General features: G+C 38.6%; 1 protein-coding gene and 1 non-coding gene across 2 annotated transcripts; both read left to right on the top strand.

Moving 5' to 3' along the window:
* Positions 1 to 23,607: 23,607 nt before the first annotated feature.
* TRNAI-AAU (transfer RNA isoleucine (anticodon AAU)) lies at positions 23,608 to 23,681 on the top strand. Its single transcript has one exon. It is a non-coding gene; the product is annotated as a tRNA-Ile (tRNA).
* On the top strand, positions 23,682 to 42,887 carry LOC133831174 (uncharacterized). Its single transcript, XM_062261379.1, has 4 exons — positions 23,682 to 23,850; positions 23,938 to 24,015; positions 24,215 to 24,310; positions 42,553 to 42,887. Exons 1-4 carry the CDS (start codon positions 23,848 to 23,850, stop codon positions 42,628 to 42,630), a joined length of 255 nt encoding a protein of 84 aa, XP_062117363.1. The 5' UTR covers positions 23,682 to 23,847; the 3' UTR covers positions 42,631 to 42,887.
* Positions 42,888 to 72,089: the final 29,202 nt, after the last annotated feature.

Consider the following 72,089-nt stretch of genomic DNA (forward strand, 5'->3'; position numbering starts at 1 on the left):
GACGAACTGCTACACCGGCTACACCACTTCAAGAACGAGGTTCTGCCGTTCTTATAGTCAGACAGTCATCATCTTCTACGGCAGAAAACTCATAGTAAGTCCTCCTGATTCTCTTGACAACTTTATGAACGTATGTTCTTTTAATGCATGTGTTTAGGCTTTATGTTTAGGAGTTGTTAGAAAGGCCGCCTAGTTCGGGTTGCTCTGTATCCAGATGCTTCCCGGACAGAGGGCGGGTCTTAGTAGTCTCCTTCTTTCTCGATCAGGGTCCCGTGGCTCTTTGGAGTCCCGGACCTGATCCGATGGGGCTCCAAACAGTCCTTAGGAGACCCCCCCGTACCTTGACCGACTTTCTTGGGTTCAGGTACTGACTGCTTGGATTTCTTTCTTTGTTCCCAGATCATCAGCTATGGCAACAGGCGTTACGTTCCATTCTGAAGAAGAGGTCAATAGGGCCCCTATCGTCGTTTCTGGAACCCAGACGCCCAAGGGCAACAGGTGGGAAATGGACGCGATGCCCAACCTGTTCCGGAACTACCGAATGATGCTGCTCCTAGAGCAGGGTCTGGGCATTGAATCAACTCCTGGACTCTTTCACAACTGCATGGCCAGGATCGAGGAGCGGGCACATACGTCCGTGGAAGGATTCGGGGCCTGGAGTGCCGGTCACATCAGCGCGGGAGCTACTCTCCCACTTCACAACTATTTCATGCGGTTCTTGACGTACGTGGGAATTGCGCCATTCCAGCTTCTGCCTCAAGCGTACTGGCTACTTGCTGGATGGCGGGTGTTTTTCCTCGCGAAGGAGGTCGCGGAGCTCACCCGTGCGGAGATCCTGTACTTCTACAAGCTGGAGCCGCAGGTCAACGTCAAGGACAAGACTCTGGACGGCTTTTATAGACTGAAGCTGCGGAGTGGCTACCCCGCTCCTACCAGCTCCTGGAGGCATCCCCCGGACGTCAGGCATTACTGGTTCCTGACGTCCGGGTTCCTCGTGGACAAGAACCCCACGCTGCTGCTGGACTTCCAGCGAGTGGGTAAGTATTATCCTGGTCCTTTCTTTTACTCCTTATCCTTTTTAGTCATCTCTTATCGTATCTTCTAGGTGGCAGGGCCTTTCTCTCAAACTCCTCTTACCGAGTTCATCATGGAAAGGAGGAGGTTTTACTCTGAGTTGAGCGCAGAGGATCTGGATGTGGGCGGCTATGTCACGAACGACAATCTCCAACTGGTCGAGACGCTCGCGCCCACCCAGACCATTGTTATCCCGAACCTTCGGGGCATCCCCTACGAGAAGAATGTAGACGTCCGGGAGCAGTTGGCCCTGGATCACATTGCCAGTATGGAAAGAGTGGCGCGAGCCAACGCGGCCCGGCACAAGAAGGACCAGGTCCCGACAGAGGCGGCCACCTCAGAGGAGCTAGAGGAGCTCTTTGAAGATGCCCTACCAAACGTTGGGACTCCCAGGGCTAGCGTATCGGGGCGAGGTAACTCCCCTTTAATCTTAACTTATGCTCCCCGAGTCGGGGACTTAGCTAGGGATAGGCTAGTACCCCCGGGCCCCGCGTTTGGGGCCGATGGGGAGATGAGACCTTCAGTTCCTGTCCCCGTAGGCTCGGAGGTCCTCATGTTCTTATCCGGGTTCCTCCAGTACGGGGGCTTCCTGAACCCGGACGACATAGGGGATCGGGTCCATTCATTCGCTTTAGAGGAATTGAGTCACGCCCGGGGCCTACAAGAGGGTTCGTCCCGGGTCATTTCTAACTTTGATTTACGTGTTTTCATCTGTTTGGTTTATCGTCCTAACTCCTTTTTTTGTACTTTTGCAGGGGACTCCGATATGTCAACCCCTGCCAGCGAAATGAGGCGGCTCATCAAGGACAGGGCGGCCAAGAAGAACAGTGAGGTGATGGGCCCGGAGCCCCACCCTACCAATGAACTGTCCGGGACGGAGCTCCGTCCCGGCGAAGGAGTTTTGGCCTCGGTCCCACTCCAGGCCGTGGAGCCTGAAGTAGTCTCCACCTTCGCCCAACCCCCCGTGATTGACTTGGAGGCGGGCACGGCGGTCAGCCGGAGCTCGGGGAAGAGGGGCCCGGATGCTGGCACCGTAAAGGGCAACACCAGGAAGAGGCCCTGGACGAGGCAAGCTGGCTCGGCTGAAGAGTCACATGGTGAGAGTCGGCTGGCCGCGAAGGAAATCCCTGCACTGCCTGTTCTCCCCATATGCCCGACTCTTCCCGAGGAGGGGGAGTCAGCTCTGCGGGATGAGCAATCCCGGCTGATCAACCGGACCTGGGAAAACGGCCGGTGCTGGAGGGATGAAACTTACAAGGCCCTGACGATCCGTTGTCAGGTTGAATTCGCGAAGCATCCTACCGAGTTCAGCGCTCCTCAGCCGATCATGGATCGGCCAGCCGCCGAAGCGGGCTTCTGCCCTAAACTCAGCCAGGACACGGCCCCCCTGGCGGCTGACCTGCTAGACCAGGTAGGGAGCGCCATGTCCAACCTCCAGCTCAAGAGGTACGCCACGATAGCCAACCCAGACGTACTGTTCATCTCCCAGGCGCTCCGCCACCAGGCCACCGCGGTAACTTTCATTCTTCTTACATTCCTTCCCTTGCTTGTTGACAAGGGTTTTATTTTCTAACTTTTCTTTGCTCCAGGTTGACCTGTTGTCCCAAAGGAGTGCCGATCTGGTGGTCGAGCTGGCCATAAAGATGGAGACAGCCAAGCTGGAGTTGGAGGCGGCCGTGAATCAGAGGGAGGCCGCCAAGGAGGCTCTTGGCCAGGAGGTGGCCCGTGCCTAGGCAGAAGTTGCTCGTGCAAAGAGAGAGCGCGAGGAGCTCGACCGCGCCAAGGCCGGGTTGGAAGAGGAATTTTCCCGAAAATTGAAGGAGGCCGATGAACGGGCGACACTTTTGGAGGTGGCCCCGGCTCAGTCCGTCTTGGATAAGGAGGAGATCCAGGCCTTGAAGGTCCGAGTCTGCGAACTGGGCGATTCTCTGCTTCAGGAGAAGGTGGCGCACGAAACCACCCATCGCGAAAAGGAGGAGGCCGAGGGCCTATTGGATGTCACCTTTAACGAGGCCATCTACATGGCCTGGTGCAAGGACAAGAGTATGAACCTCCTTGTCTCCCCTGATCCGGAATCGAAGCGGGCCGAGTTCGAGGCCAAGGAGAGGGAGGATGCGGACCTCCGAGCGGATGAGCAGTAGGCCGGAACCCCGACCTTGTAATTTTATTAGTGTTTTTGGCTTGTAATTAAATTTAGAACACTGCTACCTTCTCTGGTTTTTATGTAGGCTTCCTTCCGTTGTTCTAAGTAGAATTTTTATTATGTTGCCGCGATTAATTGATTGTGAGGGTTTAGTTCTGGTTCCAACGGCCTGGACTAGACCCAACGACTTAACTCTCCAAGTTTTTAATCCTGGCACCAAGTCCAGGGCCATTGGGGCTTAGTCTAACTTGGAGCTTTGTTATCCTTTTATCAGTTTTAGGCCATGGCTTTGCCCTGGGGCAAACCGGATGCTTCTATCTCCCGGACATCAATTGTCCGAACTAGACGAGCCTTGGGCCCGGTTCTCTTTGTATTTTATACCCCCGGACATCGTTCGTCCGTGGTGGGACCGGCCTTGGGCTCGGTCCTCTTTATTTTATACCCACGGATGTCGTTCGTCCGGGGTGGGACCGGCCTTGGGCTCGGTCCTCTTTGTTTTATACCCCCGGACATCGTTCGTCCGGAGTGGGACCGGCCTTGGGCTCGGTCCGCTTTGTTTTATACCCCCGGACGTCGTTCGTCCGGGGTGGGACCGGCCTTGGACTCGGTCCTCTTTGTTTTATACCCCCGGACATCGTTCGTCCGGGGTGGGACCGACCTTGGGCTCGGTCCTCTTTATTTTATACCCCCGGACGTCGTTCGTCCGGGGTGGGACCGACCTTGGGCTTGGTCTTCTTCGTTTTATACCCCCGAACATCATTCGTCCGGGGTGGGACCGTGGGGTTTGCGTCGCCCGGACCTTGGTGGTCCGAGCCTTTGCTTACACCCGGGATACCCCCCGGAAGTGAGCGGAGACGGGTCTAGGGTCACTTGAGAAAAATTAGCATGGATTTTCACAATATTTCTTTATGACGTTTTGCACACGTCATTTTCATTGTTTGAAAAAGGTTCGCCCTGAGGCGTACATTGCTTACAACGAAAACGTTAAATTTGGAAAGGCTCCCTGACTATTGATAGTATTTACGGAGATGCTCCGCATTCCAGGCTCGCGGGACTTCCGAGCCATCGAGCCGCTTTAAGCGGTATGTTTTGGGGCACACCTCATGCTGGACCTCGTATGGCCCCTCCCAATTTGGGCCTAGAACCCCCACTCCCGGATCTTGAGTAGCAGGGAAGACTCTTCGCAAGACCAAGCCGCCGGTTTCAAACTTACGGCTCTTGACTTTGGAGTTGAAATGTCGCGCGATCTTGCCTTGGTACATCTTCAGCTGCACCTGTGACTCTTCCCGGATCTCTTCGATGAGATCTAGTGATTCTTGGAGTAAGGCATGGTTCTGGGTGGGATCATACGTGTCACGTCGGTGGGACGGGACAGTCCTCTCGATTGGGATGATGGCTTCGCATCCATAGACCATAGAGTAGGGGGTGTGTCCGGTTGACGTCCGCTCGGTCGTCCGGTAACCCATAGTACGCGGGGCAGTTCCTCGGGCCATTTGCTCTTGCAAGCCTGGAGCTTTTTCTTCAGTGTCCCCTTTAGGATTTTGTTCACAGCTTCTGCCTGCCCATTTTCCTGGGGTCTGGCAACCGCGGAGAAGCTCTTCACTATACCATGCCTTTCGCAAAAATCCGTGAAGTGGGCGCTGTCGAACTGCTTCCCGTTGTCGGACACGATTTTGTAGGGGAGGCCATACCGACACACTATGTTATTGATGACGAAATCTAAGGCCTTTTTGGAAGTGATCGTGTTCATGGGCTCCGCCTCAACCCACTTCGTGTAATAGTCCACGGCCACGATGGCATACTTTACCCCTCCTTTTCCGGTTGGGAGAGATCCGACGAGATCAATCCCCCACACTGCGAAAGGCCAGGGGCTATTCATCAAGGTTATCTCTGTCAGGGGGGGGCCCGTGGGACCTTCGCGTACCTCTGGCACTGTTCACACTTGCGGACGTAGTCAATACAGTCTTTTTTCATGGTTGGCCAGAAGTATCCTTGGCGCAGGATCTTCTTGGATAGGCTGGGCCCGGCAGTGTGATCTCCGCAAAACCCTTCATGCACCTCATGCATGATGGTGCTCAACTCAGTCCCGGACACGCACCTGAGGTAAGGCATGGACAGACCTCGGCGGTATAGTTTTCCGTCCATCATGACGTATTGGTGGACTTGGTATTGGAGTTTCCTGGCGGCGGCCCGGTCGCTTGGAACTTCCCCGGTAGACAGGTAGCAGATGAGCGATCCCATCTAGGAAAGGGAGTGGTCGACGGTGTGGATGGCGGGGGCCCTGATGCGCAGGACGGGGAGATGGTTGATGGGGACCAGTCCGGCCAGCTCAGCCTCGGTATCGGTGGCCAGCATTGCAAGTGTATCCGCAAAGACATTCTGCTCCCGGGGGATTTGGCAGATGGAATGTGCTGCGAATGCCTGTAGCATTTCCCTCGTTTGAGTCATGTAGGCCGCCATTCTCTCGCCTTTAGTCTGATTTTCTCCCGAGATTTGTCTGACAACTAGATGGGAATCGCTGTAAATTTCCAGGTTCGCTGCCCCTACCTCCCGGGCCAAGCGCAGGCCGGCTAGGACAGCTTCATGCTCCGCTTCGTTATTTGACGCCTTGAAATGGAAACGAAGGGCATTTTGCAACTGGTGTCCTTGCGGTGATACCAAGATGATCCCAGCCCCAGCCCCGTTCTCATTCGAGGCTCCGTCCATGAAGACTTTCCATAAGGGCACCGAGGGGGCTTCGGGAATATCGTCTTCCGGAGGCGTGCCGGAACATTCAACAATGAAATCGGCCAGGGCTTGTCCCTTGATGGACACCCTGGGGACGTAGGATACATCGAACTGGTTTAGTTCCATGGCCCACTTCAGGAGTCTTCCCGATGACTCGGGCTTCTGTAACACCTGCCGCAGGGGATGGTTGGTTAGGACCTTTATGGCGTGGGCCTGAAAGTAAGGTCGAAGCTTTCGGGATGCCATCAGCAGGCAGAAAGTCAGCTTTTCGATCAATGGGTATCGAGACTCAACATCCAGTAATCTCTTGCTCACATAGTATACCGGGAGCTGTGTCCTTTCTTCCTCTCGCACCAACGCGGTGCTGATCGCGTGCTCGGTCACGGCCAGGTATAGATACAGGGGCTCCACCTCTATCGGTTTCGCCAGGATTGGGGCTTTGGCCAAGTGTTCTTTCAACTTTCGAAAGGCCTCTTCACATTCAGGTGACCACTCAAAACGTTGGCTTCCCCGAAGGACGTTGAAGAACGGGACGCACTTGTCCGTGGCTTTAGAAACGAAACGGCTCAAAGCGGCTATTCGCCCCATCAGACTTTGCACGTCCTTGTGCTTCCGAGGAGAGTCCATGTCGATCAGTGCCTTGATCTTACCTGGATTGGCTTCTATTCCCCGGAAACTAACTATGAAGCCCAGGAACTTCCCGGAAGCTACGCCGAAAGTGCACTTTTTGGGATTCAGCTTCATCCCGTACTTCCAGATGACTGTGAAAGCCTCCGCCAGATCATCTGAATGGTTCCGGGACGTCTTGGACTTGACCAGCATATCGTCAATGTATACCTCCATGTTTCACCCCAACTGGGCCCGAAACATCCGATTGACAAGCCTTTGGTAAGTTGCTCCAGCATTCTTCAGTCCGAAAGACATGACTATGTAGCAGTAGATTCCCTTGTCGGTCTGGAAAATGGTGTGCTCCTAGTCTGCCACATGCATAGAGATCTGATTGTAGCCGAGTATTCGTCCATGAAGCTCAAGATCTCGTATCCAGATGTAGCGTCCACCATTTGGTCGATCCGGGGGAGCGGGAAACAGTCCTTCGGACAGGCTTTATTGAGGTCCGTGAAGTCAATGCACGTTCTCCAGGTCCCGTTCGATTTTGGCACCAAGACGGGATTGGCCAGCCACACGGGGTACACCGCCTCGCGTATCAAGTTGATGGAAGACAGCTTCTCAACCTCCAGCTTAAGGGCCTCGGCCCTCTCAGTCCCCAAAGGCCTGTGCTTCTGGCGGACCGGGGTCGCGTTTGGGTCAATACTTAATGCATGGCAAATGATATTGCGGTCGATCCCGGTCATGTCGGAGTGGGACCAGGCCAGAAGGTCCTGGTTTCCCTTGACTTGGGCGATGAAGGCGGCCCAAATGTCTGCCGGCAGTCTTTTTCCGACTTGGATGATCCGGGTCGGATCAGTTTCGCTGATGCACACCTCTTCTATCTCGTCCATTGGTTCCAGGACGCGGTCGTCCCCTATCCGTGGGTCCAGGTCATCCTCGCCCTGGACCAGCCTCTCAGCAGGCGGGAGGGGAATTGGTTCGACGAAGCCCTCAACAGGCTCTTCCAGGACCATGTATATGGGCCGGGCCGACACGTGGTAGCATTTTCGGGCGCTCTTCTGGTCTCCCCGGACGGTCCCTACCCCTCCGTTGTCGCATGGGAACTTCATGCAAAGATGGCGGATGGAGGTGATGGCCCCGAACTCAACCAGTGCAAGCCGGCCAAATATGACGTTGTAAGCGGTGGGGCAGTCCACCATTACAAAGGTGCAGAACTTGAACGAGAGCTGCAATTCACTCCCCAGCGTAACAGGCAGCTGGATCTTTCCCATGGGGAGAAGTGCATCTCCGTTGAAGCAGTAAATCTGGGTCGGGCACGATGCCAGATCCACTTTCGTCAAGTAAATGGCGGTGAAAGCGGGCTTGAACAACAGGTTGACGGAGCTTCCGTCGTCCACCAACACGCGGGACACCAACTTGTTGGCGATTTGAGCATCTATGACCAGCGGGTCGTGGTGCAAAAAGTGGACGTTGCGGGTGTCATCCTTCGTGAAGGTGATGGGGAGGTTCATCAACTTAGGGCGTTGAGCCGGAGCCTGGGCAAGGGCACAAACTTCCTGGTCGTGGTCCAGCTTGCTTAGGTAGCGCTTTAGGTCATTTCTCGATGGCCCTCCCAGGTGAGGTCCACCCGAGATGGTTGCCACATGTCTGTCAACTCAAGGGGGTGCTGCCCCAGAGGGATAAGGCCTTCCGGGGCAGGGAACTTGCGCGGCGGGGGCTCCCTGAGGGGCCTGCGCCGGGGGTCCCTGTCCATACCCCCCCTTGGGGGGGGGGGGGGTATGTCCGAGTCGTTCCCGGGGCCGCGGGTTGACCGGGGCTTGCTGACAGGCCCGGGACTCCCACGGGCATCCTTACCCACTGGTGGAGGTGCCCCAGCTTGATGAGATTTTCAATCTCATCCTTGAGCTGCCGACATTCATCGATGGTGTGGCCCATATCCTTGTGATAGGCACACCTTTTGCTGGTGTCTCGTGGATTCCTCCCTCCTTTAAACATGGGGCTAGGCTTCCGGTAGTGAACCGCCCTCTCTGTCGCCAGATAGATGTTTTCCCTGGTGTCCACCAGGTTGGTGTATTCTGAATATTGGGGCTCGTAGCCCCTCTTCCCCCTCTTGACCGGCTCGGGCCGATTCTGGCCTTTGCCCGATCGTTTCCCCCGGGAGGGATTCACACTTGCCTCAATCACTTCTATTTGTGACTGCTGGGCCCCAACAGGGGCCATGCTGTGTCCTGCCGGCGCGATGCCATAACCGGAGAAGTGGATGGATTAGGCCGGGGCGTATCCCGAAGTGGCAGGGTCGTACACAGTAGGGGTGTAACTGACTCCGGGTGCGATGGTCGGTCCAGGGGCAATGGGGGGTGCGGTGTAGGACTGCGCCGGGAATTGTCCTGCATGTCCCGGAAATGTCTGGGGGACGGGATGATGAGCCGGGGGCCACCCGAAGGCCTGGATCTGGGCTTCCTCCCAGTTGATGAATCCTTGGGCCCTCCTGATGAACTCTTCCAAGGTGGCGGCCTTGCTACGCTGCATGTCATCCCAAAGGGGGGACCTGGCCCGGATTCCGGACTGTAGTGCCACCAGGCGCTGTCCGTCGTCTACTTTCGTCTTGGAGGCTTCTTCAGTAAAGCATTGGATGTAGGCCCTCAGTGTCTCCGTGGGGAGTTGCTTAATATTTTCGAGAGCGCTGATTTGCATATCCATCCTCATGGTGGCCACGAACTGCTTTCGAAACGCTGACTGCAGCCCGGACCAGGATTGGATAGACCCTAGCTTAAGTCTCTTCCACCACTCTTCGGCGGGACCGCCCAAAGTGATCTAGAAGCAGAGGCACTTGCCGTCGTCCCTGACATGGGCCACCATCATGAGTCGGTTGTATCGGGACAGATGGTCCCTGGGGTCGGTATTTCCAGTATAGGCAGTTAGGGTTGGCATCTTGAACCCCTTGGGGAGTACGGCGTCCAGGATGTGCCTTGCGCAAGGCTCTTTATCCTTTTCGTCGGAGTCGGTGTCCGCGCCTTCTTGCTTGCGGACCAGGCGATCTGTGGCCTTTTTCAATGCGGCCATCTACTCCATGAGCTGTCTGGCCGTGCCATCTTCCAGGGGGATTCTCTCGTTCCTCCTGTCGTTGATGTTGTTCCTGAGGTCGCCATCTCGGGGGAGGATCTTTTCCTTGTGGGCCCGCTCCTTCCGAGCGTTCAGTCCATCGCGTAAGTCTATCCAGGAAGTGTCGTCCCCTGAACTGAGGGCATGACGTTCCGAGCAACGGGGCCTTTCTCGACAGTTCTTGTTAACCGAGGCACTTGGGTGCAAAGATCTTTCCCGCCCGTCTCGCCCAGGGGCGTGCCAGGGCTATACATTCTGCGGCCGCGTCCCCTGCGGATCGATCGGGTGGCCTCGTCCTGGGATGGGGCGCACCTTCTCTTTCCTAGGGAGCGGCCAGGAATGGGTCCCAACTTTTGCGATGGGGGCGGTCTTTTCTCGGGTCTTTCCACCGGCCTTCTCTCTCTCCCTGCCCGGGTTTCCTGGGGCTGTCTCAAGAAAAGTCTCCGGGGGAGGGGCCGGGCCGGCTCATTCGGGGACCCCGACTCGCTCTTGTGGAGCAGGCTGCTGCGCTTCTGGAAGTGGGCCAGTTGCGGGACTAGCCGTCGGACCCTGCGCGGCTATGAGCGCCTGTAGGGCTTGGAGAGACTCTTGCATCCGTCGATGTGCCTCTGCTTACTCAGCGATCTTGGCTTCCTGATCCAAGACTTGCTGCCTTAGTCTGGTCATCTCCAAGTCGTGCTGGTCGGGCTCTCCTTCGGGGATCTCAGGATCTGCTGCTTCGTCGTGGTACTCCCCCTCATTTTCCTCTTCATAATATTCCTCCTCGTTCTCTTCTTCGTATTCTGTCCCACCCTCGTAGTCCTGTGACTCGCCTTGGTGAGATGTTTGAGGAGGCGCATTCTCGGGTAGATCCTGTGGGATATGCTGTGAAGGCAGCGGGTCTCTGTTGCCCTGCTCTGGATTGCTAGGGTCGAAGGTGGTGTGTCGTGTGTTCACCATTGTAGTAAAGGCCCGACGTTAGCACTAGCTTCCTTCAGCTCTCAATGAAAGCACCAAACTGTTAACCGAGATTTTCGGTAACTATATTAATAAATGTTACTTAATGATAATTGTAATGAAAGCTGAAGATTAACACGGGGTTTTTACGTGGTTGGGGCATTAACTAGCCTTAGTCCACGAGTCTGTAGTATTAGAGCTTGAGAAACCTTTTACAATGGAATTTCCCTCTGTATTTTGACAGGGTTACTGTATCTCAGATGAAGAGAGATCCCTTTTACAGTGTTCTGTAGCTTATATTTATAGGCTTATGGGAACACTGGGTCTGAGCCGGGTACGACCCGGGCCCATCGGAGATATGGTTACTCTTGGCCTTTCTAGTGGAGGCCCAATACAAAAGATACAAAATACATGAATTCCAGACCAGCTAAGGCCCAATAAGTTGACTCAAGAGCTATATCTCACCCGACAAAATGATGCTTTTGGTCTGGACATTTCGAGTTACGAGGCAGATTCAGGAGACAAGACCAGTCAGAATACTTGGCAGCACAGACCTGAAACAACGGCGTGCAATCCCGAGGTGGCCTTTTCTGCAGGTGAAAAGTGGGGACAATGCCCACGCGGAGTGGGGCGGCTTCAGGGTCCAAGACACTTGACCCCTCCAACCGGGGATAAGGTGAGTCGGGTCCGTTTACCTTTGTCCCTCTTCATTTACCACAGGTCGGGACCGTACCAGGGTCTGGGACCTGGACGCGTAGGTCGTGGGGGATCCGAATGATCTGTACATCACCCGGACGACCGTCCCAGAGGACGGAACCCAGAGGGCCATGCCGGACCCATCAAATGGGCCCAGACATGCACCCTCGGTCCATACCCCTCCCCTTGGACATTTTCCGTACCAAGAGGCCTTGGGCTGGGCCCACATGCTTACATGGCCCCTGACAATGGGCCCGGACGAAGGCCCCGAGCCCATGCAGGAAATGGGGATAACACCACTATTAACAACCTACTATTCGATCAAAATAAGAAACACAAAATCTCTTATTTTTTGAGCTTGACCCACGGTTTCGATAATCATAGATTTAGTCCTAGTAGTCACTGTAGGGGTGAGTCTAGTAGAATTTGACCTATAATTATCTATCTTTCGAAATCTAACATTGTCAAAATAACTAATAAACACCTTCCATAGGGGGACGAATCAAAGCGCCTCAAGGCCCCATTAAGCTATTGACTATGTTAAACCAACGGTGGAGATCGAATATAAATCTTAAAATAAGCTCATTATAAAATTAAAAATAGTATTTTTATTATTTATTTTTAGAAAATTAATGACTATGGTTTTCCAAAAGAAATTAAACAGGTTAAATTTTTAAAACCAAAGTCCTATAATTTCCTATTAATTCTAAAGTGTCACATTGAAACTATTCAATTAATTTAGAATTAATTTATTGTCAATCAATATTTAGGTTTAACTAATATAATGAACCTATACAATTAAGTCAAACTCAAGCAAATGAGCCTTAACAATTGGACTTGTATGAAGGAGGGATGGGTCCAGTATGTCGTTCCCACTACAAAGATCCTCAATCTTCCATACAAGGTCCAAAAGACACAAATTTAAACCTTCGTTTTATTAATTGTTATTAATTGATTAGGCCCACTATAGTCATGCAAAGCAAATGTGCTTTCACAAGTGGAATCACCCACAAGAGAGGAATTTAAACTTTACATTTTTTAATGGACCCAAATAAAACCTATCATTTTATGAATATTTTATTTGGCAAAAGACATATATCTAACAAATATATGGGTCACTATATGCATCTAAGCCAAATTGCAAAAATACCACATATAGTGCAACACAGGCATGTTATAATTGGATGGGCCTAATCATGTTACTATATGAGCAATTCTATGAATTTATGCAAAAATATCACAATTTATTTCATTTGCAAAAATACCACAATTAATTATATAGAAATTATCAAAAAAACTTCAAATTAATTAAATTTTTACAAAAATAAATCAATTTAAATTAAATTTATCAACAATTAACAATAGTTAATTTAAATTTCATTTATCAACAATCGACTTGGTTTTAGATTAGTTTGAAAAATATTAATTTAAATTAAATAAGATATATCAACAATTAACCAAAATTATTTTAAATCCTATTTATTAAAAAAATATTTTATTAATTGGCTGAAAAAAAAATTATATTTTTCAAAATTTAACCAATTTTAAATTTTAAAATCAATATATTAACTGTTTGTAAAAAATATCTTGTGGTTTTACAACTATTGCTAATATTTTAAATGATATTAGAGAAACTGAGAAATACTCTGTGACAGAAAGGATACAAGGGTTAGAGAAACTGAAGGAATGACTCACTCATTCCACTGCGTATACTGTAAGTATTCTTATCATTATTTCTCTTTGAATTCAATTTTAGAAACATGTTCTAGGTAATCTTATATTAATTTGTTTAATATTAGATCTACATGAAAATAAATAAAGATCATGTATAAGTTTTCCTAACAACTCGTATCAGAGCAAAGTGATTGACCAAGTCAAAAAATGATTTCTATTCTTTTATTGATAATAAATGAGATTACAAACAAATTGAGTTTTAATTAAAGCATAAAACCCTAACACCTGAACTAGATAAAAATCTTTGTGTTCGTATTACTTATTTCTTTAATCTCTCGTTTTAAGGTTGATTGCGAAAAAGACAGTCAACAAGGTTATATAGAGACTTTCGATTATTTATGATATTTTTATGTTACCTTCAAGTCTATTTTAGAAATTAATGAGTTACAATAAAGTATGACAAGTTATCATATAACGCATTAGCAAATTTTACTTTTAGTATATTACATAGTAACTTTTTAATGAAAAGTTTTAATAGAGTAATAGTGATTTTTTTATTAATCAAAATGAAAAAAAAATTAGAAGTTACTTTTGAATTATAATAAAAATATATATATTTTGGTATCTTAAAATTAATTTTTGTTTAACTAAATTAAAAAGTAACTACGAAGTTACTTTTCAAATACAACATAGAAAAATAACCTATTCTGATTATTGAAGATACATATCATTTTGATAAATAAAACAGAAAAGAAACATAGAAGTTACTTTTCAAAATTATCTCAATCATCTTCTCCGGCGATGACAATAAACCCATGCTTGCTATATAACAAAATGACCATCTCGAAGAATAGGATGCAATGTTACTACTCTTGAGCCCAAACAACCAATAATGTTGCCAGAAAATACTTCTAAAACCACGAATATACCGACGGACTTACTAGAAAACACCGACAATATAGACAGAGTGGGTGACTGAATTTTGTTCCTCTCAAAAAGCTCGATTCAACGGTGCCACCCTGTGGGCGAAGATCAATAGTGAAATTCTGTTTTTAGTAATTACTAAATTAATTAAACTATGAATTAATTAAAATACGGAATGGTAATTAACTGTTTACACAGATAGCAGTTCTGTCGGGACAGAATCCGAACTTGTCACGACAAAAACTAAACACAATAAATAGACAATGCAAAAACAAAGAGCACACCGAACTTTTACAAGGTTCAGAAACCCTTTCGGATAACCTACTCCTTGGGGCCACGCCCAGAGAATAAACCAATTAGTAAAGAAACAATGTGTACAAAAGCATTGACTTAAACAATGTAAGACTCCCTCTTAAACTATTGTCGCAATCTTGTTGTACTCTTCTCTACGAATCTGATTTGATGAAACGCTGATTCTCTTGAACTCCCTTCAAGGAATAGCGAGTGCACACTTCCTCTCGAAGTGAGACTTAGATAGAATCCTCTCCCGAAGATCCTTATGAACACGTTCACAATAGACACTATCTGTTTACAATGGACTAGATAGATATCCACAAGTACACTCAGCACTCTCACAAAGATTAAGGTGAACAAAGTTAATCTCTACAAATAAACACACTCTTCAAAATAACGTAATGTTTACAAATATTCAAAATGGAAGAGATCAGAATTCCAAAGGCCTTGGCAAGATATTTATAGGCAGAGAAATCGTCCAAGGCCATCATTTTCTGGTATCTTTGAAATCAATTTGCGAATTCCTTTGATTTAGGAAATCAACCACCCAGATGCATTCTGTGTCGACAGAAAAGAAAACTAATGAGTCAGAAACGTAGTCAGTCTCATCTGGCAGAACGAACATGGTCATTTCTTTTGACCATGTTCATTTTCGACACCAACTTAATTCCAGAATAGGCATAATCCCACATAATCCCTAAAAATAATCTCAAGATATTTGCACAATATATTTTTACCAAAAGTTGATTATTTGTGAAAAATAAGGCAACAAATATATTCATATTTAAAGATATTTTCACATTACAAAATCAGCTGTAAAATATTGCTAATTAATCCAAAAATCAACATGGAGATATGCTACTAATATTCTTTAAACATTTAAAATATTTTGTCTAAATTAAAGATTAGCCAAAAAAGGATTTTACAATCTCCCCCTTTGGCAACTTGATAGACAAAAATATTTTAAGAGTTTATTTTGAAAGATCCTGCAAAGACAAAACAAGTAATATAAACTGATAAAAAAGAACCTTCTTACTCCCCCTTGTTGTCTAGCAATAAGCCAAAGGAGTAACAAAAACAAGAGAAAAGAAAAGACATTAAAACAACGTTCTTTTACAATTTATTGAAAACAAAAAAGCAAAACAAAATAAAACCAAATGGACTCATTTGGAAGGAGCCGCTGCAAAGTGAGACATCATGGTCAAGAGACAACTCTTGAGACTGAACACTTCTGTTTGAACAGATTCCAGAGTGGCCTTGACACCAGCGAGTTCAGTAGCAATAGAATCAGCATCGCCAGCCTTAAGAGCAATCCCTTTAGTTACCTTTACGGATGATGGTTCCTTCTTGAGTTTGTAGTCTGGACCGGTAGTGGGAGGAGTCAAGATTTCATATTCCAATCGAAGAGACTTTTGAGAATCAAGTAACTTGTAGATCAAATGAGGAAACACCAAATATTAGCCTTTCTTTTTGGCTTTTCCTAAGGCAGTGATCTGATCAAAAATGAGAGTGGCAAGATCAACTTGGAGACCAGTCCCGACTTTGTACAGAAAGAAAGCCGTGTCAAAAGTAATGGTGGAGGTATGAGTGGTGGGAATCCAGTTGGTGGTGGCAAATTTGTGAAGCACGACATAGTAATGAGTAAGGTCCGTCACTTTGAGTACCGAGTGAGGTTCCCAAACCATATTCTGTCCCGCCAATTCAGATAACACCATATCTTTGTTGAATTCCACAACAACATTGTCAACAGTAGGGGCAAATTGAGAACCTTGGCAATTTCAGCAGCACTAAACAAATACCAATGCCCCCGAAAATAAACTTGACCAAACATAAAAGACTTGCTATCAAACATATCTTCATTGAGATTAGCATAGAATTCTTGAACAACACGAGGAACAAAACCATCCAACCGAGTTAATGAACCTAACCACCCCCGATCCTCAATATTCTTAATGACCCCAAACACTCTATGGGCAGAAAAAGAAAAAAAATTCTCACAGATAAAATCACGATGCACATAATGCTTCATATTTTTCTCATTGTCATTGAAACAAAAATTCAAAGTGTGAGCCTTAAAAGAAGAACCTGGAGAGACTTTGGGACCCATAGGAGACGTGGTGCGAATTTCTAGAATTTTCACAGATTTCTTGCCCTTTGGAGAAACAGGAGGGTCCTCTGATGGGTCAGACTCTTCTTCTGAGGCAGCATTTTCATCAAGAGAGGGATCTTCTTCAAGGGGATCTTCATCAGAGGGAACACAATCTGAAGAAGGGTCAGATTCAGAAGAGGAACAAGGAGGAGGAATTTTCTTTACCTTCGACCGAAACTTGGAACGTGGAGTGGAACCCAAGAGAGACGAGGCCTTTGGCGTGGAATCAGAAGGATTAGACCCTTTGGACTGAGGAGATTTTTGAGAAGATGAGACTTGGAACCATTCTTTGCTTTTCTTCTTGGGTGCAAGCACATCAGGGGACTCTGAGGAATCAGAATGGGTTTTGGCAGTATCACGGTCATCATCAGAGACATCATCTGATGGGGAAGCTCAGCCCCTTTTGGAGGACCCAGGGACAGAGGCGAGCGGAGCCGCCGATGAAGGAGGTCCAGACGGAACTTTGGGGGCTTCTAGGTCCGGAATGACCACGGCTTTGCTCGTGGTGATGGAACCGTCAATGAGGCTGGGTTGAGACAAGGTACTCTTCCGAGCCTTTTTCTTGGTGAGGGATGGAGATGCAGTCAACGAGCCAGCCACTGCCTTGACAGACCAAGAGCCACTTCCTCTGGTTCCCACCATGGTTGCACGAGAATGAGAGAAAACTGTTAAGGAAAAAAGAAGGAACCGGAAAAAAGTGATGGATGGAAACGGTTGAGAGATTGGGCCCAAGGATATCCGAATATAAAGAAAGGGAAAGATAGGGATTTGATCTTTTATTCCTTTATTTGAGAATTAAATGGAATAAACACTTTTGGAAAGTACATACTAATATCCCAACAATAACTGCCAACAATAGTGCACGACACAAAATTGGGAAACAAGCCAAAAAAGGAAACTTTTGATCTTAATAAAATATGAGATAAAGACAAAAACAAACAAGATACAACATACTCTTTTTGACACACTCAGATTCGATTTCCCACAAAAATAAATATGTATTATTATTATTATTTTATTTAAGTAATATATATAACTGAATGTACCAAGGAAAAAATATCCCATTTTTTATTAGTGCTCAAAGTCTTCGTGCCCATGCATGTGGAGAAAGAAACAATCATTATGTCAAAAAAAATGTTTACTACAAGGTTTAGAAAATATATTTGATATAAATCATGCTTTTATTTTTCAAAATAAAATATCACAAAACATTTACTCCTGTCACAAAAAATATTTCACTCAATCAATCAGTGTGTATGAGACTTACAAATTTTGTCCAACAGTATATCTTAAGCATTTGTGTGTGATTGTGAAAGCAGAGATCATTGCTCTGTATGGCAATTTTAGCCTTTTTCAGGGACATTGCCCTATGTGGCAATTTTTTAGCCTTTTTCTCAATGAGTACCCAAATTAGACGCTTTCACACTACACTGAAGGCTGTATTTAACAGTGGTAGAGTATCTTCTACATAATTGTTAGTTACATAGTTCCAACTTACTCCAAGTTAGCAATTTACACAACAGTGTAGGTAGCTCTATTCTAAGATGGAGCTTGAAATACTTTTCAAGGATCAAATGCTCATACACAAAAAAAACACAGATTGATTTGAAAGAATATTAATTGGAGGGACTATTTGTTTTGAGTTTTATTTTACAAAAAATGAGCATGAAATATATTAACTATAATTTCTAACCTGAAGTAAAAATATATTTTGACATAATGATTGAGACTTTTTCGGTGAGCAAGGACAAGAAGACATCACATAACTTTTTCAAGCACAGGGATAAGGTACAGCATAAAACAAATTAATTGGGACAAACCCCCAAGGATTTCCTGAGGGAATCAAACCTGACTGTATCAAGGCCTTTTGTAAAAATATCTGCAATCTGTTTGTCAGTCTCAATATATTCTAAGATCAAAGTTTTATTTTCAACGAGTTCCCTAATAAAATGATGACGAATGTCAATGTGTTTAGTGCGAGAGTGTTGAACAGGATTTTTTGAGATATTAATAGCACTAGTGTTATCACAGAAAATAGTCAAGGTTTTAAGATCAAACCCATAATCTGTCATCATTTGTTTTATCCACAATAATTGCATACAACAGCTTCCTGCAGTTATGTACTCGGCCTCAGTAGTTGACAGGGAGATTGAATTTTGTTTCTTGCTATGCCAAGAAACCAGATTGTTTCCCAGATAAAAACATCCACCACTTGTACTTTTTCGGTCATCTGCATTGCCTTCCCAATCAGCATCACTAAAACAAACAAGGTTAGAGTTTGTTTCCTTTGAGTACCAAACTCCATATTCCTGAGTACCATTTACATAACGAATGATTCGCTTTATAGCTATCACATGTGATTCCATAGGATCCCCTTGATATCGAGCACATACCCCTACACTGTAGCTTATATCAAGACGACTGGCTGTGAGATACAGAAGACTTCCAATAATGCTTCTGTACATAGTTGGATCTACTTTAACACCATTTTCATCCTTGGTTAGTTTGACTATGGTTCCCATTGGTGTTTTGGCGTGTTTAGCAGACTCCATCCCAAATTTCTTGACCAGATTTTTTGCATATTTACTTTGAGAAATGAAGGTTCCATCTTCTGACTGTTTGACTTGCAGACCTAGAAAATATGTTAACTCACCTACCATGCTCATTTCAAACTCATCCGTCATTTGTTTGACAAATTCCTGCACTAAAGTGTTAGAAGTAGAGCCAAAAACAATATCATCAACATAGATTTGAGCAATAACAATATCAGACTCAACATTTTTTATGAAAAGAGTTTTATCGACTCCTCCTCTTTTATACCCATTCAAAACAAGGAATTGAGTCAATATTTCATACCAAGCTCTAGGAGCCTATTTTAGACCATAGAGAGCTTTTTTAAGTTGAAAAACATGATTAGGATTATGTGGATCTTCAAATCCTTTTGGTTGTTCAACAAATGCTTCCTCATTCAAAATTCCAATTAAAAATGCAGATTTTACATCCATTTGAAATAATTTGAATCCAACAACACATGCAACAGCCAATAGCAATCTTATTGACTCAAGTCTTGTGGTAGGGGCAAAAGTTTCATCAAAATCAACTCCTTCAATTTGAGTATACCCCTGAGCAACTAGCCTAGCTTTATTTCTTATTATTGTACCAAATTCATCAGTTTTATTTTTGAAGATCCATTTGGTACCAATAACATTTGTATGATTTGGTCTAGGAACAAGAGTCCATACCTCATTTCTTGTGAATTGTTCAAATTCTTCATGCATTGCTTTTATCCATGACTCATCATTCAAGGCTTCTTTCACATTTTTTGGTTCAAAGCTGGATGTAAAGCAAACGAATTAAACCAAATTCACATACATTTTTCTTGTTACCATGCTTTCTTCAATATCACCAAGAATGAGATCTGAAGGATGATTCTTTTTAATTCTGGTAAAAGGTTCTCTCTGTATTGAATCTGTGATGATTTCTTGCCCTTCCTTTGTTGATCGATCAGATGATGTTGGAACAGATTCAGCTTCTGTTGCAACAGATTCGGTATGAGAGGGCACAACATCACCTATTTTCACTGCAGGAGATTCTGTCTGAGAGGTTTCGACAATAAACCTATCAATTTCTTCTTCATTGGAATATTCAGAAAAATCTTTTAAATCATCAACAACAGCATTGGATGATTCCATAACAGTTTGAGTTCTCATGTTATAAACACGATAAGCTCTACTATTCATAGAATATCCAAGAAACACTCCTATATCACTTTTTGAATCAAATTTTCCAATATTCTCACGATCTCTAAGAATATAGCATATACATCCAAAAACATGAAAATAACTTAGATTGAGATTTTTACCTTTCCAAATTTCGTAGGGAGTTTTGAAAGTACCTGGCCTAAGAAATACTCGATTGATTGTGTAGCAAGCAGTGAATATTGCTTCTGCCCACAATTGTTTGGAGAGTTTCTTACTGTTTAGCATTACTCTGGCCATCTCCTGCAAGGTTCTATTTTTTCTCTCAACAACCCCATTTTGTTCAGGAGTCTTAGGAGCTGAGAACTCATGGGAAATCCCTAGAGATTTACAGAAATCATCATAAACAGTATTCTCAAATTCTTTACCATGGTCACTTCTAATTCTCACAATTTTACCTATATTGCAATCTTTTTCAACTCTTAATTTAATGCACAGATTTTTGAAGGCATCAAACGTGTCTGATTTTTCCCTTAAGAAGTAAACCCAAGTAAAACGAGAAAAATCATCAACACACACAAAGATATACCTTTTTCCATTAATACTTTCAACTTGAATGAGACCCATGAGATCCATGTGCAAAAGTTCAAGAACTTTTGAAGTATTGATTCCCATGACACTTGTGTGAGAGTTTTTTAATTGTTTCCTTAACTGACAAGGTTCACATTTACCTGCAGATTCTCTACTCAAATTGGGTAACCCACGAACTAACCCTGCACTTGCAATCTTTTTTAAACTTTTGAAATTTATATGACCCAATTTCTCATGCCATAAATTAGTGGTATTACCTATAGCCGAGTGACATGTGAGAGTTGGCGCAAGAGTATAGCAATTATCAATGGATCTATATCATTTCAATACACTCACGCCATTTTGATAAACAACATTGCAATCATCACGAGAAAAATTTACTGTGAAGCCTTGATCACAAATTTGACTTATACTAATTAAATTAGCCTTAAGGCCTTCAACAAGTAAAACATTTCTTAATTTTGGTAATCCATCAAGACTTAGAGTGCATTTTCCAACAATATTACCTGACATACCATCACCAAAGGTTACTGCACCACATTTCATAGATTTGAAATTGGTGAGTATATTTGCATCACCTATCATATGTCTAGAACATCCACTATCAAAATACCAAGAATTAGACGCACGAGATTTATGACAAGTAAAAGCAGCAAGACAATTTTTTCTTGCTTTTTCAACCCAAACACTTTTTGATGGTTTTCTTACAACATGTTTTGTTTTACTATAATGATTTAAATAATTGTTTTTGAAAAAATTCATCATAGTAAAACATCTGGGTCGGATGTGCCCTTTCACTCTACAAAAATGACATATTGGAATGAACCGATCTGTGTTGGTTCTTTTGAGAAAATTGTTCTGTTCAACAGATGTGGAAACATATTTGCTTTTTGTCGAATCAACTGTCTGAGATGTACCTGCAGAGACGTTAGCGGATGCAACAGAATGTATGCCAGATTTCGCAAAAATGGTTTTGCTGATTGAGTTCAAACGTTCGCAATGAACCCATCAATTCCTCTACTTTCATTGTGTCGAGATCTTTTGCTTCTTCAATTGCTGTGAGCTTTGTTTGAAACCTGTCAGGAAGCACTCTAACAATTTTTCGAACTAACACGTTATTTTCCAATTTTTCTCCCAAGGAAAAATATTCATTAGCTATATCAGACAATATTTCATAGAATTCTATGAGAGACTCAGTCTCTGTCATTCTAAGATTTTCAAATCTAGTAGTTAACATAACAAGCCTAGAACGTTTTACATCAGCAGTTCCTTCAAATTGAGTTTGAAGGATTTCCCAAGCTTCCTTGGCAGATTCACACGAAGATATTAATTTTATGTAACCTTCACCAACGCCATTAAAGATAGCATGAAAGGCTTTGTTATTATAACTGGACAATTTATCCCCAGCATCGGTCCAGTTAATTTCAGATTTTACCTTTGTGACATCATCAGATTCAGATGGAGGTGTCCAACCGGTTAAGATTGATCTCCACGCCTTTTCTTCTTGAGATTTAATAAAGGCTCTCCTCCTAACTTTCCAATAAGGATAGTTGGAATCATTCAATAAAGGAGGATGAGTTATAGATCCACCTTCTGCAAAGAAAGACATTTCACAAGGCACAAAACAAACGGAAAGAATACAGGATCACACTAAGAGTTTAGTGACCCGCTCTGATACCAATTGAAATTCCGTTTTTAGTAATTACCAAATTAATTAAACCATGAATTAATTAAAATGCGAAATGGTAATTAACTGTTTACACAGATAGCAGTTCTGTCGGGATAGAATCCGAACTTGTCACGACAGAAACTGAACACGATAAATAAATAGTGCAAAAATAAAGAACACACTGAATTTTTACAAGGTTCAGAAACCCTTTCGGATAACCTACTCCTTGGGGCCACGCCCAGAGAATAAACCAATTAGTAAAGAAACAATGTGTACAAAAGCATTGACTTAAACAATGTAAGACTCCCTCTTAAACTATTGCCGCAATCTTGTTGTACTCTTCTCTACGAATCTGATTTGATGAAACGCTGATTCTCTTGAACTCCCTTCAAGGAATAGCGAGTGCACACTTCCTCCCGAAATGAGACTTAGATAGAATTCTCTCCCGAAGATCCTTATGAACACGTTCACAATAGACACAATCTGTTTACAATGGACTAGATAGATATCCACAAGTACACTCAGTACTCTCACAAAGATTAAGGTGAACAAAGTTAATCTCTACAAATAAACACACTCTTCAAAATAACGTAATGTTTACAAATATTCAAAATGGAAGAGATCAGAATTCCAAAGGCCTTGACAAGATATTTATAGGCAGAGAAATCGTCCAAGACCATCATTTTCTGGTATCTTTGAAATCAATTTGCGAATTCTTTTGATTTAAGAGATCAGCCACCCAGATGCATTCTGTGTCGACAGAAAAGGAAACTGATGAGTCAGCAACGTAGTCAGTCTCATCTGGCAGAACGAACATGGTCATTTCTTTTGACCATGTTCATTTTCGACATCAAGTTAATTCCAGAATAGGCATAATCCCTGAAAATAATCTCAAAATATTTGCACAATATATTTTTACTAAAAATTGATTATTTGTGATAAATAAGGCAACAAATATATTCATATTTAAAGATATTTTCACATTACAGCTGAAAATATTGCTAATTAGTCCGAAAACCAACATGGAGATATGCTACTAATATTCTTTAAATATTTAAAATATTTTGTTTAAATTAAAGATTAGCCAAAAAAAATATTTTACAAATAGTAAAGCCAATCAAAATGCCACTATCACTTGATCGGCGTGTGCGGCGGTGTTTGGTGACAGTTGGCTGTGATTCATCAGTCGAAGCTTAATCGACGACCGCTCTCCCCATTAGTCTGGGGCGTGGAGAGAGAGAGTCCGGTGGTTTTGTAAATTTTCCGGAAATATATTTACAATTATTAGTTAAACCATATAACTTAGATTTCCAAAACATCTGGCCTATTAGCTCAGCTGGTTAGAGCGTCGTGCTAATAACGCGAAGGTCGCAGGTTCGAGACCTGCATGGGCCATAAACTTTTTGTTTTTGTTTTTAATAATATTTAATTTATTTGTACCAAATCGAGAAGACTTCTTTCTCTACATCGATCTCAACTCAACGCAGATACCAAAAACTCCATTGCGGATCGATCATCCTTCCCGATCCTATTCTTCATTTTCTCATACAGAAACGTAATAATGGTAAATTCTAACCCTATTAATACTCTCTTCTTCTCAAAATATGATCAATTTTTCTCCATCTAATCACATTGGATTTTTTTTTTCAAGGTTTGCTTGGCATGTCTCATACCCATTTTCCTTGTTCCCATCGTCAACGTACTGCCTCTTTTCTTCTATTACATTATGGTATGTTGCTTCAAATCCATCTATTCTTCTTCAATTCTTCTGGGTCAATTTACTTTCCTGTTAATAATAATAATAATAATAAAAAATTGGGGTTAAACTGATCGTGGGGAATTTCATTTGATTTTCATATTTATCTAATCGTTTTCAAAGAAGGAATTATTTTGGTGGTGGGGTTGAATTTTGGCTGTGCATTTTTTAGGGAAAGGTTTATAGGCTTCTTGGGTGGGAGTACAGAAGGCCGGAGCCCTCTCCGGCCGCTTGTCCTTTCAAACCAGCAGCTAAAAAGGAAATCCAAGTAAGTGACTGCCTCCTTTTTTTTGGTCTTTTTTTTATTCCACTACATTTATTCATTTTAACTGTTGTTTTTTTTTCATGAGTATTTGCTTAATTGAAACCGAAAATTGTAGGAGTTAATTTCAGTGTACTGAAAAAGTTTGGCCTTTTGTTTTCTGTTTTGTATATTTGAAACTTTTGGAACTTGTTTTTTTGTCTTGAAGATAAGAAACACCATTATTAAGTAGATTTTTAGTGACTAATATGAATTGAGTTGAGGTATGAAGAATTGATGTGACAATTGGCATGTGTTTAGAAGGATTAGAAACTTGAGTGTTTGTAAAGATTGCTTATGATATCATAGAGGTGTGATTTAGGGTCATTTGAGTTCAGTGTTGATGTGTTGTTGACTATAGCTTGATAAGGGTGTAAATTAAGAAGTTGAGATGTTAAATGGTTGTAGTGGAACGCTACGTCTGATTTGATTGCTTATCATGTCATATAGAAGTGCAGTTATGGATTATTTGAGTTCAGTTTTGTGGGCAATATTATTGGTTATAGCTTGATAAAAGATGTAAAATGAGAAGTAGAGATTGTACATGGTACAGTTAAACGCTACTGGGTGCTTAGGATCCAAACCAATCCAATTACAAAAAATTGGATATCTAATTATAATTGGATTGAATTTGTAAAATTGGATTGGATCGGATGGCGGATGAGGCTATGCAAATCCAATTAGGAACCGATCCAATCTAATTACAATTAAGAAAATATATATTCTTTTTATATGTATCAAATTAATTATAAATATATTTAATATTCTGATCTTTTTTTCATAATTTTTAGCACTTTAAAGATGTTGTTTTCATGTTATGTTATTATAACACTTTAATTATTAGTTTTGGGATATTTGTTATAAAATTTAATAGACTTAATGTTGTAAACTTAATATTTCAAGGACGTAATATGACAATTGTAAATATTTAATTTGGTATTATTATTATATAGTGTTTAGTTTTTTTTTGTATGATATTTTTATTTGTTAATTTCTTTAATATTAAAATTTTGGTTCAAAGATAAAATTACTGAGCCAATCCAATTACAATTGGATTAGATTTTTATGCCAAATTGGATTGGATGATGATTTCTAGCATTCAACATTTAATTGGATTGGATTGGTTAGGGTAAAAATGTTGGATTGGATCGGATGAGCACCCTGATAGGGTAAACCTGCCAAGTTGAGATTACAGAACCAGAGAAATAGAGCAATAATAGAAACAATGGGAGCAATTCATTGAACTAAAAGGATTTCAAGAGCTTGTGTCTTTCCAAAGTACAATTTACTCTGAACTTTCCACACACCACTCTCACTAGACTTCCAATATTAATATCTCATGGATGTCCATCATGTATTCCCTGTACTCCCAATACAGAATACCCCAACCCGTATAACTAACTCACTCACTCTTTACACTCCTGTTGATTCTGTGGAAATAATGCTTCTATATTTTATTGAATTAGAGTTATGCCTTTAAATAGGCACTGTACAGAGAATGAGAAGATATTTGGTAGTTAATACCGAATATCCTAGCATAATTACAGCAAAGAATAAGGTAACAAAATAAGCCTACAATAATCTAAATATGGAAACTATACAAAATATACACCTAGGTTTCCCATTCTAAAAGGGATATCGAATAATATTTCCTACACCCTCCCTCAAACTGGTGCATAGAGATTCCACATGTCTAGCATGCACACTAACTCATTGAAACTTTTTTTAGACAAACCCTTAGTCAGTATATCTGCCTGTTGGTGCTTGCTGGGAATGTAGACAACACATAATTCCTTTTCATCAATTTTTTCTTTGATAAAGTGTCTATCCACTTCAACATGTTTAGTTCTGTCGTGATGAATTGGATTATGTGCGATGCTTAATGGCTGATTTACTGTCACTATACAACTTCAACGGAGCAGTCCTTTGAAGTTTTAGTTCTTCGAGTATGCGTTTAATCCAGATTAATTCACATACTCCTTGAGCGAGAGCTCTAAGTTCTGCTTCAACACTACTTCGAGCTACCACTGGTTGCTTCTTACTCCTCCAAGTAACCAAGTTCCCCCAAACTTTAGTGCAATAACCAGTTGTTGATCTTCTATCCTCAACTGATCCTGCTCAATCCGCATCTGTGAAGGCCTCAACACCTCGCTCTTCATTTTTCTCAAACAATAATCTAGTCCCTGGTGTTTTCTTTAGATAGCGCAAGACTCTATGCACAGCTTCCAAGTGTTCTTCTAAAGGATTGTGCATGTATTGACTAACCAAGCTTACAGCAAATGCAATATCAGGTCTTGTGTGAGATAGATAGATCAATTTGCCCACTAGCCGCTGATACATACCTTTGTCAACTGTCTTCCCTTTTTCCTTTTTGTACTTGCCTCTTGGTTTAATCGGTGTTGCAACTGGTTTACAGCCACTCATTTCAGTTTATTTGAGAAGATCTAGAATAGTTTGAGAGGTGAGCGTTAGGAGAGTTAGGCGAGTTAGGCGAGCTCCCCATGACCCTTCAGTTTATTCTATGCCATTTGTGAGACCTAAATGTTCAATTCTTGTATAGTCTGAGAGATGAGCGTTAGGAGAGTTAGGCGAGCTCCCCATGACCCTTCTGGTTATGGGGTTAAGAAATCTTTTTTTCCTTTTCGATCTGGGCGTGAGGATGTTCCTGCTCCTGAGATTTCCAATAATCGGTATTGGAGTTTCAGGACAGCTCATCAAGTTTTCATGTTTTCACTCACAGCTGATGGCGAGACTGTTCGTTTGTGTGAAAGAACAAGATTGTCAGGCTATGAGATTTTGGTGTCATTAGATGGAGCTAGGTGGCTGCTCGGTGAGATCCGGCGGATAGTATCTCTGAAGGATGAGGACAGGGTGGGGTTCAAGAGCTCTTTTAGAAACTTTTCAATGACTGTTTTTGTTGAATGTTTCAAGAACATTGGAGGCGTTTTCCTCAAAGTGTCCACGTTAAGGAATAGATTGGTCAGAAGCATTATTATACCTGATGAAGGTTGGGAGTCAAGCTGGATGGAGATGGAAAAATGCCTTATTGGGGTGGTTGGAAGACTGGAAAAGGAGTCAAGAAGGAAAATATATCCAAATCCAAGGGTCTCTAAGCATTCCTGGGCGGAAGTGGTGTCAGCGAAGGGTGCAGTTGATCGTAAGGACACTCTAAAGAATCTTACTACTCAGGACTTGTTGATGAGGAAAGGTTTTGCTGTGATGTTGATCCAATCTGGATGTGTGACTGCATGGGAGTTTGTTCTTAGTAATTTCCAAAAACAGTTTGGGAATCAATTGGAATTGTCTTTCTTGTCTAATGATAGAGCCATTCTTTGGTGTACCTCTGCCGTTTTGCAAAAGAATCTGATCTCTAAAGGGGAGATACTTTTCTTGAATAAATGCTTGATTTCTATTTCTTCTTGGACATGGAAATCTCAACTGCTCGAGAAGAAGTTTATGTGCACACAAGAATGGATTGGAGTGGATGGATTACCACTGAACTTGTGGAATATGTATGTTTTTAAGGTGATAGGGGCTTTATGCGGGGGTTTGATGGAGGTGGATAAAAGCACTTTAGAGTTGGAAGATGTGTCAATCGCTCGTTTGAAGGTGGTGGGTCAGCCGAAAGGATTCCTCCCTGAACTCATCACTCTGCCATATGACGATATCTTCATCTCCTTAAGAATGTTCAAGATTGGAAAGCTGGGAGATTCATCTGTTTTTTCAAGAAGAGGTGGCAGGAAAGTCTGGGTCAGAAAAAGAATCCAGGGCCGGAAGTCTGAGTCAAAAATTTTGGAGCCGACAAGGAAGACTCAAAAGGAGAAATTCTCAGATGAGGTTGCTTCGGCCACTGGCGATGCAGTGATTGATAGGTCGCCGGCGGTCAACCATAGCGGTTTCCAGTCTCTTGGAGTCATTAAGGTGGCTCCGGATTTTCAGGATGATGATCGCGGATCAAGTGGGATCGTTTCCCTTAACTCTTGCTCCTCTTTAAAGTCTATTTTCAAAAGACTTTTTTCAGACTTATCTTGTGCTGAAATGGATAAGGAGAGCACGTGTAGTTTTAAAGAGGATAAGGAGGGCACGTGTAGTTTTATAAAGGCCACACTTTGCTGAATTTTCATTTTGCCTTTTCTTTTGGAGGGTTGGGCTGGGCCTTGACATTGGAAAACAGGGTTGTTTCTTTTAAAATTGATTTTTCCCATGTTAGGGCTCTTGTCAATCCAATTTTGATGGAATTTGAAGTGGGCTGCCGGCCCTTGAAGGTTTTAAAGGCCAGTTGGTCTACATCTTCTCGAAGGTGTAGAAGCCCAAAGCTTTGTGAGGCTTTCGGCAAAGGCAGAATCATCCTTTGGACAGACCATTCAGTAAAAGTTTCAAGCCGTGGGGAGGCTTCTCTTCATCAGTCAGAAAAGGAAGAGACGAGCACTGAGTTATTAACTAAAAGTCTGAAAGTGTATCGTCGTAGGCAAAAAGGTTTATTTCCAGAGAGTAATTCTCTTTTAGAAGAACAGCTCGAGAGTACGATGGCTACAAAACAAGTTTTGGAAGAGGATGAGCTCATTTTTCCAGTGGAAGATGGTCTTTCGGAAAATTGTAGTTCAGAGGAGGAGGATTTAGACTTGCACTTTGATGCAGACAGGGAGGATATTGAAGATATCATAGTCCAAGCTAGAAGGTTGTGGTGTGAAGAAGATGAAAAGGAAGGTTTTGAGGTTAAACAGGTTCCTGGTTTCGAGGAAGAGATCGTGGGTTCAGAGAAAACTTCTGTGGAACAGGTGGATAGACCTCATGATTTCTCAAGGTTGGCTAAGGTGATGGAATCGTTTGGAATTTCATTACTTACTAGTAATGAAGGGGAGGAAGGGAACGGGAGCCCTTCCTCCTTCCCTAAAAAGAGTGCACGTGAACTTAAGAAACTTGAGTTCAATATTAATTATGATAAGAAGAGAAACTTTGGGTGTCGAAAAGTCTCATGAAGATTTTATCTTGGAATGTAAGGGGTAGTGGCAATAAAGAGAAGCGGAGGGCAATTAAAGAAACCATTTGCAAGGTCAATCCAGATCTTATTGTGCTCCAAGAGGTGAAAAAGGTTAAAATAGATAGGAGTTTTATAGGGAGTATTTGGAGAGCCAGATTTAAAGCTTGGATTTTTCGGCCGACAATAGGAAGATCAGGTGGGACTTTAGTGGTTTGGGATACTCGTAGTGTCTCGGTTTCAGATTCTTTGGTAGGGGAGTTCACCGTCTCCATTCGTATTGAAGCTGAGGGTACGAACCCTTGGTGGTTTTCCAGTGTTTATGGGCCTGTGGTTTATGGTAATCGGGATAGTTTTTGGGATGAGTTAGTAGGTTTACATGTCATTTGTGGTACTCATTGGTGTTTGGGGGGAGATTTTAATGTGGTAAGGAGGGGAGATGAGAAACTAAACATCGTGACCAATACGAGAAGTATGAAGAATTTTGATGCGCTAATCAGAGAGATGAAATTGGTGGATCCTAAGCTCTAATTTCAGACAGCGGCCTGTTTGTAGTAGGCTAGACAGATTTTTATTTTCGCCTTTATGGACAGAGTTTTATCCTTTCATTCGTCAGGAAGTGTTGGTTCGTATTGTCTCGGATCATTGTCCTATTGTGTTGGATTCCTATCCTCCTTCGTGGGGCCCTAGCCCGTTCAGATTTGATAATTCCTGGCTTGAGCATAAAGATTTCAAGGCTCTTTGTCAGAAGTGGTGGACCTCGTCTCCGTTGGTGGGGTGGCCGGGATATGGTTTCATGGAAAAACTTTTTTTGGTTAAAGATAAAGTTAAGGGGTGGAGTAGGGAGGTTTTTAGGTCAAGATCTTTGCTAAAACAATCCTTGGAAAAAAGGATGTTCGAGTTGGATAGATTAGAGGAAGGTGGACAGTGGAATGATCAACTACTTTTGGAGTGGAGGAAGATTAAGAAAGAGTGGCATCAAGTTGTCTTTGAAAAGGAGAGAGGAGTTTGGTTTAAGTCGAAATGTCAATGGGCTAAACAAGGAGATTCTAATTCTAAGCTCTTTCATAGTATCCTTAGCGCTCGTAAAGCTAGGAATTTCATTTCCAGAATTGAACTTGAGGATGGGACTATCCTTGACAAAGTTGTGGATATTGAAAAGGAAATTGTAGATTTTTACTCCTTGTTGTATTCTTCGGTCCATTGGAGGTGGAGTGGTGTGGAAGGTATTTCTTGGGAGCCTATTCCCTCTTTTTTGTCCTCTCTCCTTGAGTGCCCTTTCTCGGAAGACGAAATTCGTCGTTCAGTTTTCGATTGCGATGGGTCTAAGGCTCCGGGTCCGGATGGGTTCTCTATGGCATTCTATCAGGATAATTGGGATACGGTTAAGAATGATCTCCAAGCAGTGTTCGATGGTTTCTTTAAGAATGGGGTTATTCATGGGAGGACCAATGAAACATACATTTGTCTAATCTCGAAGAAGTTGGATAGTTGTTGGGTGCGAGATTTTAGGCCAATCAGTTTGGTGACTAGTCTCTACAAAATAGTTTCAAAGGTGCTGGCTGGTCGTCTCAGAGGAGTTCTTTCTGATACAATAGCGGAGACTCAAGGAGCTTTTGTAGAGGGTAGGCAGATTTTGGATATAGTGCTGGTGGCTAATGAAGCGGTGGAGGAGTATCGGAGTAAAGGAAAGAAGGGGTGGGTTTTTAAAATTGATTTTGCTAAAGCTTACGATTGTGTAGATTGGGATTTCCTGGGTTTCATTCTGGACAAGAAAGGTTTTGGTGTAGTTGGAGGAAGTGGATGCGAGGGTGTTTGTCTTCTGCTTCCTTCTCTGTGTTCTTAAATGGGAGACCGTGAGGGAAATTTAAGGGTTCTAGAGGTCTTCGCCAAGGGGATTCCCTCTCACCTTTCTTGTTTACCTTGGTTGTTGATGTTTTGGGTAGGATGGTGGATAAGGCCAAGAGCGTCTCCGCGTTACGAGGTTTCAAAGTAGGAAAAGATTTAGTGGAAGTTAGCCATCTTCAGTTCGAGGACGATACGATCTTTTTTGTGGAAGATAATGAGTCTCTGTCAGCACTGTTGGATATTCTGAAAGCCTTTAGCGTGGTTTCTGGACTTTCTATTAATTTGCATAAATGCCAATTGTTGGGGATTAATTTGGAGGAGGAATTAGTGGAACTTCAGGCAAGGGAGATTGGGTGTGAGGTGGGTCAGTGGCCTATGAAGTATTTGGGTCTTCCTCTGGGGGCTTCCCCTCGCAACAAAGGTTTCTGGGAGCCCGTGGTTTCTAGCTGTGCAAAGCGGTTGGATTGGTGGAAGTGTGCTTTCCTCTCTAGGGGAGGTAGATTGACACTTATTCAATCGATTCTTTCTTCTATCCCGGTGTATTATTTGTCGCTGTTCCGTATTCCTAAAGGGGTGGTAGATGTTTTGGAAAAGTTGATGTAGGACTTTCTTTGGGAAGGTGCGGATCACGCTAAGTCGGATCATTTGGTCTCTTGGAAAGAAGTTTGTAAATCTAAGGACCACGATGGCCTTGGTATTGGCAATTTGGAGGCAAGAAATAAGGCTCTGCTCATGAAGTGGCTGTGGCATTTTTCGTTGGAAAAGAACACTTTGTGGCATAGAGTGGTGCTGAGTAGGTACGGGGGGATGGAGGGTTTTGGGACACTGGTAGAGGAGGGAGGTTGTCTGTTCGGGGTCCGTGGAAAAATATTTCTTTTCTCTATGAGGAATATCTTCAGCTGGTTAGTTTCAGGGTGAGGAAAGGGGATCGTATTCGCTTTTGGGAAGATATTTGGATTAACGGGGCTCCTTTAAAGAATCAATTCCCAGATTTATTTTTGATATCTACGTCCAACAACTGTTTGGTTAAGGATGTGGTGGTTTTTGGTGGAGAGTCGGGCTTGGAAACACAGGGATGGAATTTGCGTTTTAGAAGGAATTTGTTCGATAGGGAGGTCACCAGTCTTACTGAGTTATTACTTTTGTTAGAGAGGGTGGCTTTGCCAGCAATTTTTGAAGATCGGAGGGCTCGGACACCTGACGTCAATGAAGCCTTCTCTTGCAGGTCGGCCTTTTGGAGGTTAAGTTATGCTCAGTTGGGTTCAGTACGGGAGTGGGCTAAATCTTTGTGGAAAAGTGTCTCTCCCTCTAAAGTAAAAGTGTTTGGTTGGTTGGTTTTCAATGATAAATTAAATGTTCACAACAATTTGCAAAGAAGAAGACCTTACCATTGCTTGTCCCCAGGGTGGTGCGTTTGTTGTAAGCAGGCAGGGGAATCCACTAGCCACTTATTTTTGGAGTGTCTTCTTTCAAGAGATGTGTGGGGAAAAGTCTTAGCTGAGTTTGGTATCCTTTGGTGTATGCCTTCTAACTGTTCTCAATTGTTTCTGACTAGGTTAGGGGGCGGCAAACGGGTTTCTCGTCTTTGGCAAACTACCGTGCTGGCAACCTTTTGGGCCTTATGGCTAGAGTGAAGTAACAGACTTTTCGAAGATATTTCCAATTCGGTCGAGACTATTTGGGATAAGATAAAATTTTGGGTGGCTACTTGGGTGTATAGAAACAAATGTTTTGCGGGAGTTGCATTCTCTGACCTTATTAGAGATTGGGGCAATTTCTGGATTTAACTTCTACGGGTGGGGTTTGTTGTGAGGTTTTTTTATTTATTTTTCCTGTTGTAACCATGGTTTTTCTCCGCCATAAGTGAGGGCTCTCAATTTTATTGGGAGGAGGTCTACCTTTTTTGACTTTTGTCTCTTTTTTCAAAAAATAAAAAAGATCTAGAATATATTTCCATCGAGATACCGAAATACCTTGTTTTGTTCTTGCAACCTCCATTCCGAGAAAGTACTTCATTGGCCCAAGATCTTTAAACTTCAAATTCCTGGGCTAGCACTCCCTTGAGTCTTCCTTGCTCTTCATAATCATCACCTGTTATTATCATGTCATCAACATAGACAATGAGGATAGTTACCTTCCCCTCTTGTGTGTGTTTGAAAAACAGGGTATGATCTGACTGAGCCTGTTTATATTCATGCTTTCTTATCACCTGATTAAATCTTTCAAACCACGCCCTTGGAGATTGCTTTAGGTCATAGAGTGACTTTTTCAAGTGACAGACATTCTTTGTTCCATATCTTCCTTCGAATCCCGGAGGAATATTCATGAAAACCTCTTCTTCCAAATGTCCATTGAGAAAAGCGTTTTTAATGTCAAGTTGTTGTAAGGGCCAATCAAGATTGGCAGCAACAGATAATAAAACTCTTACTGTATTTAACTTGGCAACCAGAGCAAATGTCTCATTATAGTCCACCCCATATGTCTGAGTGAACCCTTTTGCAACAAGTCTTACTTTGTACCGGTCTATTGTTCCATCTACCTTGTGTTTGACTGTAAAGACCCACTTACACCCCACCACATGTTTGTCTCGAGGCCGTTTGATTATTTTCCATGTGGTGTTGGCTTCTAGTGCTCCAATTTCCTCATACACTGCTTTCTTCCAGTCTTCTTGTGTGAGAGCCTTGGTAATAGTCTTGGGAATCACTACTTGCTCGACTTTTGCTAAAAAAACTTTATAGTGAGGATTCAGTCTACTATAGCAGACATATCTTGACATTGGATGTTGAGTACAACTTCTAACTCCTTTCCTTTTGGTAATTGGTAACTCAGACTCAGGCAATTAGTAACTCAGACTCAGGTTCTACCATACTAGAAGACTCAATATTATAAATATCAGTAGGTACAATAGGGTTAAGAGGAGAATTACTTACATCAGGATTGGTCTGTGAGTCAGAGTCATGAGATGTTGGAGCAGTAGTTGACTGTATTACTTGATGATTTCTTGGTCGCCGAGAATAAACTAGGAGTTCCTTAGCTTTGGGAGACTGAGGTTGTGACGGCTGAGGTTGTTGCTCAGAAAAGAATTCAAGAGTAGCCTTAGGAAGGCAAGTATCCCAACTAGAAACATCACTTACAGTCCTACCCTGAAGTGAATAGTTGGGATAAAAAGGTTGTTCTTCATTGAATGTAACATCTAAGGAGACGTACATACGTCGAGTAGAAGGGTGGTAGCACTTGTACCCTTTTTTGGTAGAAGAGTATCCCAAAAAACCACATTTTAGAGCTCGGGGATCAAACTTAGAACGATTAGGACCAAGAACATGAACAAAAGAGATACATCGAAACATTTTTAAGGGAAAATTGGAAACAAGTGGTGTATATGGATATTTTTTAAGAAGCACTGAGAGAGGAGTGTTATATTTTAACACTCGAGAGCGCATTCTATTGATGAGATATACGGCTGTAAGAATAGCCTCACCCCAAAAATGTTTTGGGACAGAATTTGTAAACATTAGGGCTCTAGCAATTTCTAAAAGATGCCTATTTTTGTGTTCAACAACCCCATTTTGTTGAGGTGTGCCTGCACACGAGCTTTTATGCACAGTACCATGAGATAAAAGATAATCACCCAAGATTGAATTAAAATATTCAGTTCCATTATTTGTGTGTAAGACTTCTAGATTTGCATTGAATTGAGTTTTTATCATAGAGTGGAAATTTTTGAATGTCATGGCAGCATCAGATTTAGTTTGAAGGAGAAATGCCCAACTAACACGTGTGTGATCATCAATGAAAGTAATAAACCATCTAGTATTTGTAGTATTTGTTATTCGAGATGGTCCTCATATATCACTATGAATAAGAGTAAATGGTTGGGTGGATTTGTAGGGTATAGAATAAAAAATAACACGTGTGTGTTTGGCCAATTGACAAATTTCACACTGAAATAAGCTCAAGTTTTTATTTCGAAACAACTTAGGAAATAAGTACTTTAAATATGAAAAACTAGGGTGGCCTAGCCTATAATGCCACCTCATAATATCATTGTCACTAGAAGAAATACAACCAGAAACAAGAGCTTTATTGACTTGAGCAGGAGGAAACAGATCAAGGTAATACAACCCACTACATGCCTTCGCATTCCCACTCGTCTTCCTCGAGGACATATCCTGAAAAGTACAACAAAGTGGTGAGAAAGAAGCAAAACACTGTTGGTCATGAGTGATTTTACTGACCAAAAGAAGATTATTAGAGAGATTAGGAACATGGAGAACATCTCGTAGAACAAGAGAAGGAGATAATTGCATAGTTCCTTTACCAGCCACAGAAGAAAGGGAACCATCAACAATTTTAATTTTTTGGGTACCTGGACAAAGAGTATATAAGTAGTAAACTGATTGGGCTGACCAGTCTTGTGATCCGAGGCCCCCGAGTCCACAATCCAGGCAGTATTTTGAACATTGAAGGCAGCTTTAGGGTTAGGCTTTTAGGCTTTGATACCATGTGGAAATAATGCTTCTATATTTTATTGAATTAGAGTTATGCCTTTAAATAGACACTGTACTGAGAATGAGAAGATATTTGGTAGTTAATACCGAATATCCTAGCATAATTACAACAAAGAATAAGGTAACAAAATAAGCCTACAATAATCTAAATATGGAAACTATACAAAATATACAGCTAGGTTTCCCATTCTAAAAGGGATATCGAATAATATTTCCTACAGATTCCTTGTTCCCAACCGTTGACTGGGCAGCCACCTCACCATTCTTCTTCTTACGGGCATACACATAGGTCATAGGAGGCCTCTCAATACCCCTGCCCAAAGTCTCACCTTGTCCACAAGGTGAAATTGAGGAAACTGTCGCTGGATAGATGGAAAATCCTCCCACGTTGCTTCAAACTCTGGCAAGTTATTCCATTTAATCAGCGCTTGTGGTGGTGTCTTGTGAGTGCTTGGGCACACATCTAGAAGTCTTTCAAGGGTTATGACCCGTTCCAAGTTAGCTGTGAGCTCCGGCGGTAACTGGGAAGCTTGTTGTTGGGGCCCCAACGCAGCACGCAACAATGAAACATGGAAAACAGGATGAATAACTGGGAAGTTTGTTGTTGGGGCCCCAACGCAGCACGCAACAATGAAACATGGAAAACAGGATGAATAACTGAGTCGGGGGGAAGCTGAAGGCGATAAGCTGCTGTACCAATGCAAGCAAGGATAGGAAATGGGCCGAAAAAACGTGGAGCTAGCTTCTCATTTCTGCGTTGTGCTAGGGACTTTTGACGATACGGCCAGAGCTTCACATAAACTAGATCCCCAATTGAAAACTGGACGTTTCGGCGCTTGCAATCTGCTTGAGATTTCATTTTCTGCTGTGCCCGATGAAGATTAAGCTTGAGCAAGTCCAACACGTCAATGGAGATGGTCTTCTACTGCTGAAACTTTTGTGCTGCTCTGCTCAAATCTCAGCAAAGGTGGTGGATCGCGGTGGCACACAGCGAGAAATGGAGTCATACCGCCGACGTATGGTATGAAGTATTGTACCAAAGCTCTGCCCATGGCAACCATGTCACCCACTACTTGGGTTTTGTGCTAACAAAACACCTAAGATATGTTTCCAAGCACCTATTAACGACTTTTGTCTGTCCATCGAACTAAGGGTGATATGAGGTGCTATGCTGTAGTGCAGTTCCTTGCAAGCGAAACAATTCCTTCCAAAACAAACTCAAGAATGGAGTGGAGTGGAATAAAATGGCCATACTTGCTGAGGTGGTCAACTACCACCAAGATTGTATCGAACCCATTTGGTATCGGCAAACCTTCAATGAAATCCATTGATAGATACTCCCAAACTTGGTTGGGAATGGGAAGTGGCTATAGCAAACTCGCTGGAGATTGGGCCAAATACTTTGCTAACAAATGGAACACTCAACGACAAATTTCTGAACATCCTTCCTCATACTTGACCAGTACAAATCTCGTGCAAGTTGCTGCTATGGTATTCTTGGTGTAGCAGTGGAATAAACGGTGAAGAAGAGGGAATAACCAAACGACCCCTAAACTTTAGGCACCCGTGCACCATCGAGTACCCTCCACTGTCACAACCCAAACTATGCTCTTGAATCACTTTAGACAGGGTTGGATCGGTTGCCACGTGAGCTTGCAAGTTTGGGATAGAAAGGAGTATTGGAATGGATATGGCAGCCAAGGAAATATCTCGGTGAACTCACGAAAGAGCATCAACAACTTTATTTTCAAGGCCAAGTCGGTACACAATGTCAATATCGTAGCCCAATAACTTGGTGAGCCATTTTTGATGCTCCGAAGCCACCAATCTTTGCTCTAATAAATACTTGAGGCTGCGTTGGTCGGTTCAAACCAAGAACTTGCGTCCTAGCAAATAAGGGCACCATTTTTGTATTGCCAATACTATGGCCATTAATTTCTCATTCATAGACTGACTTGGTACGGGCGTGAGGAGATAGAACTTGGCTGTAGAAAGCAAGAGGTCTTTGATTTTGTATTAACACGGCCCCTAACCCATGGTCGGATGCATCGGCTTCCAATACAAATGGAATAGTAAAATCTAGTAAGGCCAAAATCGGTACTGAACACATAGCCTCCTTAAGGCGTAGGAAAGCTTCTTGAGCTTCAGCTGTCCATCCAAAAGCATCCTTCTTCAGCTGGTCAGTTAGTGGGCAAGCTTTGTGGCCATATCCTTTAACAAACTTTGGGTAGTACCCTGTTAGTCCCAAGAAATTGTGCAAATCTCGTAGAGTCTTAGGAACGGGCCAATTGGTCATGGCAATGAGCTTATTTGGGTCAGCCGACACACCCTCCGCAAAAATAATATGACCCAAATATTCAAGGTGACTTTGAGCGAACAAACACTTCTTTCTATTAACATAGAGTTGGTGTTTGTGTAATCGATCAAGGACCAACCCCAAATGGTTTGCATGATCCTGTAAGGTGGAGCTATACACCAAGATGTCATCAAAAAGACCAAGACAAACTTGCATAAATAGTCTTGGAATAGCTCATTCATGAGTGCCTGAAAGTTCGCTGGTGCATTTGTCAGACCAAATGGCATATGACCAAAAACTCATAGTGGCCTTCATGGGTTCGAAAGGCAGTCTTCTCTACATCCTTAGTACAAACCCGAATTTGGTGATAGCCCAACTTAAGGTCAAGCTTCGAAAATACAGTAGCTCCATGCAACTCATCCAATAGCTCATCTATCACTGGAATTGGGAACTTATCAGCCACTGTTGCCCGATTTAATGCTCTATAGTCAACACAAAAGTGCCAACTCCCTTCTTTTTTCTTAACCAAAAGCATTGGACTCGAAAACGAACTAGTACTCGGTTGCACAATCCTTGCCTGTAACATATCTGGCATCAACCTCTCAATCTCATCCTTCTGTGCTTGTGCGTAATGATAAGGCCTTACACTAATTGGACCAGCCCCTTCTTGTGAGCAAATCACATGCTCCTTGCCCCGTTTTGGAGGTAATTCCTGCGATATATGAAACACGGAATCATAGTTCTGCAGAATGTTCCCAAATGACGGTGGCATGGGCGTGGTGCTCAGTCCTGCTTCTTCCGAGATTGGCCCAAATTTGATCCAAAATCCTTCCCCATCCTGCTGAATAGTGTAAATCATGCCTTGAGTGAGATTTGTGACTTACAGAGGCTAGGGTCCCCTTGTAAAGTCACCCATGAATCCACTTCAAACTTCATGACCATTGTCCGCCAGTTAACCTGTATGTTCCCCAGTGTTTCTAGCCATTTAATCCCCAAAATAACGTCTCCTCCTCCCAACTCCAAGGGTAAGAAATCAGTGACCACTAGTGTGCCCAAATCGAGCTCAACCGCTTGACAAATCCCCTCTGTGCGCACCTTGCCTCCAGTCCCCAACAAAACCCCATAGCTAGAAGTTGCGAGAATTGGTGTATTGGTAGCAGAAACTATGTGCATAGAGATGAAGTAATGCGTTGCCCCACTGTCAATAAGTACCGAGACCGGTTGCTGCCCAATCTTGCGTGCCAATTTTATTGTATTTGCTGAAGTAATACCCACTATGGAATTGAGAGATAAGGTGGCCAATGTCTCCTCAACTGTGCTATCATCCAAGGAGTCTGGCGTAAGTGGTGGAGACTCCATTTGAGGACTACCGTCTTCTTCATCCAATATCAACGTCACTTGTAACGGTTTCTGATCACATTTATGTCCCCTATTCCGTTTCTTTTCATACTTGAAACATACTCCTCGAGCTTTGCAATCCTGGTACTCAACTTTCGACAAGCGCTTCACCGGAGGAGGCTTGGTAACCATGGCTGTGTTCGACGCCGATGGAGGTGGAATCGCCGATGCTGATGAAGAGAAGTTGTGGGTCGATGAGAAGCTTGGCGTGGAAAATGGCTTGCAGGACCACAAAGAGAAAGAGGAACGGAAGGGAACAATCAGGTTCAACGAGGTCTTTGGAGTTGCTGTTCGATTGGTTTGGGTCGAGTCACCCCACATCTGATGGCCTTCTTCAATTTGCTGGGCCATGTCCATTACTTGGGCCAACCCGGTGGACTTCAAAATATGAATGGCTCCTTTGATCTCTTCTTTCAAACCCTTGACAAAAGTGCCGTCAAGGATATGCTCGGGCACATCTGGGACCCGAGACGCCAATGCCTCCCAGCGAAGCCGGTAGTCCTTCACGGTGGTCTCTTGCCGAACCGACAAGAATTCTTCAGACAATGAACCAATCGGCTGAGCATGGAACCTTGAGAGTAGCAAACTTTTGAGGGTTGTCCATGAAGTTATTGGACGGTGCTAGTTCTCCCACTGGAACCAAGTGAGCGCGTCACCTTTGAGACTGATGATTGCTGTTTCCAACACGTGGGCTTCAGTCATATGGGAGAGCAGAAAGTAACATTCATCTCTGTAGATCCATCCCTCCCGGTTGTCGCTGGAAAACAGAGGGAGCTCCATCCGAGGAGGACGGTAGTCACGGCCAAACCATGGGCTTGATAACAGAGAATCAGACTGGGAAGATGAAGGAAGTGGAGTGGACCTGTGTTCCTGCGACATAGGTGGTCGATTTCTCATGGCAGCATCATCATCGAGAGCACGACGAGATTGATCGGCCATAATAGCTGAAGAGTTGCCGGTTTCTTTAGGAGTGGGCTAGTTCAATTGAGCTGCTAGCAGCTCCAAAGCCTTCTCCACCGCTGGCATCCAAGAGATTCTGTTTTTCAACAATGAGATATCGGATTTCAGTGCAGCTAATTCTTCTTGAACTCCATGTTACATCTCGGAAAATCGCCCTTCCCATGAGTCAACCACCGCCTCAAGTTTCTTAGCCATGGAGGATCGTTTGTCTCTGATACCAATTGATAGGGTAAACCTGCCAAGTTGAGATTACAGAGCCAGAGAAATAGAGCAATAATAGAAACAATGGGAGCAATTCATTGAACTAACAGGATTTTGAGAGCTTCTCTCCAAAATACAATTTACTCAGAACTTTCCACACACCACACTCTCACTAGACTTCCAATATTAGTAACTTATGGATGTCCATCATGTATTCCCTGTGCCCCCAATACAGAATACCCCAACCCATATAACTAACTCACTCACTCTTTACACTCATGCTGATTCCTTATTCCCAACTGCTGACTGGGCAACCACCTCACCATTCTTCTTCTTACGAGCATACTGTTAGGCCTCCAACTCACATCACTTATGTTAGACGTAAGAAACAGAGGTGCTGATTCATATTCTGGGGGTTATAGAATTGTAATGGGTGCTGATTCATATTCTGGGGTTATAGAATTGTAATGGGTTGTTATTAATTACTATTATGTTACTTAAGTTGTGTGTTATTGCTGTCAGTTTTGGAATGGGAATAGGTTGTGGTTTATTTTATAAATAGGTAAGGGCTTGGTTTGTAAGGGGATCCTAGAGTGAGTTGTTGAATGTGTGGAGAGTTGGTGGTCTCTCGAATACCACCTGTGGCTGTGAGAGTGTATTTGCCTATTCCTCTTAATAGAAATTCCAGAACTTTTGTGCTTCAATTACTTACTGTCTTGCTAGTGTTGAGCTTGGTTTCTGGTTTGTTCTTACTTATTTTTTCAGGTCTTAACAGATACACATAGGTCAAAGGAGGCCTATCACACCCCTAAACGCTACATCTGATCTGATTGGAAACTAGAATGTTTGAGTTTGGTAAAAGTGTGTGAAATGATAAGTTGAAGATTTTAACTCGCTGTGGTTGAATGCTACATTTGGTCTGATCACTATTCGAAATGTTTCGAAAAATTTCTGAAACTAGATTGTGATTTAGGGTTGTTTGATTTTAGCACTGTGGGCAGTAGTGATTAGAGCATGGTAAAAAGGTTTATGATAATTTTTTTTTCTATTTTAAATGGATGTAGTTGAATTTTACATGTGGTCTTGGAGGCTTAATTGACATTGTGAACTAGAAAAATAGACAAATACACTGTAGCTAAACATCAAAAGCTCTGAAAAATATTCCTGAGATTGGCTCTAGAAAATCAATTAAATGGCATCCAGAAAATGCGTTACTGCTAGAAAGAGTTCGATAAACAGGGATAGTTGTCACAAAAACAGATAAAAGCTAAATAGTTTATTGTTTCTGTTTGGGACGTTGAAGCAACTAATAGAATTTGGTCTCTAGCTAAATCTGTATTGTTTATGTGCTTCTTGCGAGATGATAATTATCTTAATCCGTTTCTTCAAACTTGAGGTGATAACAGGGTATTGGCATAGATAAAGAAAGATAGGTTTGAATGTCGGAGCAGGGGTCTAAGGATTGGTTGATTCTCTTTCTTATCTGAGGAAACTTAAACTGATTACTTCTGAATATAGGATATTACACTTGATGGTCATTTCTGGCTCTAGCAGTTACATCCGAAAACAAGCAAACAAGATGATATGCTCAAGTGATAACAGATTTGAGAGGAAATAGAAGCAGACTGTAATTGTATTATTGAAATCAAGGAAAAAACAAAGCACGCCATGTTTGTGAGAGACCTGGCCCTCTCCCACTGAACATAAGATCATACAATAATTCCCACGCCCCCATACCAGCTCGCTACAATCCTTATATCCTCCTCACTAGTTCCCATCTATTTCAACCTGCATATTCTTTCTTCAAACTGTTTCACAGCTCCCCATACAAGTTATTACACTCTCAGCCAACTAAGCATCCTAGCCATCCCTTGCTATTTTCTCCCTTGTTTATAATTGCTTCTTCTGCACAAACTAGATTTTTTCGTTTTGTGTGATCTGATGTGGTTTAGTAAATTTATTTTTCATTTGATGTTCATTGTTCGGTCCATATTGTTATTGACACTTCATTTCCAAACAGGCTGGGGAAGGAGCTGTGCCTGGTCCGGGAGAGTCTGTATCCAAACCGGCAGGACTAGTGGATAGCAAGGAAGACTGAAGTTTTACTTTTTGTGCTTGAAGGTGTATATATAAGAATCTCGGCCTTTTTTTGTGGTAAGGGAAGGCCGGGCCTTATTAATATTTCTTGGGTCTAGAGAGAACTGATCTCATTCTTCTGTAGCTGGTTTTACAAAATGTATGGAAACTTATATCTGGTCTAAATGATCTTTACATTTATTTTATTTTCTTTGTTTGGGGTACCTCATCTCATGAATGATACTAAAAGGTTTCCAAATTTTGGATTGAAGAAACCAACCATCTGGGCTTGTTATAAGTTATATATATATATATATATATATATATATATATATTCTTAACAAAACTTTAGATGATTATAAACTTCTCCACTTTCAAATATTATTTGACCTCTTCAATTTGATTAAGACAAGGGGTGTTGGTTGTGGCAAGGAATGCTTGTTGTTGTGGTGCAAGTGTGAATACTAAAATTTCACAGGAACAATTAAACCAACACTAAATTTAAGGTCAGCATCTGTGGAGAAGAATGGAAAAGAAGAGAAAAAAGGAGTGATAAGTTTTGTCTATTTTTACTGGTCTAAACAACCAAATAGATTAATATTGGAATTAATAGTAGGGCCATTCCATTTATTGTTGATTAAATGGTGTAGATTATATTAAAAGCATTAAAATAGTCTTTTTCATTGTTTCACTTTCCATTAACTTGGAGAATCTGCAGAAACGATCTTGTGGGGACTCTTATACCACATGGCTGACAGGTCAAGAAGGTGAGGTGAGGTCGTCTATTTTCTTTCTTTTATTTTGGTGTTGAAAATGTCAAAATGACAGTAACTTCATCTTAATATATTATTTGTATTTAGATAAACTACAACTTTAACATTGTTTATTTATGGTGTGTTTGGAAAGTAAATCTATAATTAGAATTGTGTATAATTCGAAGTAATTACTGGCGTGTTTGTCTGTAATTACACAATAACTATGTAATTTGAGGTAAATGAGGGGTCTCAATTACACTCTCCAATTCTCATAGCCCTTATGAGAATTTCATGTAATTACATTGTATAATTGATAATTATTATCAATTTTAAATAATATTTATTACATAATATTATTTTTATGTGTAATTACTAACAGTTTTGCCAAACATGACAATATGAATTCATAAGTAATCAACACTTGACATTCAATCATACCCTGTATTTTAAAATATAGTGTAATTACTCCGATATTAATTATTACTCTAGTAATTACGCAGCTTAGTAATTACACAGTTATTTCTAAACATGTCATTATTGTTTTGTCAAACGTTAAAGAACATCTAAAATAGTATTTATGAGTCATTTTCATTTTAATTATATATAGAGCTTCTTAGATAGGAGCATTACTTTTGCCCTTACCGCAAGAGTATTTTCTATTTTCGATACTTGGAGAAATTATGACTATTTTTTTTTATGACAGCTTACATGATGGTTATAATAAGTATCTTGCCAATTTTCGAGAAATTTTGAATAATTTACAGTGCCAAAATCATTGTATTCCATGCGTATAAAAGAAAAGTCATGCATGCGTGCAACTGACTGTTTGAGTTTTGATTTCGACATCGTAAATTATATGGAATTTTCCAAAAATTGGCAGGATGCATGTTATAATTATAATGTACGTCACCATGCAAGAAAATTTGGTTATAATTTTTCCAAATACTGAAAATAGAAAATGATCTTACGGTAGGAACAAAAGTGATGCCCCTACCAAAGAAAATTCCTATATATAAATATATATATATTTATATATAAGGTGCAAGCAATGTGTAATGCTCATTTGTTAGGTTTTATTTAGAAAATTTACTAATTATTGTTATTAAGTTCTTATGCTTGTAAATAAATAAACAATATTATTTATAAAAGAATGACATAAACATATTAAAAGTGAAATTAAACCAAAATATTATTCATGGTTTTTTTCTTTTTTAAAAAAAATAATACGGTAATCTTTTAGATCACAAACTATCATATATAAGGTACAAAACATTTATGATATTTTTCAAATCACATATCAATGGTTGGAGAAGAAACATGTTTATTATTGATAGAAGATAAATGTTATTCTAATTTCTTATTTAGTTACACAATCATACTATTTGTACACATAGGACACTCATATATAATGTATTTATTATGTATTATATATTATTGTAATAATAATATTTTATAATATGTGAATTTATATTAATATAATTATTAAATATGTATTAAATATTATTACAATAAGATTTAAATTTATATTACTATAATTACTAAATATTTATTCTAGTAAAATTTTATAAAAATTAGGATTATATATTATATATTATCATAATATTAATATTTATAACGTTTGAATTTATATTAATATAATTATTAAATGTATTATATATTATTATAATAATAATATTTTATAACAATTGAATTTATATTAATATAATTAATAAATATTTAGTATATTTTATAATATTTAAATTTATATTAATATAATTAATAAATATTTAGTTATAATAATAATATTTTATAATATTTGGATTTATATTAATATAATTGATAAATATATATTTTAAAAGTATATTTCGTTAAATATTTAGAGTATTTTGCTAAAATTAAGAAAATAAATGTTAAATTAAGAATTTCGATTATCTACATACTTTTTCATTAAAAGAATGGAAAATTGCAGATAAAGTACCTAAACTGTGTATTTACTTGTGGATAAATACAATTTTTTTTTCGGCGATAAAAGTACCTAAACATTACTTTTACTGTCATTTTGTAGGTACCAACAGTTAAATCTTATTTTTATTCAGTAAATTTGTGGCTAAAATATCTAAATTTTATATTTACTTGCAGATAAATAACAAAACATTATTTTTTGTACCCAAACATATAAAATAAAAAAAAATCATGTTTTTGCCATTTTGAAATCCTATAGTAATTTTAAAATGGGAATTTACTCATTTGGTACCCTATGTTTTTGCAAAATATCATTTTGGTACCCTCTGTTTTCAATAATGCTCATATGGTACCCTGTATTTTAAAATTATACATATTTGATACCCTAGACTCAGATTTGATAGATAAAATTTTGTCAATATGATCAAACTGTCATTAGTTATATGTAAGTAATTAAATTTAAATTTGGAACATACATAATTGACAGTAGTTTGATTAAATTGGTAAAATTTTATTAATTAAATTTGAGTTTAGGATACCAAATATGTACGATTTTAAAATACAGGGTACCATATGATCATTATTGAAAACAGAGAGTACCAAAATGATACTTTGCAAAAACACAGGGTACCAAATAGTTACCTACTCTTTTAAAATATAAAAAAGACTAAATATATATTAATTAATTTAAAAATAAAATCTACGTTCTAAGTTCATTAATTCTTCAATATATAGGAATATATAGTCACATATATGTAAAAGATAAATATATTTTAATTTTAAAATTACTATAGGATTTTACAATGATAAAAAGTAATATTTTCAAAAAATTATTTGAATGTTTTTGGTACTTTTATCGCTAAAAAATAAAGTTTTAGTATTTATCCATAAGTAAATACAAAATTTTGGTATTTTAACAGCAAATTTACTGAATAAAAATAAAATTTAACTATTGGTACTTATAGAATGATAATAAAAGTAACGTTTTGGTACTTTTACCGTCGAAAAAAAGTTTTGATATTTATGTACAAGTAACCAAAATTTTCCTTTAGAAGAAATTGAAATAAATAGAATACCGAACTAGACCTGAGTAGATATGTAAAACATGACTACATGGACTAGTCAAACTATTATTTATTTTATTCAATATGTTTTGTGAAAGAAGCTTAATTATTAGCTTATACAAATATATTACTGTGACACACCTACCTACCTAATATTTGATATTAGAGTTTAAATATAGTATAAATATAACTAACAATTATGTTTACTACCAGCTAGCTAGGGTAAATTCCAATTACTGATCTCAATAACACCAGTAAATAAAATAAATAAAAATACAAATTATGTGTTGGGAAACTTTGATGGAGTCAAGGTCTATATGGAAGTTGAGAACGATGTTTTCAAGTAGTTTGGTGAACAATATGTGACTTGGTGTGAAAGAATAGGTTTTATTGGAGTCAAAACTGACCAATAATGGCCTCAATAAGAGTCTTGCAATTTCTTTAGGGTTTAATTTGCCTTTGGTTTGGCGGAACCACATACCTTGCCTCATATGATAGTGGAATTAGGTCATATATCTCTTTTATATAAAAAAATGTATAAATAACAGAAATTTTTTGTTTTAACGATTTTTTATTTTTTTTCTCACTAATTTTAACGGAATATTATTATATTTAACAAAATATTCTTATATTTAATGATAAATTGTAAACATGACTTAAACTTAAATAAAATTAAATAACTAAATAATTAAACAAATTAAAATATGATATTTTTGAGATATGTTACAATGATAATTATTTTAAAATAATAAAACTCTATATTTTATAACTTAAATAAAATTTAAACTTAATGTTATATCAAACATATAATTTTTTCTTGTCACTCCCATATTAAAAAACTATAACAAACATAAACTTAAAAAAAAAATTAAAATAGGATATTTTAAAGATATTTTATAATAATTTAAATAATTAAATAACATTTATTTAAAAAAATAAAAGCATACATATCATTTTTTTTATCTTATAAATTTGTGTGATAGTTTAATTTTTATCAAGTGATTGAAGCTCTTTTTGTTCATCAAATTCACCAAACAACATTGTGAGATATATTAGAAACTAAAAATAGTTGATGTATGTATACTACTGTGTACACTATGACTTTTTTTATTCTTATTTTATTTCTATTATTAATTTCTTAAAAAAACATTATTGTATTTTATATATATGTCATGTAGCTATGTAAATGTGCATTTATGTTAACGTTGTGTTTAAATGTCATAAATATAGAGATTATTGATATAAATATTTATATATACTATAAAATTATAATTCATTCTATTATATATATATTTAATAAAAACAGTGAACCAAATTTTATTAAAATTATAGACAATATTTATAACTTTAAAACTAAGCAAACGTGTATTGCACGTTGCTTCTATCTAGTATATATTATATATATTGAATTTGAGTATTGATGGTAACTTTTTTTAGTAATATGTTTTTAAATGAATGTTTGATGATTAAAAAAAAATACAAATTAAGGGTTTTTCAAAAAAAAAAAAAAATATATATATATATGAGAATTCTCTTATAAATGCTTTACTTTAAGCTTTATCAGTTGGACTCTCAGTGTTTTTGACCCATGAATAGTTTTCGGCGCGATTTTTTTTATGACTGTGTATATTGTAGCTATTTAGAACATCTTACAAATTTTCAGAAAATTCTGAATAGTTTACAGTACCGAACGCTAAGTTCAAACATATTGTTGCACGCGTGACTAATTTATTTTTATGCGCGTGGAAAGCAACATGTTTGAATCTAGTTTTCGGTACTATAAACTATTCGAAATTTTCTGAAAATTTGCAGGATACTTTAAACAACTACAATATACACTGTAAAAAAAAAAATCATACCAAAAACTGTTCACAGGTCAAAAATACTGAGAGCCCCACCAGTAGAACTTAAAGTAAAATTCTATAGAAAAATTATCATATATATATATATATAAATTAATGAATCAAACTGTGTTTCGTTATTACTTGAGTATTTTAATTTTGACTTTTAATTTTATTATTAGTAATTTTCACATTACATCTGTAAGAAAAAACATTTTGATATTGAATAAATTACTTAAAGAGTTTTTTTATATGCACCCCTCCATTCTTTTTTTTCTACCCACCTCTTTCTAAATAATATATATTTTTATATTGGGGGATTAAAACCTAGACATCTTCTTTGTGATGAGAGATATAATACTACTAAATTATGTCTATGACCACACAAAATAGTACAAAATTACTCTATTAGTAACTTAAATAAAAAATCACCTCTATAAATATTTATTATTTTTTTGAAAAAATAAACATATTTCACACTTACAATTAAAAAAATATAATCACAATTTCTAATTTTATTTTTTTAACTCAAAACAAAATATAAGAAAATTTAAATTTAAAATATTATTTGGCAAGACAGAATGCATTGCCCCATTTATTTTGTATATATACATAAATATATAAATGGATTCCCTTCCATCTTGGAATATTTAATGCATATTCTTGTTGAAATCCTTGTCCACCCAATAAGTTTAAGGATCTACAAGTTTTATCCTTTACATACTCTTGGCTACCACAATTTGGCAATATATATGGATATTTATGTATAAATAATTTTTTTTCTCAACTAGTTATGGTCTCCCATTATAAAATTTAGAGGCACTTTTCAGACAATGCTATATTATAACTCTCTATTAGATACCATAGACTACCCTATCACTTAAAAATACTGATTTTACATGCAAATGCATAAACAAACCATTAATTTTTAAGTTTGTCCACTAAAGAAGTATTTAAATCAAGAATAAAATATGTACATTGAAATAAATTAACATTATATTTAGTGCTACTTAATTACTATTATATGACCCCTTTCCAAAAAAAAAAAAAAAAATTACTATGATATGCACTACTTGTGGTTGTCATTTTCATCGACTGCTTGTTAGGTTGAATACTTGACAGTGCAACCAACCGGCCATTGAATACTTGTCCAATTCGCTTGTTATAAATTAAAATTATTATTACCATAAATATATTTCAATAATTGTACAAGGGAAATTTTACACTGTAACATACTTATTTTTTTTTTAAATGCCAACATAACATACTCTCCCAACCATATGCCATTTTAAAATTTTTAGACAAAGACACCCCTACCATTAATCACTTTCTTCCCAACCAAACTCTCTCATTTCTCTCTCATTATTTTCTCTCAACCGAGCAGACCACTCATATTCTCACCATCTCTCTCAGGCGAAGCTCTCTCTCTCCTCAGAGCCGCCGTCGCCACCTTCTTCTCCATTGCCGGCCACAGTAAGGTAAGGCAGTTGTTGTGGTTTTAATTTTTTTTTGAATCGTAATGTATAAATCGATGAAATGGGTTAGATTTTTAATCTTTATTTTGCAAAAATGTAGCTTAAAATGAGTTTGATTCTATGTGCATCGTTTTGGAAGATTATGTTTAAATTCTGCAAAAATTTTGTGGGTCGATGTTCATTCGATTCCACATCGATGTCATTTCGATGCTTCATCGATGGTAATTCGATGACATACAGTGCATGTGCAGATTTTTAAAATATTGAAAAGTTGTTCATCGATGCGCAATCGATAGTATTTTGATGGACCAGTAAATGAAGGCGATAGTCCATCGATGCACAATCGATGATATATCGATGTCATTTTGATGGTTGCATGGTTTTCATTTTTTTTATAAAAGTCGATGAAATTTCGATGCTATGTCGATGCGATGTCGATGGCTTTTATATGTTTATTCGATGCTCCATCGATGCTATTTCGATGGTATATTGATGGTTGTTCGAGCACATTAATTTGATGGTGATGCATCGATGGTTATTCGATGCTATGTAGATGCGATGTCGATGGCTTTTATATGTTTATTCGATGCTCCATCAATGCTATTTCGATGGTATATCGATGGTTGTTCGAGCACATTAATTTGATGGTGATGCATCGATGGTGCGATGTCGTTGGCTTTTATATGTTTATTTGATGCTCCATCGATTCTATTTCGATGGTATATCATGTTGGAGTTTTATGCCCTAATTAAAACTCAAATTCTTTATAATCTCATTTTATTATCAATAAAAGAATAGAAATCATTTTTCGACTTGGTCAATCACTTTGCTCACATGTTTTATTTTCATGATTATTTGTTTAATATAAACTTTTATTAAATCCCGAGCATATAGCTAATCTTATTTATAGTGACGTAATCACATTGGAATATAAATATGATTATATGTTCAAAATGAGTTAGTCCTAAGATTAGTCAGTGCACAGGATTTACACTGACTTGCTAATCTACGATATGATCTACTTACACATCACAGTGTTATGTTCTTTCCAGAACATTAGCAAAGTAGATAAGATCGGATGTATTTGTTACATCGGACAGGACCGATATTGACAGTTGATAAGATAAGTAAACATACTGTTATTATCTATTCTAGTCATATCATATAGTTGACCATAGGTCAATTCAATCTCAATTATGAGTGGTTAGTATTCTAACTAATTGTATTATTTGAGTTCTTTGACTTGTTCGTTACCAGCTTACCCTACGGACTAGCCCATACTTACATCTTGGGAACTCGGTAGTACAATTGAGTGGGAGTGTTAATCATAGATATGAACATCTATAGCTTCTGATGAAGAAGTGAAACGATAGTTTTCTTTTAGTTTGATTCAAGGTATTAAATGATAGAGATCTCATTTTAATATTTAAATTAGTTTACTGAAATATCATTTACAAGGAACTAAGTGTTTTAAGGATAAAATACAATGAGGGGTAAAACTGTATTTTAGTCCTATCTCATTGTAGATTGTCTATAGAGGATTGAGTAACAATTATGGTTGTAACATTGGATAATTAATAGCGGATCTATATTTGTTATAAAGCGTTCTATGAATTCAAGAGTGCAATTCCGAGTCTATAGTGGAGTCACGGAGAATTAATAAGTTAGTAAATTTATTTGTTAGATTTATGATAACTTATTGGAGCTTGATTTCATAGGCCCATGGTCCCCATTGTACCTTGGATAAAATCATCTAGATAGTCTCAATTAATTGATTTAATTATCAATTAGAATTATCAAAGTTGACCAGGTAAATTTAGGATAGTTTCACAGAGTTGTGTAATTTTGAGAAGAAAAAAAAAGAAATTATGGTAGATTTATTAATTAAGATAAATTGGCATCTAAATTAATAAATAATTTTAAATCAATGTTCAAATTATAAATAATTAATTTGATGAGGGATTTAAATAATTATTTAATTAATTAAATCAATAGAAAATAATGCAGGCCTTGATTTTAAGTCCAATGGACTTATAATCACATGGGAAAGGCCCGTGATAATTTCTACCTAGGGCTTTAAAATAGCTCTTATTTTATTGATTTTTTAATTAAATTAAAGGACCTAATTGAGTCTATAAAAGGAGTGCTTAGAGAGAAGTTAGAAAGATGACAAACACTGATTTTCTGATAGTTTTAGATTCTCTCTAAACACAAGTCATTTTCTAAGCCTCTTTGCTATTATCTCTTCTTCTCTCTATATTTATCTCATGTGTTGTGAATTTCCTACACTATTCTAGGTGATTCTTAGGATACATTGGAAGATTGTGAAGAAAATAGAAGATCGGTTCAGTTTCTTGATAATACTCTGCAACAGAGAGGATATAAGAGTTAGAGAAACTGAAGGAAGTACACTTTCATTCCGCTGCGTATACTGTAAGTATTCTTGTCTTTGTTTCTCTTTGAATTCAATTTTAGAAATATGTTCTAGGTTATCTCATATTAATTTGTTTAATATTAGATCGACATGAACATAAATAAAGATCCTGTATAAGTTTTTCCCAACATATCGATGGTTGTTCAAGCACATTAATTTGATGGTGATGCATTGATGGTTATTCAATGCTATGTCAATGCGATGTCAATGGCTTTATATGTTTAATCGATGCTATTTCGATGGTATATTGATGGTATTTCAATGACAATTCAACTAATTCTCTTTTTTTGTGTGGATATTTTGCAGATGCCACCCAAACGTATCCCACCGCTTGAGATCCCTATAGAGGATCATTATGTCAGTTGTATGACCTATAGGGGTTCCGGGAGATTAAAAAAATTGAAGAAAAGATTTGAGGAGCATGGATTGTTGGGGAAGGTGAATGAGTCTGTTTTTGGACCATTCTTCACAGCCCCTGCCTTTTCGTTCTCTGGGGCATTGGTGCACACACTGCTTTTGCGGAAGGTCAAGTCTCTGCGTGGTGATGATGTGTACTTCTTGATGAGCCCAAACTTATGTAAGTTTGGGGTGCACGAGTTTGCCATTATCACTGGCCTGAGCTGCTCCTGTCCACCACTTGCCCTTGACATTCAACCTCACATTACTTCCTCCCACCTAGTTGATACATATTTCAGTGTGGAACCCGAGAAAGACATTAGGTTCAGTATGTTGGAACGAGCTTTTAGTATGTGCGATGTACCTGATGATTTGTACAAGTTCGGTTTGGTTTACTTTGTGGAGGGGATACTATTGGCCGCTGATAATGACAGTGTTATTTGGCGAGATTCATTGTCGATGGTAGATGATTTAGATTATTTTGAGAAGTAATCGTGGGGATCCCTTTCATTCGATACAACTATGAAACAATTCAATAGATATATGAAAGCGATTGGTGCTACAATACTAGGTAAGAAGGCGAAGAAGATCACTGAGGTGGAGTCTTCTAAGGGTGTTCAGGTGGAGGCAAAGTACACTTGCAAGGGGTATCCACCAGCCTTGCAATATTAGGCATACGAGACGATTCTTGATTTACAGAAGGAATACGCCAAGCCCTGTGGATTCAAGTTCCCTAGGATGCTACAGTGGGAGAGCACAGGCCAGCCGAAGCATTTGCATTTGAAGGATGTACTTGTGAGGAGACATGTAAGTTATATTAAATTTAAATAATTCAAAAACTTTTGAATTATACAAATCAACTTATGTTGTTTCTAATTTGCTTGTTTTGTTTCCATTACAGTTGTCATGCATTTCTATCCTAAGGCCTTGACCAAATGAGTGAGACTTCTTCGATAGTGTATATCAGAGGACAGCGGGGGATGCTCCTAGGTATGCGATGCTACAAGATATGATCCAGCCTGCACCAGAGGATGGAAGACCTTACGATCCTAAGGCAGAGGCTGCTGAGGTGGCTGAGATAGCCGTGGAGGCTGGCATATTTTTGGAGGATGCCCCGACAGAAACTGCTCCAGATACTAGTGCAGAACCTACTTCTGCTCCTGCTCCTGGGGCTTATGAGGTTGTGTTGGGTGAGATGGCCAGACTATCAGGTGTAGTGGACAAGGTTAAGGCCACTCTAGGAATCGTCCTTAAAAATCAAGAAGTCATATTAGAGAAGCTGGCAACATTAGGTGGTATACCTACTCCTGCACCTACTCCAACAGAGGATGTAGAATACGACATTCTCCCCACATGTTACGAGCCTCCTGTTGGAGAAGTCACACCTTCTCAGTCAGTGCAAATGGTCTTAGGTACGACTAATCCATGAGTTTTTACATGTTTTAAAGAGATTAGATACTAATTGCTCTCGTTGCAAGTAAGCGCACTAGACAGAGATTAGTAATGTATGAGGACTATACTCTAGCAGCCAAGAAACCAAAGTCCAAGGACCCAGGTGATCCTTCCTTTGAAGGTGTTGGATCAAGATATGTTGACAACTTTTAACCGATGGGTACTCGGTGAGATTGAAAACAGCAGACCGAGGAAGTTGGAATGTTGTGATGGGACCCCTATTTGGTTCTTGAAGTTGAAGGTGGCAAAAGAATGGTTGGCAGAAACTGTAAGTCTCTTATATTTGTTAGAACAATTATCTCATTTTAACAATCGATATTCCTTAACGATACTCTATTTTTTTGCAGCATCTCGACGCTGCGAATTATCTTATACGGAGACGTCTTTTTGAGTTGCCGAAGACGTACCCCGTGAAAGCCACCGTACTTGATTCATCATTTGCACAGTATATTCCTGCTAGATATGAGGAATTCAAGAACAAAAGCAGGACTTACTAATGGGACTCGGACATTCTTAATTTTGTGGAAGGAGATGCTAAAAAATACAAGAAGCCTTGGGGTGATTGCAACGAGGTCTACTTCCACTGGTGCTTGGAAAATCGGCATTGGGTCCTTTGCGAAATAAATTTCACTGATTGGGTGATCACTGTATTTGACTCATATCATTCCAACTTTAGCCATTATAACTTGTCTGAGTTGATCGAGCCTTGGACTAGGATGCTTCCATCTTTACTCAACACTTCTGGTATGTTTGAAGGACACCCCAAGTTGATAATAGCTAGACCGAAGATTACTGTTCCAAACTTTGATTGGCGGCGCATGTCCACTGACCGAAGATCACTTTTATTGTCATAATGTCATGTGGAACAATCCACTCTTCCTCGTTACTAGTAGGATATATAGATTCTGTGTAAGAGGACCTCCATGTTTCAATTTTATAGTAATATGAACATAACGAAAAAAAGTTCACCCCTCGCTTAAGGGATCCAGATAGTGCATGAGCACAAGAGATACCAATTATCTGAAACACGCCACATGTGCATGTCTTATTCAGGAGGCCGACTTCATCATTCAACTCACCATCTAACACATGGAACTCATACCTAACTATTGCATAAGGGATCAAGAATCGAGCTTTCTCAGCCATATCCACCAAATTTTTCTCATAGGTCGGTGCAAGAGTTTTAGTTGTCTTCTCGCTAGTTTCTCTCCTATCACAGAACCAGGACTGCAGTGTGAAGCGAATAAATTCGACAAATGTAGTTATCGGAAAGCTCCTAGCGTCCCGGGTCTTATTGTTGAAACTTTCAGCGTAATTGCTTATCATTATATTATACCTAGTATCCAGGAAAACTAACATTTAATAGTAATGTACATTTAGAAAATTTCACAAATTAAAATACAATTCACAATGACATACCTATTTCCAGGAAAGTAAGCACAGGACCACTTATCAAAACCCATGCTTTCTAGGTATTGAGCAATGGTTGGGTCTTTTGATTTGATTTTTTCGAAGTTAGCGTGGAACTCAGATTTCCTAAAAGCATATGCCACATTATACATTAACACATGACAATGACCAGTCTTGAATTTAGCAACCACATTCATACTAATGTGGTGGTAGCAAGCACCATGATAGGCATCGGAGAAAATAGTTTCCAAGGCATGTGTAATACTTGCATGCCTGTCAGATACAAATGATAGGTCCTCAACTTCCTCAATCGCTTCCTTTAGCTTTGACATGAAATACTTCCAAGAATCATGATTCTCACTATCCACAATACCAAATGCAACTGGATATAGATGGTTATTTGCATCCAGCGCAACTGCACATAACATCTGCCCACCATATTTTGTCTTTAAAAAAGTGCCGTCCACACATAACACATGACAACATGTACGAAACCCTCTTCTACTAACTTCGAGTGAGAAAAAGCAATATTTGAATCGATCTTCCTCAGTGAAAAAATCTGTCAATGTCCCGAGGTTTTTCTGTTGAAGCATGAACAGGTACGATGGTAACTTCTGGTAGGATGCTTCCAGTGTCCCTCTGACATAAGAAAGAGCCTTCTCTCGGCATCTCCAAGCTTTTCCATATGACAACTCAATGCCATAATCATTCTTAATGTCATCTCTTATGTTGTTTGCCATGTATGCATTCAATCCAGTCTGATATTTTTTCTTTATGGAATGACCAATAACCCAAGGTGCAGCTTGGCGATGGCCTTTATGTCGGAGGTCAAGTGAGCAAGTGTGTTTGTTGGTGAAACGAGTTATCTCGAACATATCAGATTTAGGAATTCTCTTCCCCCTCAATCTCCACCCACAATTAGGATCCTTTCAAGTGATATACCAAACTTCAGTACTTGATTTCTTCACCATAAACTTGAAGTTCTGCTTCATTGCATACAAGTGTGCATTTGTCTTCAACTCTAACTTGTTCTCAAAAACCTTCCCAACTTCTGTTACTCCACAACTCACTCCAGATAACGTGGGGATAACATAAGAGAGGCATGGGATATCTTCAGCAGTATACGCCGGAGAACTCCATCTATTTCTATCGTCTTGTGTAGTTGGACGACTGTTCTCTGAGCCAGCAGTCCTCCGTCCTTGGCTTTCTTGACATCTTGGCAAGGGTCATACATTTAAATTATCTACTTGAACCACAAGTAGCATCGACAATCGATCCTCTGAGTTATCATCAGAACTACTACACCCCTCAACTTTTTCATCATCATCATCACAAAAATGGGCAACTGGATCGTCATTGACATAAGGCTCATACTCATACCCATCATCATGCAGGAGATTTGTTGGGGGAAAAAAAGTTTCATTATGACTAGGAACTCCCATGCATACACTTGGCCCAGGAGCTGTTTGTGGAACAGTCGTGCAGGATTGATTATGATTTTCCATATTAACACTCGCTCTAGGAGATGGATCAATAAGAGCAATATTTTTTGCAATCGAACTAACGCATAAAGGAACCCGATGTTTTAAGGACTTTGAATTGTCAAGAATAAGAGCACTAACTCCTTCATCATCTGTGATTTCAATGGGATCTACGCTAAAATCATTGCATGTAAATGACACTTCCAACTTTAAGTCAAACAATGACCTATCCACTTTCAGCTTTGAATACAACTTCTCCAATAATTCTATGTAACCAACATAAATTGGTACATGTATTATAGTGTTCAAACCAGCTTTGAAATTCTATTTTTCTTCTTTTTGTTCCCAAACACTGTTGTAAGAAACAATTATATTAACTCTGGAACCTGCAAATTAAAAAAAACATAAGAAAATTATAAAAAAAAGTGTAATCGATGAAGAATCGATGGTAAATCGATGATGAATCCATGCTTATGAAAATCTGTATTGCAGTTCAACATCGATGACATGTCGATGCATAATCGATGCTTATGGTTGCCATCTGTACGCGATTCCATTTCGATGATATATCGATGCCACATCGATGCCATATCGATGCCACATCGATGCCATATCGATGCTGAACCAAATCAACATATATGGCATTGATTCAACATTGATATAACATCGATATTACATCAAAAATAACATCTAAATTAGAGGTTCGCCTCAGCATCAAGATTCCATCGATGCACCATCGAAATGGCATCGATGCACCATCAAAATGCCATCGATGTATAATCGATGTTGATGGTTGCCATCTGTAAGCGATTCCACTTCGATGGTATATCGATGCCATATCGATGCTGAACCAAATCAACATATATGGTATTGATTCAACATCGATATACCATTGATATTACATTGAAAATAACATCTAAATTAGATGTTCGCCTCAGCATCGACATTCCATCGATGTACCATCGAAATGACATCGATGTACCATTGAAATGTCATCGATGTACCATCGAAATGCCATCGATATACCATCGATTTTGGAATGGCTCCCACATAATCTCAGATCCAAAGAACAGTTCAAAAATTGCAGAAAAAAAATCCAAACTCAACTGTGGAACAGTTCAAATCTAATATCTAACCATGGCATTTCATATTCACAAGTAGATAGAATGAAATGATACTTACCCATGATTTTTTTCCTCTTAAAAAACGCCAACAATGACAATTTCTTCACTTGAAATGAAACTTCCAGATCCGAGCAGTCTAATTTCTTCAACGATTTGGCTGTAAAAATCGACAAGGGTTGCTGTGAAAAATGACTGTAAATGTAAATGATGGATGAGAGAAAGAGATAGAGAGAAAAATGTGTGAAGTGTTAAATTTGAGTGATGAGAGTATTTTTGTCCAAAATAGGAGAAGAAGCACATTATGGGGAGAATTTTTATGATGGCATGTTAAAAAATTTAACTATATTATGATGCATACAGTGTAAAATTTCCCTTGTACAATCACACAAAGTAAAGGTACTCCCCATGTGCGACACAAGTTAATATTGTCACATGATCATGATAACTTCAAGTAAAAATTTATGTGCTTTTATATTTTCAAATTTTTAGTGGTGTGACTTTTTTTTTCCTAACTTTCTAAACAATATTAAAAGAAAAAAAATACCATTAAACTAAGACATTTCAATTTTATTTTTTTGAGAAGTGAGAAAATTTAAAATTAAAATGGAAGCTTATCAATTAATTTGCTCCAATTCTAGTAACAAACTTTATCTATAATAGTGATATTTTCTAAGACATAAATTATATTTATTTTTGAGATATTTGTTCTTTATTATTTCATGAATGTTGCACACAAGCGCCCAATCTAATTTTGTTTATTTACTACAATACTTATTTTCGTTATAAATGCATTGTACTCATTGGTCCTTAACCGTAAAAATATTTATTTTTAAAACAAATTTTAATCATTTTTTAAAAATCCTACAAGAAGTTCTTGTAAAGTAAATTTATTTTAATTAAATTTAAAATAAAAAATTAAATTTAAATCAAAACTAAGTAAAATCCAAAATTTTGAAAAATCCATAAATTTTAATTCTCAAATCACAAATGAACAATATACAAATTAATAACAAAACCACTGCTATATATCTCAATTTAATAAACTCAAAATCAACAATACTAAAATTAGAAAAACCTATATATCTCAATCTCAAATAATAATATATAAAATCAATAACAATTCCTCTTAAACAAAATGAATGTGCAAACTTAATAACTTGTAAACACAAACCTAAAATCCTAGCAAGAATCGAGGACCCAACTCTATCACTGACCCAACGAGCTCTCCATTTTTGTTGTCAAGGACCAAGCAAGTTATGCATCTTTTTTGTTGGGGACCTACAAACCCAAATCCATTCTTTGTCGTTATGAGCTCTCTCGCTATCACGAGCCATCTTCAAAATCCATGGTCATCATCTCTTACCAGTGCCTAGTGGTCAACCTCTTCCCGATATTTAGTGGTCTGATTTGTTGGGTTTTACGCCCTTATAAAACCATGGTGGACATGTAACACAATTTTTAATTGTCAATAAAAGAATTAGAAACCATTTAATCTGACAACTGTGTTGCTTGCTTGTTTTATTACATGATTATTGAAATAATACAAACATTTATAAAATCCCGAACATATAAATAATTATAATTATAGTGACTAAGTCACAGTGGATTATAATTGTAATTATATGTTCAAAATAACAAGTCCTAAGATTAAGTCAGTGCATTGGATTTTCACTGATCTGGTAATCTACAATATGATCTATTTACACGTTTGGGGTGTGATGTCTTATCCAAGACATTGACCAAGTAGATAAGATCGAATGTATTTTGTTACATTGGACTGGACTGATATTGATTATTGATAAGATAAGTAAGTATCATAATTATTTAATCTAATCATATCACAACGTTGACCATATGTCAATTCAATTTTAATTCTGAGTTATTAATATTCTGCTAATTGTATTATTCAAGCCTTTTTATTTGTTCGTTACCAGCTTACCCTTCGAACTAGCTCATACTTACATATTAGAGATTTTGTAGTATAATTGAGTGGGAGTATTTATTATAGACACGAAATCTATAACTTCTGTTTAAGAAGTGAAATGATGATTTCCTTATAGCTTGGTTCAAGTGTTAAATGATAGAGTACTCATTTCTGTAATTAAGTTTATGGAAATATCATTTACAAGGAACTTAGTGGGAGTTAAGGATAAAATGCCATTGAGGGGTAAAACAGTAGTATGCACCCATCTCATTAGTAGATCATCTATAGAGGATTGAATGACGGTTATGGTTATAACAATGGATAACGTATTTACATTTGGTGTAAAACGTTCTATGAATTCAAGAGTACAATTCTGAGTCTATAGTGGAGTCACGAGGAATTAATAAAGTAGTGAGATTATTTGTTATAAAATACTCACAGTAACTTATTGGAGCTTGAGTTCATGGATCCATGGTCCCTATGTCATCTCATATCAAAATAAAGCTAATAGTCTTGAATAATTAATTTAATTATCAATTATAAAGCTATCATATTGACTAGTTCAATGAAAATAAATAATGTTAAATTATTTATTGATATTTTGTGAGAAAAGAAATACAAGAAACTTTGAGGTTTTTATTGCAAACTCTCAAAAAGTGAGTATTATAGTCAATTTGGATAATTTTGTTAATATTGATAGATTGGTATTAATATTAATAAAATGAATTAAATAATGGTCAAAATTATAATTGGTTAATTTTGACACGTATTTAATTAATTATAATTATTAAATAATTAAAAAAATTTGGAAATTAAAACCCATTTTATGTCCTAGCTAATTGCATATACATACTAGTGTTATTATAGAATGCATTAGGAAAGATGAATTTGACAAGGTAAGAATTCACTACTAGTATTCTAAAGCTAGCTGCCCACTCTCTCTTAGTTTTCTCTCTAGGAATTCTGTAACGTCCCGAATTCGCTATTAAGGCTGAGAGCCATGATTACTGTGCCAGGAGGGCATAATCAGATTTATATGCAGAGTTAATTGAATATATGTGTGTTTGTGTGGTAAAAATGATTTATATGGTAGTGTGAACATTTATGCATGTTTATGTGTATTAAATATACATGTGGGCCCGTTTTTGTAAATTGAGGCATATTTGTAATTTTTGACCCGTTTGGGGTATATTTGTGTTATGTATGCATTATGAGTGAGAACCTAGTATTATGGGGGTACATTTGAGATGTGTGGTCCGAGGCGATCCTAGTGAGTGGATTAGCAGAATAGTTACAACGAGGTTAAATACCCGGTTCGGGGTGAGCCTAGGGGTATTTTGGGAAACTTAGTGCATATCAAGGTTTATCAGGTAACAGGTAGTTACTTAACAGCTCTTTCAGGTATGTCAGGATTAATCAAGGGTTTATAGTGCAATTTGAGGATTAGTGGGAAATGTGGCAAATGACGGTATCGCCCTTGGCGGCATTAAAGAGTAAGGCTTGAAGTTAGGGGCATTTTGTTCTTTTGTGGCAAGGGATAGGCTTAGTCTTGGGTTGCCAAATCTATAAAGGGACCTTAGGAAGGCTAGAAGCAACCAGAAAAAAAAAAAAACAGAACCTCTCTTCTCTCTCTCTCTCTCGTTGATCTCTCTCCCTTGAGGCTAGGATGGAATTTGAATCACTTTGGAGGAGTTAGAACTTGTGGCTGAGGATTTGTGGCTGCTATGAGTACCTACAACTAAGGGATTCGAATTTTTCACTGAGGAATTTAGAGGTAAGATCTATTTTCATAGCTTTTTTGTGGTGTTTTTGAGGAGTTAAGGTTTGGTTCTTAAGTTGAGAATTGTTGATTTTAGAGTGTCTTAGAGGCTATGGGTTGTTTATCTGAGTTGCTGGTATTGTTTTGATGATTGAAATAGGTTGAAATTTTGTTTTTTGAGGTTTTGGTTCGGAGAAAACACAGGAAAAGTTATGGAAATTCTAGGTTTGCGGGGTCGCGCTGTGGCTCGCATGAACTCAGAGGCCTAGGGGGTTCACTGAACTGCCTTAGCGACACAGCACTGGGTAGTTTGCACCGCAACGCGTGTCCAGGGAAATGCCTTAGGATGCTCTCTGACTTGTAGAGGGTCGCGGCGCGAATTCGAGGTCTCGGAGGCTAGTATGCTATTTCGAAGCTTTTAATTGGTTTAGGTCTTGATGATTATCGTTATTGCATTGTGACTAGGTTATACCACTAAGGCTCGAGATTAGGGATCGTGCTCGAGATTGCCTTATACTTTCAGCTCGGGACTTGAGGTAAGAAAACTGCACCCTGGTTGTAATCGGAGCTTAAACCCCTGTAATTGGATATGATTGTGGTTATAAATGTGATTATCAGTTAGGCATGCTTGTATATGATGCATCTAATTGCGTGTTGTGAAATATATATGTGACTATATCTATTTTGAAAGCCTGACCTAAGGGTGCCGGGGTCGATAGTAAGTGTGCAGAACGCAGCCCAGCCTAAGCGTGCCAGGGTCGGCCATAAGACTAGAGGACTCGGCCTAAGGGCGCCAGACTTGAACGCCACTTAAATAAACAGAAGTGTTGATTGCACTTAACTAACTTTATTGATTGTTGAGATTGGATTATGTATTTGATTGAACAGATTATTACAGCTAAGCTTATTGCTTATGTCATATTGCTTATTGAACTTGTCGATTTAAGTTTTCTTGCTGCACCTTGGCTCACGAGTGCTATGCGGTGTAGGTAAGGGCAAGGGTAAGCTGGACTAGCCATGAGTTGGAGAGCCTCAGGGGCAATGTGTACACATGCAACCTACTCGACTGCCACTGCCGGGATTGCTTGGGAGGAACTAGGGTTGAACCCCATTTTGCCGCTTAGGATGACTAATTTGTATTTTATTTGTCTCTTATCAGTCTGTAATCACTTTTTGGGATTCTGTGTATAAACTTAATATTTTTAATGATAAATAATTACTTCGTTGATCAAAATTTTTAATACCTAACATTGATTTAGTCTTTAATTACATATTTAAGTCCAAATGACTCGCTTAGCGAGTTAAGTACTATTTTAAACACATAGTGTAACAGTCTTGACTAACTAGGGCGTTACAAATTCTCTTCTCAAGTGTTGAGACTTGCCCACACAAACACTAGGTTGTTTTAGAGAAAGACTTGGAATACTGGTCTTGTTTCAAAGCAGTTTGGATTCTAATACCTAGCAATCAACAATGACAAAAGCTTAGGGAATCCAAAGGGTGTAGTCATTGTTCTGCTACACATCTCGTAAGTACTATAATGATTTTGTTATTGTATTTACGTATTTCTGTAATATTCACATGTTTGTATGCTTTCTACTATGTATATTGTCTTGAATATATATTTATAGGGAGCATGCATATAGACTTATATAAATAATATCCTACAATTCACTTTAGAGCCAATGGTTGCTAGTTTATATGTTTATATACATGTATGTGATTTTTTGACCTGTTAAATATGTTAATTGGATGGTAGCATAATTGTTTGCATGTTTAAGTTTTATGTATGTGTGATGCTAAAAGAATATTGTTCATGATTTTTGTATGTTTGTGATTGTTTATGTGTGTTTTATTTTGTTGTATAAAACCCATAAACTTTATACATGAAATTAAAGTTTGAAAAATTACACAAAAATCAATTTTTTTTATTTATTTTTTGTGGCTATGTGTTTTTGGCCTATATATATATATAAAATTACAATTTTGGGTAACATATGCGTGATGGCACTTTTGGCTGGCTTTTTTTTTTTGAATCTATATACATGTATTTATTTGGTAATATCATTGGAAAACATATTAAAAAAAATGGCAGATCATTTTTGTTTGAATTTTTTTTTAGGAAACTTTTATATATATATATATATTAGTTAACATATTTATATATTTGAAGGTAAAAAAATTATTTATTTTAGAATTGTGTCTTAAATGGTATATTTTTTTGTCCAAATAAATATTTTTTTACTAATTTTTTTCTTCTAAAAGAGAATAATTATTTTTCAAATGAGAACAATTGAATTAATTTTTATTTGATAAATATTTTGAAGATTAATTGAATTAAAATCAATTATGATTAATTAATTGATTAATTTCATGGAATTGATTGATTAATTTTTTTAGTCATTCATTTATTTTGGTAATAAATATGCACATGCATAAATTAGTAAAATATCATATAGATTGTATGTTACACCCATCTAATTAATTAATATGTTATGCATCATTATAATTGTCATTTTTGCAAATTTGTGCTTAGATGATGGGCTTATAGTGATGAATTGTTTTAGATAGTGGGAAAAATGTCAAATAAAATGGGTCATAATCTTGATAAGTTTTATTTGGGCCCAATTGAACATGTAAAGTTTAATTTCCTTTCTTGTGGGTGATTCCACTTGTGAAGACTCATTTGTTTTGCAGTACTAGAATTGGCCTTATCAATTGAATAACAATTAATAAAATGAAGGCTTAAATTCTTGTCTTATTGGGCTTTGTGTGGAAGCTAGGGAGCCTTAGCAGTGGGTACGACGAACTGAACCCAGCTATCCTCCATGCAAGCTCGAATTGTTAAGACTCATTTACCTAAGTTGGACTTAATTGTATTAGGTTAATCTTTTTAGTTGGACCTAATAATTGATTTGAAACAAATTAATTCTAATTTTTGGATTAGTTTTCAATGGTAATTTTAGAATTAATAGGAAAATTATAAACTATGGTTTATTGATTATCTTAATAATTTGGCGAACCTAAGTTGGTAATTTTAAAAAAGAATAAAATACTATGAGATTTAATAATGAGTTTTAAAAATTTGAATTCAATCTCCACCATTGATTGAACAAGGTTAGAGTTTAGTGGGGGCCTCATGACGCTTTGATTTCGTCTTCCTACAGAAGGTGTTCACTGGACTTCCTAACATTGTTAAATTTCTTAGGATAGATGGTTATAGAAGGACCTTTTATAGACTCATTCCTACGGTGACTATAGGAGTCAAGTCTATAATAATTGAAATCGTGGGTGTTATCCAATAAATTAGCATTGTTGACGTGACAAGTAATCCCTGGACACGTGGCTGACACCTGGAAGCGTCTGCTAGAGTATCGACCAGAGGGCACATTAGAAGCAGTGTAAGCTTGTCTTACCCGCGACCAGTCTGGTCGATGATTCCGTGTTTAAGGCAACATTTATGGGAAGATCTTTATGAATCCCGAATTTATCTCATACAATCTTCTGGGTATCCGATTATTCAGGAGAGAATATCTGTAACAATCTTTTGTAATCTCCCTTGAGCCTATAAATAGCAAGAGATAGCTCAAGGGAGAGGACTTTTGGCTTTTGAATCATTGAAAACTATAATTATTTTCCTAGGAATATTGTACTGTTCTTGAGAGGTTAGTGAAACTCATTGAACCCTGGTTCTTTGATCACTCTTCTGATTCTTATATCAATATCAGTCTAAGTGGACGTAGGTCATTACCAGATCCTGGGGCCGAACCACTATAAATTACTGTGTTTTGTTTACTTTCGTCATTACGTTCTTCTCTATACATTCATTCATATCAATCACGTTTTGACTCTGCGTCAGTTGGCCAAATCTTGGGTCAACATTCTGGTGCTTTCATTGAGAGATTGATTTATTGCTGTTAAGAAAACTAATGGCGAAAGCAGGAAAAAAAACTGGGCAGGCGACCGCCGTTGCACTGTCAAACTCGCCACCTCCTCCTCCTCCTACAAGCATAGCAGAAGATGAGCCACAACTGGACTTTGAAGAGGAGGAAATGGACGATGCGACGCTGAAGAGTACTCTGGGCGCGTTGCAGGAAGAGCTGGCTAATCTGAGAGCCAGTCAGGAGACTGCCGCTGAAGTTATGGCGCGGCAGCAGCAAGAGATTGAACGGCAGCGTGCGGAATTGAGCGAAAGGCAGGCGAAGGTGGACCGCCGCCAAAGCGAAGCCATGGCAGCCCTTGAAGCAGCCTTGCTATTGGCCAGAAATCAGAGTGCACCTGCCTCGCAGCCTGACCAACCGGTGAATGGGCCACCCAAGAGGGGTCCTAATCCGAGCCCATCGATTCAGCCTTCGAGTCCGCAAAGGCCCGAGCAGCCTCAGATGCCCCATGATGATGTCCCACAAGATCCTGAGGTGCAGCCACCATCCCAAGCTGCTCGGGGTAATTCCCCACAACAGAGGCAGAATAGGGCCGAGCATCAGCCTCGCAGCCCTAGACGCCATAGGGATGATGGGCCGAACCTATCGAACAGAGGTCAGTACCCTCCTGGCAACAGGAGAGACTTAGAGTTAGGCTCTGCGGTCCGGGGCCCCCCACGGCACGGTGGTGCACGGGGACACCAAGACCAACGCAGACCACCCTCTAACGCTCGGGATGGTTCAGCCAAGAACATGCATCGAGGGAACAGTCGATCTCACCATAGCTAGTCAAGGTTCAGAGATGGCCACGGATACAATGAGGCTGACTCAGGCAAAGGAAATGCCGGTGGGAGGAATGGTGAAAGAGGTAAAAGCAGGAGCCAAGTACCTCAAGATGACCAACCAAATAGACAGGATGCTGGGGGGCAGCCCAGACAAAATAATGTCTTCAACCGGCTCGGTGGTAGCAAGCAGCGAAGAAGAGAAGAGGACCTGAGAGATGTACTCAATGATCGTCGCGAGAGGCACGGCGAGAACGTCCTCCCAGCAACAGAGGCCACCGCGATTCCTACCGCAGTGCAGGCCCAGATAGACGCACTCAACCAGGCTGTTCAGCAGCTGGTCGGAGGAAGGACTTCTTACATCGACCACGATAGGAGGAAAGGCACTCCTTTCGTCCAAAGGATAGCTAACGCCGAAAATCCCAGCAAATTCAAGATGCCTACGCTCCCAAACTTTGATGGATATGGGTGTTGGGGTTTTATGCCCTAATTAAAACCCAAATTCTTTGTAATCTCATTTTATTATCAATAAAAGAATAGAAATCATTTTTTTGACTTGGTCAATCACTTTGCTCACATGTTTTATTTTCATGATTATTTATTTAATATAAACTTCTATTAAATCCAGAGCATATAGCTAATCTTATTTATAGTGACGTAATCACAGTGGAATATAAATATGATTATATGTTCAAAAATAAGTTAGTCCTAAGATTAGTCAGTGCACCGGATTTACACTAACTTGCCAATCTACGATATGATCTACTTACACATTACAGTGTTATGTTCTTTCCAGAACATTAGCAAAGTAGATAAGATCGGATGTATTTGTTACATCGGACAGGACCGATATTGACAGTTGATAAGATAAGTAAACATACCGTTATTATCTATTCTAGTCATATCATATAGTTGACCATAGGTCAATTCAATCTCAATTCTGAGTGGTTAGTATTCAAACTGATTTTATTATTTGAGTTCTTTGACTTGTTCGTTACCAGCTTACCCTACGGACTAGCCCATACTTACATCTTGGGAACTCGGTAGTATAATTGAGTGGGAGTGTTAATCATAGATATGAACATCTATAGCTTCTGATGAAGAAGTGAAACGATGGTTTCCTTTTAGTTTGGTTCAAGGTGTTAAATGATAGAGATCTCATTTCAGTAATTAAATTAGTTTACTGAAATATCATTTACAAGGAACTAAGTGTTTTAAGGATAAAATACAATGAGGGGTAAAACGGTATTTTAGTCCTATCTCATTGCAGACCGTCTATAGAGGATTGAGTGACAATTATGGTTGTAACAATGGATAATTAATAGCGTATCTATATTTGTTATAGAGCGTTCTATGAATTCAAGAGTGCAATTCCAAGTCTATAGTGGAGTCACGAGGAATTAATAAGTTAGTAAATTTATTTGTTAGATTTATGATAACTTATTGGAGCTTGATTTCATAGGCCCATGGTCCCCATTGTACCTTGGATAAAATCATCTAGATAGTCTCAATTAATTGATTTAATCATCAATTAGAATTGTCAAAGTTGACCAGGTCAATTTTGGATAGTTTCACAGAGTTGTGTAATTTTGAGAAGAAAAGAGAAATTATGGCAGATTTATTAATTAAGATAAATTGGTATCTAAATTAATAAATAAATTTAAATCAAGGTTCAAATTATAAATAATTAATTTGATAAAGGATTTAAATAATTATTTAATTAATTAAATCAATAGAAAATAATACAGGCCTTGATTTTAAATCCAATGGGCTTATAATCAAATGGGAAATTTCACGGGCCTATAGCCTATGATAATTTTGACCTAGGGCTTCAAAATGGCTGTTATTTTATTGATTTTTTAATTAAATTAAATGGCCTAATTGAGTCTATAAAAGGAGTGCTTATAGAGAAGTCAAAACAAGGGTTTTTGATAAGTCAGATTTTCTGATAGTTTTATATTCTCTCTAAACACAAGTCCTTTTCTAAGCCACTTTCTTATTTTCTCTTCTTCTTTCTATATCTATCTCATGTGTTGAGAATTGCCCACACTAGTCTAGGTGGTTCTAAGGATACATTGGAAGATCGTGAAGAAAATAGAAGATCGGTTCAGTTTCTTGATAATACTCTGCGACAGAGAGGATACAAGAGTTAGAGAAACTGAAGGAAGGACTCTTAATTCCGCTGCGTATACTGTAAGTATTCTATTTTTGTTTCTCTTTGAATTCAATTTTAGAAACATGTTTTAGGCTATCTCGTATTAATTTGTTTTATATTAGATATACATGAAAATAAATAAAGATCCTGCATAAGTTTTTCCTAACAACTGGCCTCAGAGCCTTTGGTAATCTTTATTTTCATGCATGAACATGTTTAAAATTGGATTTTTTGATATGTTTGAATAATTGGATGGTTTTTCATGTTTTTATGAACATATTGATTTTATGTGAATTTTTGCAATTTTTAGGTTATTTTGTTGTGTTTTCTATGCTATTAATTTTTAAATATGCTTTATTTTGTGTAAAACATGGTAAAAATTAATTAGAAAATGGTTTTGGTTTGAAAAATTGCTTAAAAAAAAATTTTGGAAATTTTTTGGCCTGGCTGCCCATGCGCGCGCGCACGCCCGCGCGCCTCCGCACGCCACCCGCGCGCACACCAGCCACCATCGATGAACAGTACCCCGTGAACAGTGCCACGGGTACTATTCATCAATTTTTAATTTTTTTTAAATTTTTTTTTTTGAAAAATAAAAAAAATTAAAATTGTGAAAATTTATTATTTATAATCAAAACCTAAAATAACTTTTTTGTTTTATCATTTAAATTTTTTAAAATAAAGATATTTTTGTTAGTTGATTTTAATAATTAGATATTTTCTACAAAGAATCAAATTCAAATTTAAAATTAGACTAACAACTTAATTTTAAATATTTTAATATATTAAAATATTAGAATTATGATATCAGATATTTAAGATATTTTCATTTAAATTCTTGATATTTTTATTAAATCTTTATTTGAAAATATAAATATCTTTTTATTCTATAGTTTTTAATATTTAAATTATTTAAAATTTAATATTGTTAGTTAGATATTTTTATGGATATTTGAATTTGTTTAACTATTTGAGATATTTTAGGCTTGTTATAACTATTTGTATTTTATTTAAATGGTTAAAATATTAGATAATAGTTGTAACAACACAAGATATTTTTGGAAAATAGTTTAGATATTGATTTTAAAATTTAAAATTGGTTAAATTTTGAAAAATATCATGTTTTTCAGCCAATTAATAAAATATTTTTTTTAATAAATGGGATTTAAATTAACTTTGGTTAATTGTTGATAAATCCTATTTAAATTAAATTAATATATATTTTTTTTAAATTAACCTAAAACCAAGTTGATTGTTGATAAATGAAATTTAAATTAACTATTGTTAATTGTTGATAAATTTCATTTAAATTGACTTATTTTTTGTAAAAATTTAATTAATTTGAATTTTTTTGATAAATTCTAGATAATTAATTGTGGTATTTTTGCAAATGAAATAAATTGTGGTATTTTTGCATAAATTCATAGAATTGCTCATATAGTAACATGATTAGGCCCATCCAATTATAACATGTCTGTTTGCACTATATGTGGTATTTTTGCAATTGGGCTTAGATGCATATAGTGGACCATATGTTTGTTAGATATATGGTATTTTGCCAAATAAAATATTCATAAAATGATAGGTTTTATTTGGGCCCATTAGAAAATGTAAAGTTTAAATTCCTCTCTTGTGGGTGATTCCACTTGTGAAGGCCCATTTGCTTTGCATGACTATAGTGGGCCTAATCAATTAATAACAATTAATAAAACGAAGGTTTAAATTCCTGTCTTTTGGACCTTGTATGGAAGATAGGGGGCCTTTGTAGTGGGAACGACATACTGGACCCAGCCCTCCTCCATACAAGCTCAATTATTAAGGCCCATTTACCTGAGTTGGACTTAATTGTATAGGTTCATTATATTAGTTAAACCTAAATATTGATTAGCAACAAATTAATTCTAAATTAATTGAATTTGTTTCAATGTGACACTTTAGAATTAATAAGAAATTATAGGACTTTGGTTTTAAAAATTTTAATCTGTTTAATTTTTTTTTGGAAAACCATAGTCATTAATTTTCTAAAAATAAATAATAAAAATACTATTTTTTAATTTTATAATGAGCTTATTTTAAGAATTTTATTCGATCTCCACCGTTGGTTTAACATAGTCAATAGCTTAATGGGGCCTCGAGGCGCTTTGATTCGTCCCCCTACAGAAGGTGTTCATTAGTTATTTTGACAAGGTTAGATTTCAAAAGATAGATAATTATAGGTCAAATTCTACTAGACTCACCCCTACGGTGACTACTAGGACTAAATCTATGATTATTGAAACCGTGGGTCTAGCTCATAAAATAAGAAATTTTGTTTTCTTATTTTGATCGAATAGTAGGTTGTTAATAATGGTGTCCATTATTAAATGAGTTTACAACTCTATTTAACTAGTGGTATTTTTCACTCTCGCCAACCGGGATAAGGATATCATAGATTAGTTAAAAACCTAAAGAAATAGAGATATGATTGTTTTTGGTATTTTTTCTCATATCTTCATATTTTTGGTATATGTGTGCTATTTCTTGAAATTTGTGTGATTAGAAGTTTTATTGAGCAAATGTGATTGATTTCTACTTTATTGATAATTTGTAGTTTTAAGTTAAGTAGTGTCTACTCCCATCCTTTCTCAACTTTCGATGAAGAAACTCACCAGAGAAAACTTCCATAATTGGAAGCAAAATATCAACATAAAGTTGATTGGTGACAACTCCGAGTTCGTCATGATTGAGGAATCCCTAGAACGAGCATCGTCTCTGCACGTTCTTGATAGCATCGTAAATGCTTGGATAACACCGTCTCCACACGAACGTGATGGCACCGTGTCTGCACGTTCGTGATCAACTCAACTATGGTTTGACGCAACTCATGAACGAGCTTCAGATTATTGAACCTATCATGGGTGGACCTAGTAAAGGAGGTGAAAATAAGACCACTGATGTTGCTGCTCATCTAGCTAAGGCTGAAGCTAACCAAGCTTCGTCTTCGAAAGCTGGAAACACGAGGAAAGGTGGACAAATAAACAACCCCAAGCCTGCAAAGGCTGCAAAGACGAGTGCACAACCACGTGCATAGACGCCTAAGGGGAAGAACATGAAAAACAAGAAAGGTAAAGATAAATGTTTTCACTGCAAAGAGAAGGGGCATTGGAAACGAGATTTCCCCAAGTTTCTAGCAGCTAAAAACAAAGGTAATGATTATAGTTCATTTATCTTGGAAACATGTGTTTTAGAGAATGATAACTCCGTTTGGATTATTGATTCTGGATCTACTAACCATGTTTGTAACTCTTTACAACTTCTTGAATCGTGGGAGGAAGTGAACGAAGGCGACTTAAAGCTTAGAGTTGGGAACGGAGCGTTCATTGCGGTCCAAGCTAGAGGAAGAGCTCGTCTGAAGTTCGGAAATAAATTTTTAATTTTAAAAGATGTATTTTTTATTCCGGATTTTAGTAGAAATTTAATTTCAGTTTCCATGTTGCAATTAGAACGATTTGTTATGACTTTCACAAGTTTTAATATATCTATTTCTTTCAATGGATCACAATTGTGTATTGCATGTTTGGAAAACGGC

This window comes from Humulus lupulus, chromosome 4 (genome assembly GCF_963169125.1).
Source record: "Humulus lupulus chromosome 4, drHumLupu1.1, whole genome shotgun sequence".
Lineage (NCBI taxonomy): Eukaryota > Viridiplantae > Streptophyta > Magnoliopsida > Rosales > Cannabaceae > Humulus > Humulus lupulus.

Coding starts and splice junctions, on each gene's coding strand:
- LOC133831174 (XM_062261379.1), top strand. Junction 24,016..24,214: donor TTTTCTTCTATTACATTATG/GTATGTTGCTTC, acceptor TGCATTTTTTAG/GGAAAGGTTTATAGGCTTCT. Junction 24,311..42,552: donor CAGCTAAAAAGGAAATCCAA/GTAAGTGACTGC, acceptor ATTTCCAAACAG/GCTGGGGAAGGAGCTGTGCC.